Source organism: Nicotiana sylvestris, chromosome 9, assembly GCF_000393655.2.
Source record: "Nicotiana sylvestris chromosome 9, ASM39365v2, whole genome shotgun sequence".
NCBI lineage: Eukaryota > Viridiplantae > Streptophyta > Magnoliopsida > Solanales > Solanaceae > Nicotiana > Nicotiana sylvestris.
The window spans coordinates 62,559,292-62,631,380 of record NC_091065.1 but is presented as its reverse complement, the minus strand read 5'-3'; the positions used below and the strand labels follow the sequence as shown (position 1 = coordinate 62,631,380).

General features: G+C 40.1%; 1 protein-coding gene and 2 long non-coding RNA genes across 3 annotated transcripts; 1 reads left to right on the top strand and 2 right to left on the bottom strand.

The window, feature by feature from the left end:
- Positions 1–31,887: 31,887 nt before the first annotated feature.
- Positions 31,888–33,763, bottom strand: LOC104216217 (uncharacterized). The gene is made up of 3 exons (XR_708422.2): positions 33,177–33,763; positions 32,957–33,074; positions 31,888–32,856 (listed from the first exon to the last, which is right to left on the bottom strand). It is a non-coding gene; the product is annotated as an uncharacterized lncRNA (long non-coding RNA).
- Positions 33,764–37,732: 3,969 nt separating this feature from the next.
- Positions 37,733–45,961, bottom strand: LOC104216218 (glutathione transferase GST 23-like). Its single transcript, XM_009766221.2, has 2 exons — positions 45,572–45,961; positions 37,733–38,355 (listed from the first exon to the last, which is right to left on the bottom strand). Exons 1-2 carry the CDS (start codon positions 45,881–45,883, stop codon positions 37,987–37,989), a joined length of 681 nt encoding a protein of 226 aa, XP_009764523.1. The 5' UTR covers positions 45,884–45,961; the 3' UTR covers positions 37,733–37,986.
- A 3,936-nt stretch (positions 45,962–49,897) lies between these two features.
- On the top strand, positions 49,898–55,254 carry LOC138877078 (uncharacterized). Its single transcript, XR_011402391.1, has 2 exons — positions 49,898–50,404; positions 54,950–55,254. It is a non-coding gene; the product is annotated as an uncharacterized lncRNA (long non-coding RNA).
- The last annotated feature ends 16,835 nt before the right edge of the window (positions 55,255–72,089 follow it).

Here is a 72,089-nt window from a genome sequence, read left to right as displayed (position 1 = left end):
CGAAGGGTTTTCACTATCAAGCCTCTCTCATTTTGGTTTTTCCCTCAGCTTTCATCGCCTTATGGTGTCCGTGAAGATTTTCACCGATAAGACTCTCTCATTTGTATCACTTTCCCGCTGGGGATTTGGAGTGTTGTCGGTATGACTCTCTCTGCTGGGGATTAGAGTCCTTTCTGCTGTTGAACAGAGTGTTATGTCCACCGGTAAGACTCTCTTTTGTCTGACTTGGCATCTTTTGAAGACTGATTAGAAGGTCTTTCTTTGGACCGTAATGTGGGATTTTGGATAGGTTTAGAAAGAAAGGGTATTAAAGGCTCAAAAACAAATCAATTTGGGGTTCAAAATTACAACTTTCGGAACCATATTTGTTTACAACAAACGCAACCCTTGCCCTAGTTTCTTGCTTGGGGATTATTTATTTATTATTGTTATTTTTTATTTTTTTTTATTACACCATGACCGAGCTGTGAGGCGCCTACGTATCCTCTTTGAGGAATCAGGTCAAACGTAGTTCCCAATTCCTCTGTCTTCTTCTGACTTTCTTTTGTTTTTTGTTATCATTTTTCTCTTCTTCTTTTTTTTTCGTTTTTTGTTGATTTTTTTTCTTCTTCTTTACTTTCCAGGCTCGTATTTCCTAGTCGTTGCTATTGATTCCGACCGAGGGGTATGCAAGAAAAACAAATAAGGCTCAAAAGGGGTAACAAAGAATAAAGTGTTTATGTAGCAGAATAAAATGCCTTCGTCATTCCAGCCTTCAAAACATGCCAAGTGAAAACAACACAATTTGAACACAGATTTATAGTCTCTTCTGATGGTGCTGGACTTTAACAATTATATTCAACATTTGCTTTTCATTTGTCATTTCTAAAGCACCGTTGGGCACACTCTCACTCTTATTATTATGAACGACCCTCATGCCAATTTGGTGAATCTTGCTTTTAAACGGTTTTCTTTGTGCTTTACTTGCCCCAGTTCCACATGACTCGAGCTTCGAATAATCTCAAACCGTCCTTATTTCTTTTAAATGTTCTGATTGCCTTTCCGGGGTTTTATGATTAACTTTAAAGACTAGGCCCAAACTGTGTGCGCATGTCATGTTACTAGAATCGGCACTGAACAAAATGATAAAAGGATCAAACAAAAAAAATGAATGGAAATAATAAAAGACCGGATTTTGTATTAGACTACCGGTGAAATGGTTTGAATAACAAAACAAACGAAACAAACCGAAATAATATCCCAAAATAGCCTGGACAAAACTTAAACAAACCGCTATGACAAAATGGAAAGATAAGAAGGTTTGACACAAGACAATATTCGGATTACAACCCTAAGAATAATCCGGACAACAGAAATGACAACAAAATAAGCCACCAACAGCTTCTCTCTTGCTAACCAAGGAACGGAGCGTCCTCCCACTTTATCAAAATTGACATCTTAGCCACTGAGCTTCGCATCAGTATTGTCAAGACCATTACCAGCTTCAATATCAACAACCTCCGTCAACAAGTCCCCAATAGGATTCGAATGCTTCTGTCATCAGGCCTGATCCCCGCAAAGTGTGCTTTTGGATCCTGTAGTTCCGGCTTACCACACACCAACCACCTTCTTTATTTATGATTCAAAACAAAACAGGTTAAAATGGACTCAGTCGGTCCTCAACATCTTTTTTCCCTTTTTTTTCTTCTTTTTTTTCATTCTTTTTTTTTCATTCTTTTTTTTCATTCTTTTTTTTTCATTCTTTTTTTTTCCATTCTTTTTTTTTCGTTCTTTTTCATTTTTTTCATTTTTTTTGTTGTGGTCGAATCTTATGGAGATTGCCTACGTATCATGACCCCGCATGAATCAGATCTTGCGTAGTTTGGACCAATAAAAGATAAACAATACTAATTATTTTTTTTTTCAATTTTCATATTAAAATAAACTGGGTTTCAAAGGTTTGAAGATGACCTACAAACTCGAAAATCAAACAACCCACATATTCTAATTAAAGATTTATAACCTCGAAACAAAAGGGCCAGCTTCCTTTCCCCATTTGACAAATGCAACCAAACGGCTATTTTTGCAAATGTGGCCTCTTCCAAATCTCACATGAATTTTGAGGCCGGAGAGGATTATTTTGACACTTTACAAACTTGTCCGTTCTTTTACGAAAATAGCCTTTCGACAACTGAAAGATACTCTAAGGCTATTTCGGCAAGAACAGTTTAAGACGCGGCCGAAGCTGGCTCGGCTTATTTTGACCAAAAATCCAAACGGTATTCACCTGACCGTTGACTCTTTGTTTTTTTTTCAAATTATAATAAAAACCGGGTGTTGCAAACACGACCCTTCAGCGCCTCGGGGACGAAGATTTTTTAAGGCTGTGTGGGTCAACTGGACCAAAAATCCTAAACATGACCCAAAAGGTGGCTGTTTATGCAAAGTCAGCCTTCCGGCGTCCCTTTCGGGAACATTCGGCTATTTTTGACAAAAACAGCATCACCCTGACTTATTTATGACTCTTTTTATCATTTTTCAAAAATAGAAAACTCAACATTGCAAACACGACCTTTCAACGCCTCGGGGACGAAGATTTTTAAGGCTGTGTGGGTCAACCGGACCAAATTTTAAAAAATGACCCAAAGGTGGCTGTTTATGCAAAGTCAGCCTTCCGGCGTCCCTTTCGGGAACATTCGGATATGTATTGATAAAACAGCGTCACCCGACTTCTTTATGACAAAATTAAAATTTGACATATTTTTTTTGGCTATTTTTTTTAGCAAAAGGGGAGGTTGGACACCGCCCGACTTATTTATGACAAAATTAAAATTTTGACATGTTTTTTATTTATTTATTGGTTTTTGGCTATTTTAGCAAAAAGGGGGGGTTGGACACCGCCCGACTAATTTATGACAAAATTAAAATTTTGACACGTTTTTTATTTATTTATTGGTTTTTGGCTATTTTAGCAAAAGGGGGGGTTGGACTCGATGAGGGTTGCCTACGTATCTCACATCCGGTGAGAATCAAACCCGCGTAGTTCGGGCATAAAACAAACTATATATATATATATATATATATATATATATATATATATATATATATATATATATATATATATATATATATATTTTTTTTTTTAAAAAAAACAAGACCATTTTTTATTTTCATTTTTCATGGGAAGACAAACTATTTTCCTTTTCTATTTTTGAAAACGAGACACAATGACTTTTTTTTTTCTTTTGCTTTTAGTAAAACAAACAAATAAAACATTTTTTTTTAAATTCCGGCAGAGTTTTGACAGTATTTGGGCATTGGTTTTTTTTTCAAAAATAAACAATAAATTCCCTAACCGCTATTTCTTTTTTTCAATTTCAACATATTATTCCTGATATTCAAAAGTCAGTCAACACACAAGTCCGAATCAAATAAATGCGCAAGTAGCAGCAAGTAAGATGCATCAGGATAGTCATTTTCATTTTTGGTACACCTGTCCTAGACAGACCCAACCCCTGTGTTGAGCCTCCGAAGTCAAATGCATGTGATGCCAAACGTTCCTACTAGGGATCCGGCCTGAAGCTGAGTTATTCTAAGTGAAAAACCTGAGGCAGATTGTTCTAGACCTGGCTTACCCAAACGGACAGTTTGAGCCGAAATGGGGGCAACGTACCGGGAGCACGAAAGTCTACCCGGCCTAGTTACTTGTCCCAACTTCGTCTTATTTGGTATGACTTCTAACAGAAAGGTGGGCCAAGCGCACGTGTACACCATAAATTCAGAAGACTCAGAAAGAAGGAGGGTTTCGTAGCAGTTTTATATACACAATTCAGATAATATTAAAGCGGTAAAAAGCAACATTTAGTACATTAAGCACAAATATGTTGGGCAAATCAGATAACCAACAAAGCCAACCATAACAGTTATTTTAAGCTCGAATTCTTGAACCCTGAACCAGAGATTCTGGGTTTTGTCCCCAGCAGAGTAGCCAGAGCTGTCACACCTCCTTTTTCCGCCCCCGAGAGGGTACAAGGAGTTTTTCCAATTAAAGGACAATCGAAACGGGATTTGTTTATTTATTTCAGAGTCGCCACTTGGGAGATTTAGGGTGTCCCAAGTCACCAATTTTTAATCCCGGATCGAGGAAAATAATGACTCCATATTACAGTCTGCGTACCAGAAATCCGGATAAAGAATTCTGTTAACCTGGGAGAAGGTGTTAGGCCTTCCCGAGTTCCGTGGTTCTAGCACGGTCGCTCAACTGTCATATTCGGCTTGATTATCTGATTTTATACAAATATGAACTTATGTGCAAATTTTAACTTTTTTTACCGCTTTCATAATTATTATTATTTTTACAGGGAATTGCAACGTTGTGAAAATGTATCTCAAACCGCGTCACAATCAATGTACCCGTGGTCGTCGACACACTTTGACTCCGTTGAGATTTGGATTTGGGTCACATAAATGTGCACCCGAGTTTAAGAAAATTAAATAATTAAAGGAGCGCCTAAAACGACTAGCGTATTATTATTTTGGGTAAGGCCGTGGAATTTCGCTAAACGGCATGTCCCGAATTCTAAGTATTTTAATAGATACGTTTAGAGGGCCCCGCAGCTTGTGCATTTTTGTTTGTCGAGGCTCGTCTCCTTCATTATTTTAAAAATTTTGCAACGTCATGGAAATGCATCTCAAACCACGTCACAATCAATGTACCCATGATTAGAGACACATTTCGACTCCGCTAAGATTTGGATTTGGGTCACATAAATGTGCACCCGAGTTTAAGAAAGTAATTTAATTAAATCGCGTCTAAAGAGGCTAACACGTTATTATTTTGGGAAGGCCGTGAAATTCGCTAAACGGTCCTCTCGAATTCTAATTAAACCATACATTTTTTGTGAGGACCCCGCAATCTGCACGTTTTATTTAGCGAGGCTCGTCTCATTTTTATTTTTAAAAAAGGTAAGCTTAAGGCAACTACAATTTTCTACTTTGTTCGTCTCTAAAAAAAAAGGAAATCCTAATTTATTAATCTAACAATGGAAGCTAGTAGGATGTACGACTAATAAAGAGTGTTTGAGTGTTTCAACCTTGACAAATTACAATTAAACATGAACTTACATTAGAACTAACCCGTATGGCAACCAACAGAATAATGACTAATAAAATTATGATAGAACTTATTAAATCAATCCGACTACAAATTCGACAAGCTAGTCACGAACATGAAAACTTTTGCACAACGTTTTGTCTAGCATGCCAATTTGAGATAGCAGTAACATAAGAACAAAACTAAAACTCGACAGATTTAAACAAAATCTTCAACATAACACGTGTTCAAGCTCGGACATGATAGTAACCGATATCAACTCAAACAAAGATTAGAAACGAACCTCTAATGATAAACACTTCTGGGGGTTTACAACTCATTCGTCAAACCAAAATGGAGCCATAGTCGGCGAGATGAAGCAACGAAACCAACGAACTAGAACCTCACATCGGCACTCGAACGGACATCAAACGAGAAACCATAGAAACAGTCATCAAAGCTCAAACGGAATAGCTCGCGCCATAAGCTCGAACGCGAACGGACGGAGAATGGGTCATGGATGCTACTGTTTTTTTTTCGACGCAACAGATTGATATGAGAAGATGAAGAACAAGGGGTCGTTTGGATGTGAGGAAGAAGCAAACTGCTGGTTCTTCGGACTGAAGGAGTAGGGGTCGTTGGTGACGCGACGCAGCAGCAGCAGTAGCGCTGCCCGCTGGACTGGGGTGTGGCGCGACGAGCTGGGCAGCAGTTCCGATGAGCGGGGGGGGGGGGGGGGGCTACTGACGGGTCTGTTTGGTCGTGGAAGTTATGTGGTTATTTGGACTGGTTATGGATACGGAGGAACTGGGCAGCAACCACAGCAATGGTGGTTTCACGGGCTGCCCATAGCTGCTGAACGACGGGGAGGTGAGCGGGTGGCTGGCTGGACGCGAGGGAGTTCAGTGGTCGACAGAGTGAAGGAGAGGGTGGTTCACCGGTAGTTTGGTCACGACTGGAAGGTGACAGAGAGGTTTGGAGGCGGTGAAGCAAAGCTGGTCGTTTGGTAGCTTGGCGTCGCTGGAAGGGTCGTTTGGTGGTGGCGTTTGGACGGAAAAGATGAAGCAGAAGGCAGCAGTAGCTACGACGAGCAGCTGGGACAATGGTGATGACGGGATATGGGTTGTGGTCGCCGGACTGTTTGGTTCACTGCTGTGCGCGAGGAAGCGACGGGGAGGCTGGTTATGGTCGTTTTGACGTGAAAGGGGAGGAGGCCATGGGCTATGGCGTGAAGGTTTTCTTCAGTTTTCTTCTTCTTTAAAATGAAGAAGAAGATGAACAGTGGCCTTTTCCTTTAATTTGTTTTTCAAAAAATTTTCTCTCTCCCTTTTTTCACGTTCTCCTCCTTTTTCTCTTTCCAAAATTTTTGCTTTTAAAATTCTTTCACTCCTCCTTCCCCTCCCGTTCTGTCCCTTCCCTTTCCCAAAAGTTTTTTTGCTTTTTTTTTTGATTTTCCACCCCCCCCTTCACGTTCTGTCCCTTCCCCTTCCCAAAAGTTTTTTGGTTTTTTTTTTTGATTTTCCAATCCCCCCCTTCACGTTCTGTCCCTTCCCCTTCGCAAATTTTTTCAGCTTTTTCAATTTTTAAATCCCCGATGTGTTTTGTCCTTGTTCAAAGGACATGGACCCCACGTGTAGGGGTCCAAGACATGTGTCCCCCCTGCGCGGTGGGGTTCGGATTATAGGGTCAGGTCTGAAAATTAGGCCTAAAACGGGAAGTTTAAACCCAAATATTATTCTTTGCCCCGACCCGAGAATAAAAACACGATTCAATTAATTCAATTAATCTTATGCAAGCAAAATAACTACCGAAATAAGACTAATTATTTAAAACAAAACTATTTCTTCTTTTTTTCTTAGTATTTTTCAAGATTAAAATAGGTACAAAGCATAAATAAAACTATTTTTGTCATTTTCGTTTTCATATAAAGATAAAATATAAAGTACTATTTTTGTATTTTTCAAGATTAAAATGACTACAAAACATTAATAAAACTATATTTTTTATAATTTTTGAAATTATATAAAGTACAAAAATAAGGTGCTATTTTTTGTAATTTTCAAGTTTATGAGAAATACATAAGCTAAAATTTATATATATATTTTTTGTAATTTTTCTTTTGCGACGAAATAAAGTAAAATAGTCAAAATAGCTATATTAGACCCAATTTAAATATTCACGCTAAAAATGTGAAAATTCCCGGGGAGGGTCAAAAATCATACGTCTACAATGGGTGATGATGGAAATTGAAGAAAATGAGTCAAAGAGTACAAACCCATGATTTGGTGTTGAATTCCCCCTTCAAAAATCGCCCTAGATCGAGTTCTAATGAAAGAGATATGAAATTTTGAAGAAGTTCCCATTCTGGCCTGTTTTTAATTCACTAGGCAGGCCTTCTTCGCGTTCGCGAAGGGACTGCCGTGATTGCGAAGCAACGACTCTATTAGCCTACGCATTTGTGAGATACTCTTCGCGTTCGTGAAGGTTTATTCCTACCAACCTATGCGTTCGCGAGCCATGTGCCGCGTTCGCGATAAGTATGGTCGGTTCCCCTCCCTCAGGTCCCATTTCTTCGCGTTCGCAATAGACAGGTCATGTTTGCGAAGGGTAATGCCCCTATTGCTCCACGTTCGCGACCTAGTCTACGCGTTCGTGTAGAGAAAAATTTCCTTCCCGCCTAGTTCTCCTTCGCGATCGCGAAGAACAACAGATGAGACACCAGGTACATCAATTTACACTAGATTTTTCGAAGTCTAAAACATCTCGTAGCCTATCCAAAACTCACCCGAGCCCCGAGGCTCCAAACCAAACATGCACACAAGTCTAAAAATATCATATGGACTTGCTCGCACGATTAAATAGACAAAATAACACCTATAACTACGAATTTAGCACCAAATTGAATGAAATTTTCAAGAAAGTTATAAAACCTCTATTTTCACAACCGGACGTCCGAATCACGTCAAACCCATTCCGTTTCTCACCAAATTTTACAAACAAGTCTTAAATAGTATAATGAACATGTATCGGGCTCTGGAACCAAAATACAAACCCGATACCAACAAGTTCAAATATTAACCAAATTCTTAAAACCATTAGATTTTCAGTCTTTCAATTTTTATCAAAAATTCATTTCTCGAGCTAGGGACCTCGAAATTCAATTCCGGGCATATGCTCAGGTCCCATATTTCGATACAGACTTACCGAGACTGTCAAATCATGAGTCCGGGTCCGTTTACTCAAAAATTTGACTGAAGTCAACTAAATCAACTTTTAAAGGCAAAAATTATTATTTATATCAACTTTCAACATAAAAGCTTTTTGGAAATATGTTCGGACTACGCACACAAATCGAGGAGGGTAAAAATGAGATTTTTAAGGTTTCAAAACATAGAATAGAGTTCTAAAGCGTAAAATGACCTTTTGGGTCATTACCTCTAAAATAATCGTTCGTCCTCGAACGGACATAGAAAAGTACCTGAGCTGGTGAAAAGGTGGGTTATATGCTCTGCATATTAGACTCAGACTCCCAGGTAGCTGCCTTAGCAGGCTGACCTCTCCACTGCACTCGAACCGAAGGATAACTCTTCGACCTCAACTGACGAACCTGTCGGTCTAGAATAGTTGTCGGCTCCTCCTCGTAGCTCAAATCCTTGTCCAACTGGACAGTGCTGAAATCTAACATGTGGGATGGATCGTCGTGATACTTCCGAAGCATGGACACATGAAACACTGAATGTACCACTGATAAGCCTAGTGACAATGCAAGTATGTAGTCCACCTCTCCCACTCGCTCAAGGATCTCAAAAGGCCCGATGTAGCTTGGGCTCAACTTTCCCTTCTTTCCAAATCTCATTACACCCTTCATGGGTGACACATGGAGCAACACTCGCTCTCCGACCATGAATGCAACATCACGAACCTTACAGTCGGCATAACTCTTCTGCTTAGACTGAGCTTCGCGAAGTTTATCCTTAATGATCTTAACCTTATCCAAGGCATCCTATACTAAATCTGTACCCAATAACCGAGCCTCTCCCAGCTCAAACCATCCAACCAGCGATTGACACCATCTACCATATAATGCCTCATAGGGAGCCATCTGGATTCTCAACTGATAACTGTTGTTATAGGCAAACACCGCTAGCGGCAAGAACTGATACCTTGATCCTCCAAAGTCAATAACACAAGCGTGGAGCATATCCTCTAAGATCTGAATAGTACGCTCGGACTATCAGTCCATCTAAGTATGAAATGCTATGCTCAGCTCAACCCGCGTGCCCAACTCATGCTGCACTGCCCTCCATAAATGCGAGGTGAACTATGTACTTTGATCCGAAATGATAGACACAGGCACACCATGAAAGCGGACGATCTCACAGATGTAAATCTATGCCAACCGCTATGAAGAATAGGAAACTGCCACAAGAGTGAAATGCGCAGACTTGGTCAGTCTTACCATAATAACCCAAACTGCATCGAACTTCCTCTGAGTCCGTGGAAGTCCAACAACGAAATCCATAGGGATACGCTCCCATTTCCACTCAGGAATCTCTATCTTCTGAAGCAAACCACCAGGTCTCTGATGCTCGTACTTTGCTTGCTGACAATTTAGACACCGAGCTACATATGAAACTATGTCATTATTTATTCTCCTCCACCTATATCTTGGCGGCACCTAGATAAATAGAATACGGGGAACTGTGGGCCTCCTCTAGAATCAACTCACGAAGTCCATTCATATTAGGCACACAAACACGACCCTACATTCTCAAAACTCCATCATCTCCCAACGTAACCTGCTTGGAATCCCCATGCTGCACTATGTCCTTACGGACAAGCAAATGAGGGTCATCATATTGCCGCTCCCTGATGCGCTCAAACAATGAAGACCGAGAAACCGTACAAGCTAGAACACGACTCGGCTCACAAAAATACAACCTCACGAACTGCTTGGCCAAAGCCTGAACATCTAATGCAAGCGGTCTCTCACCGACTGAAATGTACGCGAGGCTGCCCATACTAGTTGACTTCCTACTCAAAGCATCGATCACCATGTTGGCCTTCCCAAGATGATACAAGTTGGTGATATCATAGTCCTTTAATAGTTCCAACCACCTCCTCTGCCTCAAATTGAGCTCTTTTTTCTTGAACAAATACTGTAAACTCCGATGATCCGTGAATACCTCATACGACACACCGTAAAGATAGTGCCTCCAAATCTTGGCTGCCAGCTCTAGATCATGAACAGGGTAATTCTTCTCGTGAACCTTCAGCTGTCGCAAAGAATATGCAATAACCTTGCCATCTTGCATCAATACCGCACCAAGTCCAACTCAGGATGCATCGCAATATACTGTATAAGATCCTGAACCTGTGGGTAACACTAATACCAGTGCCGTGGTCAAAGCTGTCTTGAGCTTCTGGAAGCTCGCCTCACACTTGTACGACCATCTGAACGGGGCACCCTTCTAGGCCAACCCGGTCAATGGGGCTTCTATAGATGAAAACCCCTCCATAAACCGACGGTAATAACCTGCTAATTCCAAGAAACTACGGATCACTGTGGCTGAAGTAGGCCTAGGCCAATTCTGGATGGCCTCAATCTTCTTAGGATCCACTTGAATACCCTTTGCTGATACAACGTGCCCCAAGAAGGTGACTGAGTCCAACCAAAACTCGCATTTTGAGAACATAGCATACAACTGGCTGTCTCTCAGCATCTGAAGTATGATCTGACGATGTTGCTCATTCTCCTCTCGGCTACGGGAGTAGATCAAGATATCATCAATAAAAACAATTACAAAGGAATCCATGTATGGCTTGAACACCCGATTTATCAAATCCATAAATGTTGCTGGGACATTTGTCAAGCCAAATGACATCACCAGGAACTCATAATGCCCATAATGAGTATGAAAAGTCGTCTTAGGGACATCAGACGCCCTAACCCTTAACTGATGGTAGCCAGACCTCAGATCGATCTTTGAAAACACTTTGGCACCCTAAAACTGATCAAATAAGTCACCAATCCTTGCCAATGGATACTTGTTCTTGATAGTGGCTTTGTTCAACTACCGATAATCTATGCACATCCTCATCGACCCATCCTTTTTCTTTACAAAAAATATGGTCGCACCCCAAGGCAAGACACTGGGTCTAATAAAGCCCTTATCAAGCAAATCTTCCAAGTGCTCCTTCAATTTTTTCAACTCTGGCAAGGCCATGCGGTATGACTGAATAGAAATGGATTGAGTGCTCGGGACCAAGTCAATATAGAAGTCAATATCCCTGTCGGGTGGCATCCCCGGACGGTCTGCAGGAAATACCACTGGAAACTCTCGAACAACTGGTATAGAATCCATGGAAGGAACCTCCTTACTAGAATCACAGACATAAGCCAAAAAAGCTAGACAACCCTTCTCGACCATACCCCGAGTCTTCATATAAGAAATAACCCTACTGGTAGAATGACCAGGAGTCCCTCTCCACTCTAATGAGGCAACCCCCGCAAGGCTAAGGTCACTATCTTGGCGTGATAATTCAATATAGCATGATTAGGTGACAACCAATCCATCCCCAAAATGACATCAAAATCAACCATATCGAGAAGTAGGAGATCTATACGTGTATCAATGCCCCCAATAACAGCCACACACGAACGATAGATGCATACTACAATAGTATAATCCCCCATCGATGTGGACACATACACAGGAGCACTTAAATAATCACGAGGCACAACAAGATACGAACCAAAATAGGATGACACATACGAAAAAGTAGAACCCGGATCAAATAATACTGAGGCATCCCTACTGCAAACTAAAACGGTACCTGCGATAACCACATCAGTTGACTCAACCTCAGGCCTGGCTGAAAAAATATAGCATCGGGGTTGGGCCCCACCACTCTGAACTACATCTCGAGGACGTGCCTTGTCTGACTGGACTCCACCTCTAGCGGTCTGTCCTCCACCTCTAATGCCTCGACCTCCACCTCTAGTTGTATGACCCCTACCTTTAGTTGGCTGAGCGGCACAAGAACCCTGATGTTGAGAACTACTGCTCGATGCTCTTGGAAAAAACCTAACAATGTGCCTCGGATCGCCACAAGTATAACAAGATTTCGGGCTATTGTGGCTGATGAACCTAAAACTGACCATGGTGGCCTGAGTAACCACCCTAAAAACTCAGGAGCGGAGGTACACTGATAGGAGCTGGTGATGTACTATAGGCTAGCTGATTGGAATACTACATATAAGGGACACGACCACCTGAAGCACTATGAGAAGCCTTGAGTGCGGAATGAAACAGCCTGGGAGGATGGCCTCTTCCAAAAGTACCCCTGCCTCCAGACGAGGCACCGCTAAATCTGCCAGAATGACGAGGCCTCTTGTTAGACCCCTAACCACTCCCCTAGGCTAAAACAATCTCGACTCGCCTAGCAACATTGGCTGTATCCTGGAAAGAAATCTCGCTCTTAGTCTCCTTAGCCATCTGCAATCTGATAGGCTGAGCGAGTCCTTCGATAAACCTCCTCACCCTATCTCTCTTGGTAGGAAGTATAAGAAGAGCATAACGGGCCAAATCAACAAATCGAGTCTCGTCAATAGGCGACCCAGCTAGTCTAGTCAACACAAAGTTATTCCACCATCTCTTGGCGGACCCTATCATCTGGAACACAGCTAAATCGACCTCATTGTTCTCCACTATCCCCATGTTCTGCAACACCTTATAGAAGCGGTCAAGATAATCTTGTGGGTCCTCAAAAGGTGCCCCACTATAATGAAACGGAAAGAGCTTGGTGAACTTTTCCAATCTCAACAAAGCCTTAGAAGATATAGCTGATCCGTCACCGGTCTGTGCTGCAACACCCAACGAAACTACCCCAACCTGCTAAACTGTTGGAGTCTGAAACTGGGGAGCCATCTGCTCCGGAGTGTGAGTAGCGGGAGTCTGAACTCCTCCTCTAGCCCGAGAGACGGTTGGTGCCACAGGAAATGTGTCGGTCTGAGCAACACTTTCCATAAGACTCACCAAACGAGCCAAAGCGCCCTGAAGCATTGAGGTGTCTATAAACCCCTCTGAGCTAGTCCGGTAGGAACAGTCTGGGCTAGAACCTCATCGTCAAAATCCACATGAGGCTCCGCTACTGGTGTTGTTGCTCTAACTCAGGGCTGAGCCCTACCCCTACCTCGGCCTCTAGCACGACCTCGACCTTATTCTCTGCCCCTCGTAGGAGCTGCCACTAGGGGTTCTGGCTGCTCCTCAACTGAAGAAGTGGTACGTGTTCTCGTCATCTTCCAAAGAACAAGAGTAGAAGAGTTCAATTATCATTGGGAGAACAAAATCACACGATAGAGAAGAATAGAAATGAAACTGTTCCTAACTCCATAGCCTCTGAAAGATAAGTACAGACGTGTCTGTACCGATCCTCCAGACTCTACTAAGCTTGCTCGTGAATTGTGAGCCTAGGCAACCTAGTTCTCTGATACCAACTTCTCATGACCCGAAATTCCCACCGTTGGGACCGTGATGGTGTCTAACATTACACTTGCTAGGCAAGCCAACGTTAGAGATCATTAAACCAATTCTTGAGCCTTTCAGTGACTAATAACATTTAAACCATAACAAGTTAAAAAGAGTGTGGAAGTCCATAACAATCTTAATATATAAAGCTACGCAAAATTTGGAGTCACAATCCACGAACTTCTAAGATTTAACTACAACAAATGTCTGAAGGAAATATAACTATTTTCGATACAAAAGAAACAGTAAAGTGAATGTACAAAAGGGGATGCCAGGGCCTACGGACGCCAACAGGTCTACCTTGGGTCTCCGATCAGATGAAGTCAACAGCTAAACTCAGGATCAGCTTGGACCGGTGCCGAAATCTACACAGAAAGTGCAGAGTGCAGTATCAGTACAACTGACCCCATGTACTGGTAAGTGCCGAGCCTAATCTTGGCGAAGTAGTGACGAGGCTAGGACAAGACAACAACATAAACTTGTGCAGTTAAATAATATACGAGTAATAACAACTAATAAAAGCTAAACAGATAATAACAGGAGGGGGAAACATGCTGAGGGGAGTACAAGATCATGAAAATGGTAACAGTAAAGAAACATAACAAACAACATGCTTTGCACCAATGGAAATATTAAAATAGCAAAACAAGTGCACAATATCACCTTTCATGCTTTTACTCTTATCCTCACCATAATAAATAAAAGAAACAATGATAATGAATATAAAATGGCATGATATCACCTTTCGTGTTTTACACTCTTCCTCACATGATATTGGATATGAAATGGTATGGCATCACCCTTCGTGCTTTACACTCTTCCACACATGATAATAAATACAAAATGGCACGGCATCAGCCTTCGTACTTTACACTTTGCCTCACCAAAACAAAGAACAATAACAACAGAGAGATAGAATTATCGATGACAAGTCTCACTTCAACATTTAGTTCCACAATGTCAACCTCAACTTTGAGTCAATACTCAATCAATATCAAATTCCATAAAATATGAAAAGAGTTGTTCAACATAAAGAATAACTAGTCTAAGCATGAACAATATGATTAAAAAATATAACGATTACAAGAAATAAGACTCACTCGTATGCTATGACTCAACAACAATGCATAGGTACTCGTCACCTCAACTATACGTTGTACTCAATAACCAAACACATAGCAAATAGGCAACAATACCTAATCCCTCAAGCCAAGGTTAGACACAACACTTACCTCGCTCCGCGGTCACTCAATGCGTAATTACTGCTTTCCTCTAGTATCCACCTCCGAACCAATCTTATCTAGCCACAATTAACTCAATAACATCAAATATTGCTAAAGAAATCAACTTTAACACATGAATTTAGGTTTTCCCAACACTTCTCCCAAAAGTCAAAAATCGACCTTGGGCCCGCTTGGTCAAAACTCGAGGTTCGGACCAAAACCCATTCACCCATTTACTGCCTGAGCCCGAATATATAATTAGTTCCAGAATCCGACCCCAAATCGAGGTCTAAATGCCCAATTGGCAAAAACCCTTAATTCTTCCAAAAATCTGTAATTCTACCATGAAAGAACAAGGTTTAGGGATAGGAATCTAATGGGTGATGATGGAAATTGAAGGAAATGAGTTAAAGAGTACAAACCTATGATTTGGTGTTGAATTCCCCCTTCAAAAATCTCCTTAGGTCGAGTTCTAATGAAAGAGATATGAAATTTTAAAGAAGTTCTCATTCTGGTATGTTTTTAATTCGCTGGGCAGGCCTTCTTCGCGTTCGCGAAGGGCCTGCCGCGATCGCGAAGCAACAACTCTATTAGCCTACGCGTTTGCGAGATACTCTTCATGTTCGCGAAGGCTTATTCCCACCAGCCTATGCGTTCGCGAGCCAAGTGTCGCTTTCGCAATAAGTATGGCTGGTTCCCCTCACCCAGGTCCCATTTCTTCGCGTTCGCAATAGACAGGTCGCATTCGCGAAGGGCAACACCCCCGTTGCTCCGCGTTCACAACCCAGTCTACGCATTCGCATAGAGAAAAATTTCCTTCCCGCGTAGTTCTCCTTTGTGATCGCGAGAGTGACTACGCGATCGCGAAGAACAACATATCAGACACCAGGTGCAGCAATTTACACCAGATTTTTCCAATTCTAAGACATCCCGCAGCCTATCCGAAATTCACCCGAGCCCTCGGGGCTCCAAACCAAACATGCACACAAGTCTAAAAACATCATACGGACTTGCTTGCGTGATCAATTTTCCAAAATAATACCTATAACTACGAATTTAACACCAAATTGAATGAAATTTTCAAGAAAGTTTTAAAACCTCTATTTTCACAACCGGACGCCCGAATCACGTCAAACCAATTCCGTTTCTCACCAAATTTTACAGACAAGTCTTAAATATTATAATAAACCTGTACCTGGCTCCGAAAGTAAAATACGGATCCGATACCAACAAGTTCAAACATTAACCAAATTCTTAAAGCCATTAGATTTTCAGCCTTTCAATTTTTATCAAAAATTCATTTCTCGAGCTTGGGACCTCAGAATTCGATTCCGGGCATATACCCAGGTCCCATATTTCTATACGGACTCACCGGGACTGTCAAATCACGAGTCCGGATCCGTTTATTCAAAACATTGATCGAAGTCAACTAAATCAACTTTTAAAGGCAAATTATTATTTTCATCAACTTTCAACATAAAAGCTTTCCAGAAACACGTCCGGACTGCGCATACAAATCGAGAAGGGTAAAAATGAGATTTAAAAGGCCTCGGAACACAGAATCGAGTTCTAAAGTGTAATATGACCTTTTGGGTCATCACATTCGGCCTAGCCCAATCAAGTTCAACGAGTGTATGAGATAGAAAGGGGATCTTTATACAAATAGCCAGTAGATTTATTGGGGACTTCTTTTTAGTGGTATATATATAGATACATATGTTATTCATTCGTTAGCTTTTTCTAATTGTAGCGGTTGATTGAGCTGCTATATAACTTAATTCTTTGATAGAAAGAATATACATTAAAGTTGTTTAGAATTAGGCTATTGCATATCCACCTTTTAAGATTGAAACACATCGTTGGAGTTGGCCCAAGCACACAAGATACGCACTCCCGCGCCTACTTACCTTTCGTATCGAACTTAGTCAATTTCGATGGGAGATAAAGATGGAGAGAACTTCATTTATAGCCCATCGGGCAAAATAAATTTCAATCGGTAGCCCACAAATTGACCCATATAAGTTATAGCCTAAAAATAATGACAAGCGCTAGCCGTCGCCTCCCATCCCTATCTTTCTTCCTTACTGTCTTTCTTCTTCACTCTCACGCCGTCAATTTTATGCCACTCTCCTACTGTCCTTTTTATTCTTCTTAATGTCATGATTGGTACCATTGCTTTTACTTCTTCCTTGGCTAACCAAAAACAAAATCACCCTCCCAAATAAGAACAACACCAACAAGAACAAGGTTACTCACAAAATCACTCACAACAACAACAAGAGAAACAACCCACTAAACTCACTAGATCTCCTTCTATTCTTCAATGCATCAAATCCATAAATTTCTATAACTATAGATCTCAAGAACCTGTTAAAGACTACAACTTTGACCATCCCCATAATCAACAAAACCACTTTTGAACCACAAACACATTACATTTTCGAACCAGCTTCAGAACATAGTACCGTAGTACCAGAATTTACCCAGTATATTTTTTTTTCAATTTCAATTTTGTGCTGATTTTTCTAAATCTCCATTAGTTTGTGTTTTGTGACATAATTAATTGATTGATTCATAATTTTTACTGTTTTTATAATATTGTGGTTACCATTTTCGGTGACTATGAGGCCATGGATGTCGGTGTCCTCGTCGTTGAAGAAGCAACTCTGCCAACCACGACTCTCATGGCCTTGTCTTCTTTCTCTGATTTTCTCTTATAGTTTCTGTGAATATGAAATTAATATTTTGAAGATCTTTGCCTGAAACTTTAAAACTCCGGCAATCTTGTAACCATTTTCGGCAACTGTAAGGCCATGGATGCCGGTGGCTGGTCTCTTAATGAGAGGAAGATGAGAGGAGATAACTATGCATAAAGTTAAAATATATACAAATAGACTGTCACTATACAAAAATTATACAAAATAGACTATCATTATACATATTGTATACAATAGATATACAAAAATAGACTGTCATTATACAGAAAATATACAAAATAAACTGTTACTATACAAAATATATACAAAATAGATTGTCACTATACAAAAATATACAAAATTGACTGTTACTATACAAAAAATATACAAAATAGACTACTACTATACAAAAAATATATAAAATAGACTGTCACTATACAAAATAAACTGTTACTATACAAAAACTATACAAAATAGATTGTCACTATGCAAAACATATACAAAATAGAATGTTATTATACAAAAAATATACAAAATAGACATTTCGTATATGACATGTATTACATATTTCATTCAATTCTTAGCTAATATTATTAGATTCAGAAGTACAAAATACAATTTAAAAAGGCAAAAAAGGGTTTCTCTATCGCGTCAGGTAGGGGTTGAACCTGCGACCTTCAACTTAGGAGATACACATCCTATCCACTGAGCTACATGCACTTGTGTTGTCATGCACATTCCTTTTGGCTACTATATGCAATATGTTTGGGCCGAAGGGTCATTTTTTGTAAGTGGCCCAAAACATGGTCTATTAAAATTTTGAGGGGCTATAGAGGGTAATTTTCTCATAAAGATGTCTTATCGTTAAAAATAAATTCTTACTGGAGGTAATCTTATTTTTTTCACATTAATTTCCCGGAAAAATTAATAGGAGAATCAAAATTTACTTTTCGCTAGTCTATATCTCAATATGAAAAGCTTACATGGGCCAGTCTTTGGGCTTACACTTGAGCTTTGGGGAGAAATTTACAAATAACCAAATTTACAAGTGATCATTCAAAAATAGCCACAGTTTCAAAAGTAATCGAAATTTAACCACTTTTCATATAAAGATAAATCTGAACGAAAATATTGTTCAAAATCCGGAAAAATACTCCAGTATAATATACTGGAATTCCAGTATATTGTACCGGACAAGCATAATATACTGGAGATTGGAGCACTAGTGCTCCAATATCCTGTATATTATGCTGGAACTTTTCGCGTATTAGAGTTCTAGCATAATATGCTAGAAGTTCATAGACAGGTGCACCGATTTCAAGTATATTATGCTGGAACTTTCCGTGCTGCAGCAAAATAATCACTATTTTTCAATGACTTTGCAAACCCTGTGTGACGACCCAGCCAATCTTCTCATGAATTACCACTCCGTTTTCCCCATTTTAGCTTCTTTACACTTCGTTATTCGTGTTTTATGTGATCGGGTTGATTAGTTCGAGTTCAGAGAGGATTTGGTAAGAAATGAGACATTTAGTCTCTTTTAAGAAGGCATAAGTTGGAAAAGTCAACCGGATGTTGACTTATGTATTAGAATGCTCGGAAGTGAGTTCCGATGGTTCGGTTAGCTTCGGGAGGTGATTTGTGACATAGGAGCGCGATCGAAATGGGTTTTGGAGTTGTAGAGAAGATCTAGGCTTGAATTGGCGAAATTGATATTCTGGCAAATTCCGGTTGATAGGAGAGATTTTGATATAGGGGTCGGAATGGAATTCCGAGAGTTGCAGTAGCTTCGTTGTGTCATTTGGGATGTGTGTGCAAAATTTTAGGTCATTCAAACGAGATTTGATAGACCTTTTGATCGAAAACATAATTTAAGAGTTCTTGGAGTTCTTAGGCTTGAATCCTATGTTAAATTGGTAATTTGATGTTGTTGTAAGCGTTCCAAAGTGTTGAACAAGTTTGAACGATGTCATGGGATGTGTTGGTACAATTAGTTTGAAGTTTCGGGGGTTCCGGGTAGGTTCCGGGATGTTTTAGTGCGAAAATCATAGTCGTAGCAGGTCCAGAAGGGTTGCAGGCCCCGGAACTCACCCACGCGGTCCGCACAAAAATGAGTGCGCCCGCGGTGAGTGTTGTGCGAACCGCACAAAAGCGGGCACAACCGCGGTAGGTGTCGCGCAGACCTTACAAAAGGGGGCGCGGCCGCGGTGAAGAACCTTCCCGCTGGTCCAACTTCGGAAGCTCATATCTTTTGATCTACAAGGAAATTTGAGGTGATTTAAAAATAAAAGTTGTAGCCCTTCGTGTCTAGTTTCCAGAAATATAAAGATATCATAATTTGGACATATGTAGCGAACGTTATGGCCAAAATACTAATTCCTGTCACTGCAGAGGAAGGCCTGTGCGACCGCAGTTGTTTATGCGCGGACCGCATTGGTTTGTGCGGCCCGCGGTCATTTTGGTGCGGCCCGCGGAGGCTGAAATCTGAGGGGTACCCTATAAATATGAGGTTTTGGGTTTTATTTAATATTTTGACCTAGAGAGCTCGGATTTTGGCAATTGTTGAAGGTTTTTCAAGAAATTCATCGGGGTAAGTGATTTTAACTCAGATTTGGCTAGAATACATGAATTTATTACTGAATTCATTATTTAATTCGTGATTTGGGATGGAATTTGGGAAGAAAATTGTGAAACCTTTCAAAAATGTAAAATGATGATTTGAAGGATCAAATGGTATCAGAATTGGATAATTTTGGTATGGTTAGACTCGTGAGGGTATGAGGATTCTGAAAATGTAAATTTTACCCGATTTCGAGACGTGGGCCCGGGGTTCGGGTTTTGCTAATATCGGGATTTTTTATATTTTCAAATGTTTTTGCTTGGGCTTTGTTCCCTTAGCATATTGTGACGTATTCGTTCTGATTTTGGATAAATTCGATGCGCGTGAAGGCTAATTTGAGGGGCAAAGGCCTCGCGAGCTACAGAATTAGCCAGTTCGAGGTGAGTAATGGTTGTAAATGATGTCCTGAGGGTTTGAAACCCCGGATTACACATCGTAGTGCTATATTGAGGCAAGATACGCATTGGATGATGAGCGTGGGGTCATTTACTACTAGGGATTGTGACTTGGTCCGTCCCGATTGATGATTTTACCGTGTATTTGACTGAAATTCATTTGTTATCATCATGATTTGGGCTGATTGTCATATTTGGGCTTCGTGCGAACTATTTGAACTCTTCGGGAATTTTTATCACTGCTTGACTTATTATTTGAACTTAGTCCTGTTGATATCTACTGTTTTACAAAATCAGCCACTTTTACTCAAATTTGAAACTTAAATGATATTTCTACATTATGTTTTGGGCTGAGAACTACTGTTTTACTAATGCCCAAGGGGCTTGTGATGATTTTTGGACTGAGTGAGGCCGAGGGCCATATGTGAGGATATGCTGAGTGATATGAGGCCGAGGGACTGAGATACTTTATATGCCACGAGGTGGCTTGAGTGATGTGATGCCGAGTGATGTGAGGCCGAGTGCCGAGTGATGATGCCACGAGGTGGCTTGATATAGCGCTTGGGCCGTAAGGGGCCCCTCCGGAGTCTGCACACCCACAGTGAGCGCGGGTACCCATTATGATCTGAGAGTGAGCCCGAGGGGCTGATACTATTCTGAGTGATTGATACTGAGCCCGAGGGGCTAATACTGTGCTAAGAGTGAGCCCGAGGGGCTGATACTGCTCTGAACGATTGATACTATGCCCGAGGGGTGGATTTCTACTTGTTATTTACCTGTTAAATTACCTGTTTTACTTGTTTTAAAAAGGAATATCATTTGATTTCTTCACTGATTTACTGCTTTAAGTGATTTTACTACTTGATATGTAATTGTCTTGTGCCTTTACGCATTTTCATACTTTCAGCCATTATTTATAATTATTACTCACTGAGTCGGAGTACTCACATTACTCTCTGCACCATGTATGCAGATTCAGGTATAGCAGAGTCCGCACCTGAGCGCTGATTCCTTCCAGGCTAGGCAGTGATTTGGAGTTACGAGGTAGCTATTGACGTCCGCAGCCCCTAGTCTCTCTTATCCTCTATCATTTATGTTTTCTTCAGATTGTTGTATCAGATTACGTACTTTGTAGACCTATAGCAGATTCTGTAGTAGCTCATGACTTGTGACACCCCGGTTTGGGCTGTGTCGGGATGGTTTCCACTATTATTATCGTTAAAGTTTTCGCAACCTATGTATATTATATTATGTTTATTACTGTTTATGATAATTAACTACTTAAAGAGGTGTCCCGTTTTGGTCATGCTGGCCCTGTCTGTCTTCACGAGAGGCGCCATCACGACCGGGTTAGGGAATTGGGTCGTGACAAGTTGGTATCAGAGCTTAGGTTACATAGGTCTCACGAGTCATGAGCAGGTTTAGTAGAGTCTCGCAGATCGGTACAGAGACGTCTATATTTATCCTCGAGAGGCTGCAGAACCTTTAGGAAAAACTTCATATTCTTGAAACTCTTATCGTGCGAACTTGTTGGTCCGAGTGCTAAACTTCTGTTATTCCATTCTCTCACAGATGGTGAGGACGCAAGCTACCAGACGAGGTGGGCGACCACCAGTGCCACCAGCGGAGGCCACCAGAGATCGTGGACGCGGTCGTGGTCGTGGCAGAGGCAGAGAAGCAAGGACATCACCTGTAGATCCACCAGCTGCCCTAGCTCCGGATCTGACTCTAGCTATGGATGCTCCAGTAGCACCAGTTCAGGCACCAGCTGTGCCTATCATGGTTCCGGGTCTTCAAGAGGCCTTGGCACAGCTCTTATCAGTTTGCACTGGCCTGGCTCAGGCAGTTTCATCCACTACAACAGAAGCTACTTCACAAGCCGGGGAGGCAATTAGACCCCCGCTGCTCACACACTCAAGCAAGTAGTGCAGGGACTACAGACACTGGGGGCACCTCCAGCTCAGCCGGTTGCACCAGCTCAGGAGTTTGTTGTGCTAGTTATGCCGGATGATGAGCAGCATCGTCTTGAGAGGTTTGGTAGACTCCAGCATCCGTCATTCAGTGGTGCTGAGGGCGAGGATGCCTAGGGTTTTCTTGATAAGTGTCAGCAGATGCTCCGTACAATAGAGATTCTTGAGACTAGCGGTGTGGCATTTACCACCTTTCAGTTTACTGGGGTTTCCTTCACATGGTGGGAGGCGTATGAGAGGCGTAGGCCGGTTGGAGCAGCGCCCCTTACTTGGCAGCAGTTCTCCACTCTCTTTTTGGAGAAGTATGTGTTGTAGTCCCGTAGAGAGGAGCTGCGTAGACAGTTTGAGTGGTTGCGACATGGGGATATGACTGTGTCACAGTATGAGTCGAGGTTTTCTGAGTTGGCTCCTCATGCCATTTGGATGGTTCCGACAGATCATGAGAGGATCAGGAGATTTGTTGATGGCCTTAACTATCATCTCCGTATTCTTATGACCCGAGAGAGGTGTTGGGTTCTACGTTCGAGGAGGTGGTCGATATCGCTCGCGAGATTGAGACGGTTCGCCGTTAGGATCGAGAGGAGAGGGAGGCCAAGAGGCCTCGAGGATCTGGCAGTTATAGTGGTGCTCCTTTGAGGGCCAGTTTCAGCATGGTAGAGGCCGTTCTTTCAGGCCTGCTCAGTCAGCTCGCCCAGGTTATTGTGGGGCATCTTCAGGTCATGGTTATCATGGGTCACAGCAGGGTCAGCCTTCACTCAGCGCCCTCCCTGCCCAGAGTTCATCTCGTGCCCCGTAAGCTCATGGTTTTTCTATGCCGAGTGCATCAGTTGGTCACTCCGGTGCGAGGGGTTCCCTTCAGTTCCCTTCTCCAGCACCTGGGAGTTGTTTTGAGTGTGGAGAGTTTAGACATGTGTGGAGGCAGTGTCTTCGTCGTATTGCTAGTTCATCTCAGCAGAGGGGTCAGCCTTCGACTTCTGCTCCAGTTACCTCACCACCCGCCCAGCCAGCTAGGGGTGGAGGTCAGGCAGCCAGGGGTCTCCCTAGAGGGGGAGGTCGATCAGGGGGCGATCAAGCCCATTTTTATGCACTTCCAGGCAAGCCAGATGCTATTGCTTCAGATGCTGTCATTACAGGTATTATTTCAGTCTGCCACAGAGATGCCTCTGTATTATTTGATCCCGGTTCCACCTTTTCTTATGTGTCATCATACTTTGCTCGTTATTTGGGTATACCCTGTGAGTTTCTTGCTTTACCTGTTCATGTATCTACCCCGGTGGGCGATACTATTGTTGTAGACCGTGTGTACCGGTCATGTCTGGTGATTATTGGGGGTCTGGAGACCTGAGTAGACCTATTGCTATTGAGCATGGTGGATTTTGATGTCATTTTGGGCATGAATTGGCTATCTCCGTGTCGTGCTATTTTAGACTGTCATGCTAAGACAGTCACTTTGGCTATACCGGGTGTACTGTGGATCGAGTGGCATGGTGTGACTGATTATGTTCCTAGTAGATTGATATCTTTCTTGAAGGCCCAACGTATGGTTGGGAAGGGTTGTCTTTCATATCCAGCGTTCGTGAGGGATGTTGGAGCTGAGATTCCTAGTATCGATTCTGTCCCAGTTGTAAGGGATTTTCCCAATATGTTTCCTGCAGACCTGCCGAGCATGCCACCGGACAAGGATATTGATTTTGGTATTAACCTTGTGCCGGGCACTCAGCCCATTTCTAGTCCGCCATATCGTATGGCACCAGTAGAGTTGAAGGAACTGAAAGAACAACTTTAGGAACTCCTAGATAAGGGGTTCATTCGGCCTAGTGTGTCCCCTTGGGGTGCACCGGTTTTGTTTGTGAAGAAGAAGGATGGCACGATGAGAATGTGCATTAATTATAGGCAATTGAACAAAGTAACAATTAAGAACAAGTATCCTTTGCCTCGCATTGATTATTTATTTGATCCGCTTCAGGGAGCGAGGGTGTTCTCCAAGATTGATCTCCGTTCGGGTTATCACCAGTTGAAGATCAGGAATTGAAATATTCTTAAGACTGCTTTCAGGACTAGATATGGTTATTACGAGTTTCTTGTCATGTCTTTCGAGCTAACCAATGACCCAGTAGCATTCATGCATTTGATGAACAGTGTATTTCAGTCTTATCTGGATTCGTTCGTTATTGTATTCATTGACGATATTCTGGTGTACTCGCATAGTCAGGAGAAGCACGCAGAGCATTTGAGAGTTGTGTTGCAGATATTGAGGGAGGAGAAGCTTTATGCAAAATTCTCCAAGTGTAAGTTTTGGCTCAGTACAGTGGCCTTCTTGGGGCACGTGGTGTCCAGCGAGGGTATTCAGGTTGATCCGAAGAAGATAGAGGCGGTTCAGAGTTGGCCCAGACCATCCTCAGCCATAGAGATTCGTAGCTTTCTTGGGTTGGCAGGCTATTATCGCTGGTTTGTTCAGGGATTCTCATCTATCGCATCTCCCTTGACCAAATTGACTCAGAAGGGTGTTTTATTTGTATGGTCGGACAAGTGTGAGGAGAGCTTTCAGAAACTCAAGACAGCCTTGACCACAGCTCCAGTGTTGGTTTTACCATCAACTTCAGGTTCATATACCGTGTATTGTGATGCTTCGAGAGTTGGGGTTGGTTGTGTATTGATGCAGGAGGGTAGAGTTATTGCTTATGCTTCTCGTCAGTTGAATCCCCATGAGAAGAACTACCATGTTCATGATTTGGAGTTGGCTGCCATAGTTCATGCATTGAAGATTTGGAGGCATTATTTGTATGGTTTATCTTGTGAGGTATTCACCGATCATCGCAGTCTTCAACATTTGTTCAAGCAAAAAGATCTTAATTTAAGGCAGCGGAGATGGTTGGAATTGCTTAAGGACTATGATATCACTATATTGTACCATCCGGGAAAGGCCAATGTGGTGGTCGATGTGTTGAGCTGAAAGGCACTGAGTATGGGGAGTTTGGCATATATTCCAGTTGGGGAGAGACCCCTTGCAGTTGATGTTCAGGCTTTTGCCAATCGGTTTGTGAGATTGGATATTTCGGAGCCCAGTCGGATGTTGGCATGTGTGGTTTCTTGGTCTTCCTTATATGATCGCATCAAAGAGCGCCAGTATGATGATCTGCATTTGCTTGTCCTTAAGGACAGAGTTCAGCATGGTGATGCCAGAGATGTGACCATCGGTGATGATGGTGTGTTGAGGATGCATGGCCGGATTTGTGTGCCCAATGTGGATGGTCTTAGAGCGTTGATTCTGGAAGAGGCCCATGGCTCGCGGTATTCTATCCATTCGGGTGCCGTGAAGATGTATCAGGATTTGAGGCAGCACTATTGGTGGAGAAGAATGAAGAAAGATATCGTGGGATTTGTAGCTCGGTGTCTCAATTATCAGCATGTGAAATATGAGCATCAGAGACCGGGTGGCTTGCTTCAGAAGATGGTTCTTCCCGAGTGGAAGTGGGAGAGAGTCACCATGGATTTTGTGAGTGGTCTTCCTCGGACTTTGAAGAAGTTCGATGCTATTTGGGTGATTGTGGATCGGCTGACCAAGTCCGCGCACTTCCACCTATTCTTCAGAGCGGTTGACATGGATTTATATCCGGGAGATTGTTCGGTTGCATGGTGTTCTGGTCTCCATCATCTCAGATAGAGGTACTCAGTTTACTTCCCAGTTTTGGAAATCTGTTCAGCGAGAGTTGGGTACTCAGGTGGAGTTGAGCACAACTTTTCATCCTCAAACGGACGGGCAGTCCGAGCGTACGATTCAGATATTGGAGGACATGTTGCGTGCTTGTGTTATTGACTTTGGAGGTTCATGGGATGAGTTTCTACCGCTTGCAGAGTTTGCTTACAATAACAGCTACCAGTCGAGTATTCAGATGGCTCCATATGAGGCTTTGTACGGGAGGCGGTGTAGATCTCCGGTTGGTTGGTTCGAGCCCGGTGAGGCTAGACTATTGGGGATAGATTTGGTTCAGGATGCCTTAGAGAAGGTGAAGGTGATTCAGGAGAGGCTTCGTATAGCGCAGTCGCGTCAGAAGAGTTATGTGGACCGGAAGGTTCGAGATGTGTCCTACATGGTTGGTGAGAAGGTCTTGCTGAAGGTTTTGCCCATGAAGGGTGTTATGAGGTTTGGGAAGAAAGGCAAGTTGAGTCCGCGGTTCATTGGGCCTTTTGAGGTGCTTTGGAGGATTGGAGAGGTGGCTTATGAGCTTGCGTTGCCACCTAGTTTGTCGAGTGTGCATCCGGTATTTCATGTTTCTATGCTCCGGAAGTATATCGGAGATCCGTCTTATGTTTTGGACTTCAGCACGGTTCAGTTGGATGATGATTTGACCTTTGATGTGGAGCCAGTAGCTATTTTGGGTCGTCAGGTTCGGAAGTTGAGGTCAAAGGGTATAGCTTCAGTGAAAGTGCAGTGGAGAGGTCGACCCGTGGAGGAGTTTACCTAGGAGCCCGAGCGGGAGATGCAGAGCAGATATCCTCACCTATTCGAGGCTTCAAGTATGTTTCTTGACTCGTTCGAGGACGAACGTTTGTTTAAGTTGGGGAGGATGTGACGACCCGACCAGTCGTCTCATGAATTACCGCCCTGTTTTCCCTATTTCAGCTTCTTTACGCTTTGTTATTCGTGTTTTATGTGATCAAGTTGATTAGTTCGAGTTCGGAGAGGATTTGGTAAGAAATGAGACACTTAGTCTCTTTAGGTTTAAGTTGGAAAAGTCAATCAAATGTTGACTTATGTGTTAGAAGGCTCGGAAGTGAGTTTCGATGGTTCGGTTAGCTTCGGGAGGTGATTTGTGATATAGGAGCACGATCGGAATGGGTTTTGGAGTTGTAGAGAAGATCTAGGCTTGAATTGGCGAAATTGATATTTTGGCAAATTCCGGTTGATAGGCGAGATTTTGATATAGGGGTCGGAATGGAATTCTGAGAGTTGCAGTAGCTTTGTTGTGTCATTTGGGATGTGTGTGCAAAATTTCAGGTCATTCGGACGAGATTTGATAGACCTTTTGATCGAAAGCATATTTAAGAGTTCTTGGAGTTCTTAGGCTTGAATCCTATGTTAAATTGGTGATTTGATGTTGTTGTAAATGTTCCTAAGTGTTGAACAAGTTTGAACAATTTCATGGGATGTGTTGGTACAATTAGTTTGAAGTTTCGGGGGTTCCGGGTAGGTTCTGGGATGTTTTAGTGCGAAAATCATAGTCGTAGCAGGTCCAGAAGGGTTGCAGACCCCGGAACTCACCCACGCGATCCGCACAAAAATGAGTGCGCCCGCGGTGAGTGCTGTGCAGACCGCACAAAAGCGGGCGCGGCCGCGGTAGGTGTCACGCGGACTGCACAAAAGGGGGCGCGGCCGCGGTGAAGAACCTTCCCACTGGTCCAACTTCGGAAGCTCATATCTTTTGATCTACAAGGAAATTTGAGGTGATTTAAAAACGAAAGTTGTAGCTCTTCGTGTCTAGTTTCCAGAAATGTAAAGATATCATAGTTTGTACATATGTAGAGAAAGTTAAGAACAAAATACTAAAGTATGTCACTATAAAGAAAGGCCTGTGCGGCCGCGGTTGTTTTTGCACGGACCGCACTGGCTTGTGCGGCCCGCGGAGGCTGAAATCTGAGGGGTACCCTATAAATACGAGGTTTTGGATTTTATTTAATATTTTGACCTAGAGAGCTCGGATTTTGGCAATTTTTCAAAGGTTTTTCAAGAAATTCATCAGGGTAAGTGATTTTAACTCAGATTTGGCTAGAATACATGAATTTATTACTGAATTCATCATTTAATTCGTGATTTAGGATGGAATTTGGGAAGAAAATTGTGAAACCTTTCAAAAATGTAAAATGATGATTTGAAGGACCAAATGATATTGGAATTGGATAATTTTGGTATGGTTAGACTCGTGAAAGTATGAGGATTCTGAAAATATAAATTTTACTTGATTCTGATACGTGGGCCCGGGGCTCGGGTTTTGCTAATTTTGGGATTTTTGATATTTTTCGAATGTTTTCGCTTGGGCTTTGTTCCCTTAGCATATTGTGACGTATTCGTTCTGATTTTGGATAAATTCGACGCGCGTGGAGGCCAATTCGAGGGGCAAAGGCCTCGCGAGCTAGAGAATTAGCCCGTTCGAGGTGAGTAATGGTTGTAAATGATGTCCTGAGGGTTTGAGACCCCGGATTGCATATCATAGTGTTATATTGAGGCAAGATACGCGTTGGATGATGAGCGTGGGGTCTTTTACTACTGGGGATTATGACTTGGTCCGTCCCAATTGATGATTTTACCGCGTATTTGACTGAAATTCATTTGTTATCATCATGATTTGGGCTGATTGCCATATTTGGGCTTCGTGCCAACTATTTGAACCCTTCGGGGATTTTTATCACTGTTTCCTTATTATTTGAACTTAGTCCTATTGATATCTACTGTTTTACAAAATCAACCACTTTTACTCAGATTTGAAACTTAAATGATATTTCTACATCATGTTTTGGGCTGAGAACTACTGTTTTACTAATGCCCAAGGGGCTTGTGATGATTTTTGGACTGAGTGAGACCGAGGGCTATATGTGAGGATATGCTGAGTGATATGAGGTCGAGGGCCTGAGATACATTATATGCCACGGGGTGGCTTGAGTGATGTGAGGCCAAGTGCCGAGTGATGTGAGGCCGAGTGCTGAGTGATGATGTCACGAGATGGCTTGATGTAGCGCTTGGGCCGTAAGGGGCCCCTCCAGAGTCTGCACACCCACAGTGAGCGCGGGTACCCATTATGATATGAGAGTGAGCCCGAGGGGCTGATACTATTATGAGTGATTGATACTAAGCCCGAGGGACTGATACTGTGCTAAGAGTGAGCCCGAAGGGCTGATACTGTTCTGAGCGATTGATACTGTGCCCGAGGGGCGGATTTCTACTTGTTATTTACCTGTTAAATTACCTGTTTTAAAAAGGAATATCATTTGATTTCTTCACTGATTTACTGCTTTAAGTGATTTTACTGCTTGATATGGAATTGCCTTGTGCCTTTACGTATTTTCATACTTTCAGCCATTATTTATAATTATTACTCACTGAGTCAGAGTACTCACATTACTCCCTGCACCGTGTATACAGATTCAGGCATAGCAGAGTCTGCACTTGAGTGCTGATTCCTTCCAGGCTAGTTAGTGATTTGGAGTTACGAGGTAACTGTTGACGTCCGCAACCCCTTGTCTCTCTTATCCTCTATCATTTATGTTTTCTTCAGACTGTTGTATCGGATTCCATACTTTGTAGACCTATAGAAGATTCTGTAGTAGCTCATGACTTGTGACACCCCGGTTTGGGCTGTGTCGGGATGGTTTCCACTATTGTTATCATTAAAGTTTTCGCAACCTATGGATATTATATTATGTTTATTACTGTTTATAATAATTAACTACTTAAAGAGGTGTCCCGTTTTGGTCTGCTGGCCTAATCTTAACGAGAGGCGCCATCACGACTGGGTTCGGGAATTGGATCGTGATGCTATTTTCGAATGATCAGTCCAAAAACTGGCTAACCTGTGCTATTTTTACCAAGTAAGCTTTGAGGTCAATGAATGCTCTCCACATGCCCATATGTCACAGACCATCGATCCAGTTAATCAATATGCCACAACTTTCAAAAGCAAGATATTTTGCAAAAAATATCGGGTGATTAACATGAATGGAGCGGAATGTTCTCAAATTTTGATGATATTTAAAAAATGACTCCCGACCTGCACACAGTTATTGCTCTTTAGTATTTCTCTACTGGATTAGTAGAGTTTATGTTATGTTTACTCTACCTATCTCTTAAGTTGTTCATCAATGTCTACCAAGTTGGCTTGATTTTGCTCTTTCGGATTTTTTTCTACCGGGTTGGTAGAGTTTATGATATATTTACTCTACCTATCTGTTAAGCTGTTCATTAAAGTCTACTTGATTGGCATAATTTTTTTTCCTGTTGTTTTAACAAGTGTTTTTCAAATTTGCAACTTCAATTTCGATCAAACCATTCCAAATCTGCTCCAATGATCTCAAATTTCAAACAACCTTCCAAATACCAACACAAACCAATGTTTTAAAAGGCGGGGGCGTGAGGCGAGGCGTTTTACCTCTGACGAGGCGAGACGTAAGCCCTGAGACATGGGGTGTAAGTCCCACAGATCTTTAAATTTTACTAATTTCAAGAATTTTTAGATAATATAAAATATAAAATAATTATAAAAATTACATTAAAATCACAAAATTATAACAAATAATCTATTTACAATATTTATAAATTATAATATAACTATGAATAATACGAAAAGTATGACATATATCATAATATGCAAATTAGTTACAACGTCGTTACAACTCAAACATCAAAAGTAATGTATTCGATGTGAAATCTTATATGTATCTCTTAAGGAGTAATGAATCTTGAAAGAATTTCGATATTATAGTTTGATATATTTTTTAAAATACTTCTTTTATTAAATATGATTTCTATTTGAAAGAAAATTTATATAAAAACATACTTCACAATTTAAATATGGTTCTCTAGCATCATTTATTTTAAGTTTCAACAAGTTAATAAAGTGACACATAATTCACCATACTATACCATGATAACTAATTATTTGTAACTAGTTACTAGCTAATACTGAGCTATTAAGTTAATAAATATTGTATCTCGTAAACGTGAAAAAAAATAATATTTAGGAAAATAATTATAAAAAAAGTTATGGACTATTATATAATAAAGACATAATAAATGTTAATAAATGAATTATTTCAAATGAAAGATTTATTTAAAATTTACTACAAAAGCAGTCTTTAGTGGATAACATGCAATAATTTTTATTTTAATTATGACATAAAATACTCCCAACTTATGATTTATGATTAAAAAAAAGTAATTTTGAATAGTCAACGATTTATTAAGAAAATTTGAGGATTTACAATATTAGTTACACACAATTGCATAAAGTTCTATTAGGTGAGACCAGTACGCTGGGTCGGTATGCGTAAGCCCTAATGACCAAGGCGTAAGTCTCACGGAATTAAGCTCCGCACATAAGCCCATGGCGTTTTAGGAGTGCTCTGTCCCCAGGTCGAGCCCTGAGCGAGTTCCAATTCTGCCTTTTAAAACAGAGACACAAACAATCCCTAATCACCAATCTAGCCAAATAATACTAAATTAAAAGATCCACTTTGTTCTCTTCAACACTTTCTAAAATTCAACAATGGAGTTTTGAGCTTTTTACACTAAATCACTAAATCGATGTTTCAACTAAATATTTAAGCATAAGTTATCAACTTCAAATGATTTTAACAATAATGGATCATTAACCTTCTACTTTTCTCAATCAAACAAAAAATTTCAAGCATTAAATATTGAAGAACTATAGTGTTCAAGTAAAAAAGGTACTATTATTTTGCTAAGATTGTCAAAAACGGGAACATCCCGCCAAGACCAGTCCTGTTGGAGGACATGCCGTGTAATGTATTGGAAAATATCATCAATATTGTGTTTTTCAAATGTATAAATTATCTGAACATAAAACATAAAGACAGAAATATTGTTAAGATTAATTGTGTATATTAGTTACTTGATCGGTTAATTAAGAGTTAGTGGAGTCATTAGTTAGTTGAAGTTTCCAGCTGTACCAATTAGTTAGTTAGTTAGAAAGTTAGCTGACTTAGTTCATTAGCTTATTTTCCTATCTTAGTTTCTCGATTGTATATAGTGGAGGTTCCACTCATTCTTTCATAATTGAATTGAGAAATTCTAGAAAGTTCTTCTATCTCTTCCTTCACAATGACCTTTAATGGCGTAGAGGCTTGGATCCTCTCTCCATTGAAGCTCAGCTGAGCTTCAAATTACTGTTTCATTGAAATTTTTGATATGGTATCGGAGCGAGGAGCATCAATTTGGACTCGCTTCACAAGATTTGCTAATTCTGCCTTCGTCAGTGTCGATTCGAACTAGATCACACACATGCAAGCTCATCTCTCCATCGATTTCAAACTGTAGTTATGAAGAAAGGTTATGATTTGCTTCTGAATCTGTAATTGTTTGGAAATTGTTGTTAAACTCGCAATCACCATTTTCTAGCCCTCAATTGTTTAGAGATTTTGCACTGTACGAGATGAATACTGTCGAAGACGATGATCAATCCACACCGCCTATGACTGGGTCTCCTAATCAGTTAGGTGTTGATATCAGTAGCCCTTTGTATATGCATCCATTTGACAATCCCGGAGTAGCTTTGGTCCCTATTCCATTTGATAGAGTTGGATATCGATCGTGGAGAAAAGGTGCGATGTGAGCATTATCTGTGAAGAATAAGTTCGGATTTATCAACATAGAATGCAAGAGACGAGATCTAGATTCATCAAAATTTCATCTATGGGAAAGGTGTGATGATATGGTCACCTCATGGATCCTAAACTCCTTAGCTAAGGAAGTTGCAGACAGTGTTGAGTATGTAGTAGATGCATTCGAATTATGGAGAGAACTTGAGGATTGATACGATCAAACAAATGGAACAAAACTGTACCAAATTTAGAAAGAGATCAATGATCTATCCCAAGGAGTCCTTGATGTCACCAGTTATTCCACAAAAATGAATAAGGTTATGGGAGGAACTCAATACCTTGATTGCCAAATCTCATTGCACTTGTAACTGCACATGTGGAGCCAAGGAGAGCATGCATAAAGCTGAGCAGGATAGGAGGTTGATACAATTTCTTATGGGATTGAATGAGACATACATTGTAGTTCGAGGCAGCATATTGATAATGAATCCTCTTCCTTCAACTGCCCAAGCATTTTCTTTGTTAATTCAATAGGAAAGGTAGAGAGAAATCAAACCAAATGGTCATTTAACTCTGTAGTCATCAGCCTTGAATACTGGCACAATCAGACCTGGGACATTTAGAACAAACTATTCTCCCAGTAATAATCATAACAACAGGACTAGACTCTTCTGTGATTATTGTAAGAAACCAGGTCACACCAAAGAAAAATACTACAAACTTTATGGATACCCATAGAGTTTTAGTCAGAATTAGAATCCAAACATAAATCAAAGCAGTTTCAACCAAAATTCTAGGCAAAATTTCAACCATAACTACAATTCAAGCAACAATCACAACAACAAATTCAATATAGGAAATAGAATAGTGGCCAATGTACATATAGCAACCACTGATACTTAACCTGTTGAGACTGAGAAATGTGCTGGTCATGGCAATACTCAAAGTGTAAGTCTTACCCAAGAGGAGTACAGCCAGTTGGTGAACCTACTGCAATAGTTTCAATCAGAAGGAGGAAGAGATTGCACAATTGGTACCAATGTTGCATCAGGAACAACAAACTTTGCAGGTATGATAGCTTGTACTTCCTCAATTGACTTTGGTAAACTGTCATGTGAATATTTCAAGAACAAAGCTGATTCATGGATTATAGATTCAGGGGCATCAAACAACATGACTTTTAACAGATCATTGCTAACCAACATAATAACCTTACCATATCCCCTATTAGTTATACTTCCAAATGGCTACAAGGTAAAGGTGACAGAAATTGGTAGTGTGATTCTCACTCATAAGGTCACTCTAGATAAAGTGATGTTTGTTCCCTCTTTTAGATAAAATTTGATCTCTGTTTATTATTTAGCCTCTCATCTCAACTGTCTTGTTGCTTTTGTTAAACATTGCTGCATACTACAGGCCCCTTCAATGAAGAGACCTCTGGTGATTGGTAGAGTGAAAGATGGGCTGTACATCCTATGCCTAAGCTGTCTGAAGAAGAACAATGCAAGCTCTGCAGTAAAGGACACTCATACATTACTTGCCATTTCTACTTGTTGCACTTGTAACACACATTGTCCCTCTCATTCTACTGTAAATATGCCATTACATACAAATAAGTGTGTTTCTTCTCCAATTGTAAATAGTCCATGTGCAGCTATTGAAAAACAAGCTTCCTTGTCCATCTTCTGAATTTCCTAGCATATTATCTCATTGTTGCGTTGAAAACAATGTGAATGTGTTGTGGCATAATAGACTTGGACATGTCCCCTTTGTCAAAATGAAGAACATTACCTCTATACCTGCCAACTTCTCTCCTAAACAACCCTTCAACTGCACCATTTGTCCCATGGCCAGACAAGAAAGACTGCCATTTCTTCAGAAAACTAACATAACCAACAAAATATTTGAACTTTTATATGTTGATCTGTGGGGTCCATATCATGTTCCTACACATGATATATATAAGTACTTTATAACTATGGTGGATGATTGTAGCAGGTCTACTTTGACTCACCTTATGTCCAGCAAAAGCAATGCCCTTGAGATACTCAAAGAATTCATGAACCTAGTAGAAAACCAGTTTGGTATTACTATCAAGTCCATAAGGTTATACAATTGATTAGAATTCACTAGTAAAGACGCAACTATGTTATTTCAGTCTAAAGGGATCATACATCAAAGAACTTGTCCCTATACACCACAACAAAATGGTGTGGTGGAGAGAAAGCACAAATACCTCCTTGAAACAGCTAGAACCCTTCTTTTCCAATCCAAACTACCTCTAAGATACTGTAGTGAATGTGTCCTCTGTACCACTTATATCATAAATAGATTACCCTCCAGTTCTATCTACAATCAAACCCCATATGAATTACTATACAAAAAGAAGCCAAAATATTCTCACCTAAAGAGCTTTGGTTGCCTATGTTACCCCACTGTGCCAATACCACATAGGGATAAGTTCAATCCTAGAACAACACCTCATGTATTTGTTGGGTATCCTTTCAACACAAAGGGATACAAGGTTCTAAGTCTAGCCACTAGGAAAATCCATATCTCTAGAGATATGGTGTTTAATGAATCCATTTTCCCTTTTGGAGTCAATATGAACAAATCTTCTTAATCATCTGTCCCCTATCCAATCCCCTTCATTGAGCCCCTAACTGAACAATCTTCTGATAATACAAATATCACACAGACTCCTGAAAACTTGAGTGATCAAAGGAGTGCAGACAACATATCTCATCCTATGTCACGTGTACATGTAGCTCCTCAATCACCTTCTGCAACACCTATTTCTTCACCACATGATACACTATCACAATACTACATTGAAAAGACCCATAAAGAACAAGCTCAACCAACAAGGAAGTGATACAAGACTCATAAAATTCCTATCTACCTATAGGACTATGTTCATTTCCTTCCTCACCTCAAAACAAACTCTTCCCCCTAAATGCTTTATTTTCTGTGAATTACCATATTTCCTCTGATCTACTAACTCTTGATAGTCAGACTCTTGTGAGAAATATTTGTCATGACAGGGAGTCATCATCATATGAGGAGGTAGTAATTGACCTTGCAACAAGCTGCAATGACACAGGAGTTTGATGCATTATATTCCAATCATACTTAGGACTTAGTAATGCTGCCACCTGGGAAGCAGGCAATTGGCTGTAAATGGGTATACAAGGTGAAGCACAAAGTAGATAGTAGTATTGAGAGGTTCAAAGCCAGGTTGGTTGTCAAAGGTTATACTCAGCATGCAGGAATAGATTATACAGAAACCTTCTCATCAGTTGTAAAGATGACAACAGTGAGGGCCTTAATAGTTACAGCAGTTAAGAAAGGCTGGTCCATCTCTTAGTTGGATGTGAATAACGCTTTCCTCCATGGAGACCTCAATGAAGAGGTATATATGCAGGTACCACCTGGACTAGTTGTAGAAAAATCAGGTTTGGTTTGCAAACTAAATAAGTCCCTCTATGGTCTAAAACAAGTAAGTAGACAATGGTATGCAAAACTGACTGAAGCACTGTGCTCAAGGGGCTACACACATTCCATGCATGATAACTCACTCTTCTACAAAAGGAATGGAGATTAATTAATATATGTTGCAGTGTATGTGGATGATGTGTTATTAACTGGGATTGATCAGCAAGAAATTACACAACTCAAAGCATTCTTGCACGAATAGTTCAAGATCAAGGACCTGGGACAACTTCATTACTTCCTAGGATTGGAGATTATGTATAAAGATGATGGGGTCATTATATCACAAAGAAAGTTTGTGTTAGATTTGCTGAAGGAGTATAATTGTCTGGAGCACAAAGCCTGCTCTTCTCCTTTGAATCCTACTATAAAGCTAAAAACCAAAGAAGGGATAATACTGGAGGATCCTACTTATTATAGAAAGCTAGTAGGTAAACTAAACTTCTTAACTAACACCAGATTAGAACTAACATATAGTGTTCAGCATTTAAGCCAGTTCATGCAGGAGCCCAGAGAACCTCATCTAAAAGCAGCATTTCACTTGCTCAGATATCTGAAGAATGATCATACCTTAAGAATTTTCATGTCAAAGGATGGAGATCACACAGTCAAGGACTATTGTGACTCTGATTGTGCAGCCTGCCCAGACTCTAAGAGGTCCATCACAGGTTATCTAGTTCTACTAAGCAACCGTCCTATTAGTTGGAAGTCTAAGAAACAAGAGACCATATCCCTATCCTCTGCAGAAGCAGAATACAGAGCTTTGAGGAAAGTAGTGGGAGAACTGGTATGGTTAAGCAGATTGTTTGAAGAATCGACTGTACCATTTTCCTTGCCTATCTCAGTCTTCTGTGACAGCCAATCTGCATTGCACATTGCAAAGAACCCCGTATTCCACGAAAGGACTAAGCACATAGAGATAGACTGTCACTTTGTACTTGATCAACTACAAGCAGACTTAATTTCTCTCCACCATATCAGAACAGACAATCAGCTCGTAGATATCCTAACTAAAGCCTTGACTAGGATCAAACATAGTGTTACATTAGGCAAGTTGGTTGTGTTCACCACACCTCCAACTTGAGGGTGGAGGGGGGTGTTAAGTTTAATTATGTATATTAGTTACTTGATCAGTTAATTAGGAGTTAGTGGAGTCATTAGTTAGTTGAAGTTGCCAGTTGTACCAATCAGTTAGTTAGTTAGGAAGTTAGCCGACTTAGTTCATTAGCTTAATTTCTCGATTGTACATAGTGGAGGTTCCACTCATTCTTTCGTAATTGAATTGAGAAATTCTGGAAAGTTCTTCTATCTCTTCCTTCACCATCTCTCTCACTGTGACCTTTCATGGCGTAGAGGCTTGGATCCTCTCTCCATTAAAGCTCAGCTGAGCTTCAAATTACTGTTTCATTGAAAGTTTTGATACATATATCTTATTAACCATACAAAGAGTGCGTTTCTACAATACAAGCTAGGATAACAGTTCAATCTGCAGTGAGTTATACTTGTAATTTTGACTCAAAAGAGAACAAGGAAATGTTCAAGATTATATTTGATCAAACAGGGAACATATATACATAATGCTTAGCTTTAGAATAACAATGCATAGATCATCTTTATTTGCGTGGCCCGTTGTAGCAACAACCGGACAATATGTCGTCAACCTTGTGTCGCTGCTGTATCTGCTACAACCATTTCTCTACGACGTTTGAAATAAGCTAGCATTGCATCCCGATGTGGGGTATTTTCTTTGATTACAGGGACTTGCTTAAAGTTATGTATCCAAACATGTAAACGAGGAAAACTAAGTGAGTCGAAGACCTTTACCTCAGCAGCTTCTTGTATGACTTCCAGCCATAACGCAATCCAGCCAAAGACTATGTCAGTTAATCCAATTGTGTCTCCACCAAAAAACTTCTTCTCTCCAAGACTTTGCTTCTCTATAATTTTCAACATTTCCTTGGCTTTTTCAGTTGCCTTGGCTTGCTCCTCCCCTATCTTGTGAAATATTGCGAACAATTCTGGGCTCTATATTAAAAAGAAATAACATGTTACTTGTTGTTACAGGCCTATAACAATTATATACATTTGATCCATATCTAACAAATTAATTTTTCTAAATAAGGTAGTTCACATAGTTCAATATAAGATTTGAATTCAAGTCTAATTGTTGTGACAAATGAACAAAATATTCATGTTTTTGGCTCAAGAAAAATGAATTAAGCCTGCCCGTGATGGTGTGTCGCAGATTGGGGTGGCAAATGGGCGGATTGGACTGCATTTGGACGGGTTAAGATGGGTTAGGTCAATAAAGTAAAAATCGCCCCCATTTAACCTATACCCATTTTTTTAAAAACTTTTAACTTGTACCTACTTTTTAAATAACTTAAGCCCCCTTTCTCCTCCTTCGTTTTCTTCTTCTTTCTTCTGCTACTGTTGGTGCAGATTATTTCTTCTTCGTTTTGTCTCAATTAATATTCTTTTACGTAAGCATAGTTATGGATTTAACTTAACTGTTTGTTCAGATTTTTCATGAAGTGGAACGAGTCATCTATTGAGCTCAAAAACGGCAACCTGTGATGAAGTAGAATGGAGTAACATATTTGAAGGGAAGATATACTTACACAAACACAACTATGGCAAGTAGGCCAAGTAATTTGTAGCAACTTTTAGCCTAAACAAAGAACCACCATAATTAAGGATATGATAGATTAACTAAAAAAAAACGACATGATTAATCATATAAATTGGATATAATCGGCGCACTTTAGTGTGAATAACTAAAATACGCCATCAACCATGGAAGGGCGATGAAGACCTAAGAAAACTGTCACGAAGATCCAGCTAGCTGAATTCATAGCAACAACGAGCAGAAACAACGAATCGAACAAATCAACTCCAAATCAAGGTGCACAAAATCGAGATCTGAAGGCGATAACACCAAAGACAGGAAGGACTGAAATAGCGAGTACAAGTAAGAACTTGAATGAGCAATTTACGGCAAAAAAAGCTGAAATTCAACATGATAAGGTACAAAACTCGAATAACACAAGTAGTAAAAAAGATGATGGAACACATGCAAAGGAAATCCACATTGAAAAACAACCTATCGCGATAGAAGCAAATGCAGAGAAAGTCAATGAAGGTAAATCATGGGCAAATTTAGTCGCTGGTAACATGTTTGCTGCTAGAGGAATGAGACTATCGTTCGTGGCACCAGTGATACAAAATGGTGAGAAAATAGTCGAATTGCAAAAAGAGAAAATCGAAAAGGAAGCTGAGAAGTGGAAAACAACAGTTATCATGTATGTGGTGGGAGATACACCAAGTATTGGAGCAATTGAGAGGTTTATTACATCGCAATGGAATTTTGTAGCAAAACCGAAGGTGTACTACCACAACGATGGATTTTTTGTTGTGAGATTCAAAAATGAAGAGGAGAGGAATGAAGTACTATACTCAGGCCCATGTACAATCCAAAACAGACCAGTAATCACTAAGGCATGGACAACAGATTTCGATTTCAATAAAGAAGTGCTGAAAACTCTGCCTTTATGGGTTAAATTACCAAATCTGCCACTGAACTGCTGGGGAATGGATTCACTGAGCCGTATAGGGAGTGGGTTGGGAATTCCGATATATGCAGATGAATGTACAACAAGAGTGGAAAGGATATCCTATGCTAGAATCCTTGTGGAAATGGACATTACCAAACTATTACCAACAAAGATAATAGTCAAGGATCCGAATGGTAGACAATTTGATCAGCCAGTTGTCTATGATTGGAAACCAATATATTGTAGTACTTGCTTACAATTGGGACATAACTGCCAAACTAAACAAGCACATGCTCTGTTGAACAAGCAGCAGAAGATGAAGCAGGAATGGAAACCAAAAGAGCAAGAGAAGCAAGGAAGCATGAATCATAGGGCAGAAGAAGCAGCAGGACATATAGAACAAGTGCCAAAACTGCATAATGCAATGAAAGCAACAATGGAAGAAAACAAAGGATGGCAAGCAACAAAAGGTAAATCGGCCACAAAGAATTCCCAAGCAGCACCAGCAAGAGAAATACTAGTGGTTAATGGATTTGATATTCTGACAGAAGCAAGCTCTAATGATATAAACATGGAAACAAGAGGGCAATGTAGTTATGGGGGAGGTGTGCAGGTTGGGATAACAAATAATATAGTGCAATGCAATTAGTTACTTGGAATGTTAGGGGTATGAATAAGCTATATAAGCAAAAGAAGATGCAGAAGTTTATTAAAAATCATAATATTAGTATTATAGCTATTATAGAGCATAGAGTACAAGAAAAGTTTTAAAAAAATCATACAAAAAATAGCATTTAGATGGGAGTGGTGTACAAACTATGATGGAGGAGGGAAGGGTAGAGTATGAGTGATATGGGATCCAGCAAAAATAAGATTCATTATGAAGGAAGCTAAACCACAGTACATACATGGGGAGGTAGTGGTACTAGACACAAGGCTAGAATTTGATTTCACAGTAATTTATGGGTTGCATACAATGGAGGCAAGGAAAAGTCTATGGAGAGATTTAACAAGCTGGAACCATTATCAGAGGAAACCATGGTTATGTATGAGAGACTACAATGCAATAAGGGCAGTAGAGGACAGAATTAATGGCAGCACAGTCCATGAGAATGAAATAAGAGATTTCAATAACTTCTTAATTGATACAGGAATATGTGAAATGAGAACTGTAGGCAAGGAATACACATGGACTAATACCCATGTGTTTAACATAATTGACAGGGCAATTATAAATGCTGAATGGATAAGCACCATGCCACAAGTAGATGCAGTGATCATGGATCCTTTATTCTCAGATCATTCCCCATTATGTGTCAAGATTGGAGAGGAACAAAAGGCCTCAAAACCTTTTAGATTCTTCAATTCTCTAGCTGAGCACAAGGATTTTTTAGATATAGTAGGGGAAGCATGGAATAAAACACTAAAAACAGGCAGAATGGCAGAAGTCTAGAGAAAGCTGAAGGAAGTTAGATATGCACTAAAGAGGCTGAACACAAAAGAATTCAAAGCAGTAGATTTGAAGGTTAGAAATGCAAAACAAAGGTTACAGGAGTTACAAGGGCAGATGGGAACGACAAGTACAGCAACACAGAGGTCTGAAGAAGAGAAAGAGCTAAAGAAGCAATTGAAAAAATGGATAACTATAGAGGAAAGTATATATAAGCAGAAATCTAGGAATCAATTGTTGAAGCTAGGGGACCACAATACAGCTTTCTTTTTTGCTAGCATGAAGAATAGAGTAAATCAAAATAAGATTAGAAGTCTCAAAAATACAGCTGGTGAAATTATTCAGTCTAGAGAAGCAATAAAAATTAAAATAGTGGAATTCTACAAAGGGTTATTGGGAGCAGCAGCTGATAGCATACCAGCCATTCAACCAAACATCATGAAGGAGGGCAATGTACTAGACAGAAAGCAACAGTTAAAACTAATTGAAGATGTTACTATGGAAGAGATACAACTTGCTTTGAAGGGAATAAATGAACTAAAGGCCCCAGGATGTGATGGTTTCAACTCAAAGTTCTTTAAGAAGACATGGGGGATTACAGGGCAAGAAGTATCTGAGGCAGTGCTCCAATTCTTCAACAAAGCTAAAATGTACAAACCTATTAATGTAACAACTGTTACCTTGATCCCTAAGATTCAACACCCTTCAACTGTCAAAGATTTCAGACCTATTTCATGTTGCACAGTATTGTACAAGATCATATCAAAAATATTGACCAACAGATTGCAAGGAGTGATGGACCACCTAGTTGACAAGAGTCAGTCTGGTTTTATTCCTGGAAGAGGTATAACAGATAACATAATCCTAAGTCATGAGCTGGTAAAAGGATATGGAAAGAAGGGCATCTCTCCTAGATGTATGATAAAATTGGACCTGCAAAAGGCATATGATTCTATAGAATGGCATTCTTAGAACAAGGGCTGAACCAACTAGGAATGCCAGAGAAGTTTGTAAAATGGATCATGGTATGCATAAGAACTGTTTCATATTCCATCCTCATCAATGGAAAACCAATGGAACCATTTCAAGCTAGAAGAGGACTAAGGCAGGGGGATCCATTATCACCTTTTTTATTTGTACTGGGTATGGAGTATCTTACAAGAAGCTTTAAAACACTGAGGTATAAGCCGAATTTCAATTTCCATCCTAGGTGTGACAAATTAAATATCATTCAACTGAGGTTTGTAGATGACCTGCTGCTATTCAGCAGAGGTGATACTATCTCCATTCAAATGGTGTTCAATTGTTTTATGGAATTTTTAAAGGCATCTGGATTAAAAGCAAATACAACAAAAAGCTCTATTTATTTTGGAGGGGTTCCACAGATTATACAGGAACATATAATGCAGGTAACTGGATTTAGTAGGGGAGAACTACCATTCAAATATCTTGGAGTATCATTCAGCACTAAGAGGATATCCTTGCTACAATGCCAACCACTACTGGAGAAGATGCTAGGCAGGATCACTTCATGGACTTCAAAGTTCTTATCTTATGTAGGCAGATTACAACTGATCAAATCAGTTCTATTTTCCATTCAAATCTATTGGTCACAGATCTTTGTTATCCCTAAGAAGATAATGAAGAAGATAGAAATAATTTGTAGAACATTCTTATAGACTGGAGGAACAGAGACTTCAAAAAGAGCATTGCTATCATGGGAAAAAGTGTGTTCACCAAAGTTAGCAGGTGGTTTCAATATTATGGATATTCAAATATGGAACAGAGCTGCCATTTGCAAATTATTATGGAACCTATGCAAAAATAAGGACAAGTTATGGGTCTAATGGGTCCATCTATATTATGGGAAGAAAAAGGAAGTTTGGGAGTGCAAACCAAAGAATGCCTCGTAGATGGTACAGAAAATAATCAAAGCAAAGAGCTACATAGAAGAAGTAGGAAACAACATGGAAGAAGTAATAGAATGGAACTACTTCTCTATCAAGAAGTGTTATAATAGCATACGTGGGCAATATCAAAAGGTATCAAGGAGGCGGCTAACATGCAACAATCTAGGAGCTCCAAAGTGGATTTTTGTGTTGAGTTTAGCTATAAAAAACAAGCTACTCACAGGAAGCAGACTACACACATGGGGGATTACAAATGAAGTAAGCTGTCCTATATGTACTGAAGCAGAAGAGACTATTGAACATTTATTATTTAACTGTCGAATTACTAGAGAAATTTGGAGCAAGATACTACACTAACAAGGAATAACTAGAGCTCCGATAGAATGGCAAAGGGAGATACAATGGGCTGAAAGCAATGCAACTGGAAACAATACAGCAGCTCAGGTCTATAGATTGACCCTGGCATGTGCAGTGTACCACATATGGAATGAAAGGAACAACAGAATATTCCAAAACCAGAAGAAAATAGTAGAAATGATAGTGAGACAAATTGTAATAGAGGTAGCAATCAGAGGATCGATGAATAGTAAAACAGGAAGAAAATAGTAGAAATAGATACTTACTGTAAAGGAGGATAGAAGAAATGTAGAAAAGGGAATGGAACTAGGAATGCCCCGTTCCAGATTGAATTTTGTACATATTGCTCTTGATAAATAAAATCATTTAATTACCAAAAAAATAACAGATTAACTATTCTCATCTTGGCTACAAAAAGTACAAAGAGTTATCCATATGAAATCCCCAGTGATTATAGCTATCTTTGCTAAGTACAGGAAAAGCAGTCAAGTGATTAAAAAAATTCCGACTCCAGAAGAGGAGAGCCAAGTAAAATATTTGTACAAACCAAAACTTCAGCTCTAGAGTTGAAGTTCGACAGTTACAAAACAAAAACTTCAGCTCTAGAGCTGAAGCTTACAAACAAAAAGCTAGTTACAAACAAAAATTTCACCTCTAGAGCTGAATCTTATAAACAAAAAGCTAGTTACAAACAAAAACTTCACCTCTAGAGCTGAAGTTTGACAGTTACAAAACAAAAACTTCAGCTCTAGAGCTGAAACTTGACAGTTACAAAACAAAAACTTTAGCTCTAGAGCTGAAACTTACAAACAAAAAGCCAATGACAAACAAAGACTTCAGCTCTAGAGCTGAGCTTACAAACAAAAAGCCAGTTACAAACAAAAACTTCAGCTCTAGAGCTGAAGTTTGACAGTTACAAAATAAAAACTTTAGCTCTTACAAACAAAAACTTTAGCTCTAGAGCTGAAGTTTGCCAGTTACAAACAAAAACTTCAGCTCTAGAGCTAAAGTTCGACAGTTACAAAACAAAACTTCAGCTCTAGAGCTGAACTTCAGGCCCGGCTACTAGAATGTTGAAGTTTTGCGTGATTGTCTTTGTTACTTCAGCCCCGTATGCTGAAGTTATGCGAAAAAGCGGGTATGCTTGCAATTTTTTTTTGCAAATCGGGCACAAGTTAAAACGTGACACAAAAAGCGGGTATAGATGCAAATGCCCCTCAATAAATGGTTATTGCCCCACCCAACCCAAAATGTATTTGGGCTAAGATGGGCTAAACAATGGATCATAATCCAACTCGCCCAACTTGACCTATATTTTAGCACCATGCTCATCTTGCATAAATAAAAAATTTTACCTTTTATATATAGGATAGAATATAAATAAATACTATTAGAATTTTGAGAATCAAAATATATTTTCTTAAACATCAAATTAGAATTAAAAATATATAAGTGAAAAATATTTTGCGAGTTGGGGTGGATGGGCGCAAAAAAAAAAATAGAAAATTAAAAATACAAAAAAAGGAATATTTTTTTGAGAGGGTTTGCGGGGGGAGTGTTGGGGGTGGGTGGTGCATAAAAACGAAAAACAAAAAATTGAAAATACAAAAAAAAAAAAAGTAAAATTGGGGCAAATAAGTAAATTTCTAGATAAGTTGGGTTGAGATCCATATGTTTTAGATGAGCTTTATGGGTTGTATTTGGGCTACTTTATGAGTTGTATTTGGGTTACTTCATGGGCCAGAAAGGGCCATAAAAAATAATGGGTTAACTTGCGGTCAATCCAAATAGACTCATGAGCTAAAATGTTTGTAATCTAACTCATTAATTTATCATAAATAAAGTATAGTATCCATCGTTAGCGCTTAAAATTTTAGATGAGGTAATTTACTCAGTTTAACACTTGACAATAACTAGCATGCACTACCAAAGTAAACATACTAACATGACAAAATTAAAGATTAACTTACCTTATCTTCTCCAAACTTGATCCAGAATCTAGCCTGAGCCCTTTCATGAGGATCCTTTGGTAGCAAAGGATTCTGAGGCCATGTCTCTTCGATGTATTCAAGGATGACTATTGACTCTGCTATTGGTTTTCCAGCATGTACAAGAACAGGGATCATTTTATAGACAGGATTGTATGTCAAAAGATCATGGCTCTTGTTTGTAAGATCTTCCTCGATGTATTCATAATTGATACCCTTGTGTTTCAGAGCCCAAATTACCCTATAACTATAGGGACTTGGAAAAGCTCCGAGCAGTTTCACTTGCTCTTCCATTTTTTTTTTCCTCAGTTGAAGCTAATACAAGTTGGCAAATTTCAAGACTCAACTTATTGCCATTGGTAATTTATCTTGATGCTTGCGTCGGACTTTGAAATTTCGACCACATATTAGAATTTTTTATGTGAACACATAGGTCAATTAGTAACGATTTAACTATTTCTGCCAAGTTGAATAAGAATCCTACTTAAAAAATGAGACAGGTGGAGTCACGATAGAGATTCCAATATATATATATATATATCTTTTGATGGCTACTTAATATTTGTCTTACCTGACAAATGAGTAATATTCTCATTTATCAAGGGTCCAATTGTTGGCCACTTATTCTCACACATTGGTTGATGTTGTTATTCGTATGTAAATAGTGGTCTAGTGGATCAGTAACCCCTTTTCCCTTTTTCCCCTTCCAAAGACAGTTTTAGAAATGAATAAATTGTTAAGCATAACATAACAAACTTACGACGAAAAAGAAAAACATAACAAACTTATGTGGGAACCTTCTTGGCTTCTTCTTCTTTATATAATAATGTAATTGGCGTTCTCCACAAATTTTGAATTGTGAAAATGGAACAAAGGGGTAAATAAACGGTCCCCAAATAGAAAAATTAAATCCCTAGGAAATACAAAAGTGGATAAAACCATCCTTCAGAATTCAGACTTAAAAGGAAACAAATATTCCATCCATTCCATTACACGACCATATTTTTTTTAAAAAAATCATTATTATAATATTATTAGAGGAGAGAATAGGAAACAGGAGAGGATTACAAGGCAAAAAATAAAGGTGAAAGCTTACGTAGCTATTTAGTTAGATGTAGCGCCCCAGAAAAGTTTCGAAATGTTATATGGTCATTAAGAGGTTCGACGTATGCTAATTATATTAATTTATATGCTAGTATTAACTAATAATATAAAAAAATATCTCATGAATATGATAACAAGTGTACGAGATATATTTGAAGTGATATAGGGCCTAGGGAGAGTCCTTGGGACAAGTTGAGTTGGAAATTACATGATAAATTAGAGTTTCAAATGAGCATTCGTAAGATCAAACTTTAGACAGGCTTGCAGTGAAGTGCTACCTAGCGTCCGGGTCCGCGTACGAGCTTGGAGGAAGAGTGAGCTGGGGACGCGAAGCATCCGGGGCAACATCCGAAACCTAGAAATCTGGGCCTATAAGTATGAGGTCGGGGAGAAAGATTATTTTGAGATTTTGGGGTTAGGGTTCTTGAGGTCAAGAGGCGATTTTAAGCTCAATCAAGTCCAACCAACTAAGGTAAGTTGTTAATGATATTTTGGATTGATTCTTACTCAATATACATGAATTCTAACATCATTCTTACATACAAATACTAGATTTCATCAGCAAATGTTTAAGAACACAAAAATTATTTTAAAATTATGATTTTTCTAGATTGATCTACAAAAGGTAATTCTAATGCTTCAAACTCATTTATTATGAGTAGTTAGAAGTATTTGTAGCATTTGTTACAAGTTTTAATTGATGAAAAATTAGATTATAAAACTTTAGTTCATGACATGAATAATATTTTTGAGAAAATGAGAGAGTAGATGAATAATATTCTTGGAAATAAAATTTATGAATACAGTGAACCTACAAAATTGTTTGTTAGTAAAAGTTGGACGTGGTCAACTAAGTAATCATCCGAATTGTATATTTTGAGAGTGTTGATTAAGGAAAACGTTGAATAGTAAGTTGATGGCATTGGATAATTGTTGTAGTATCATTAATGACTTTGAGTGCGTATTAAATTATGAAGTTGAATAGTCTAGTTATTGAACCTATTAGACGATTTGAGTTGTTGGAGGCTTGTAGCCGACTTACGAGCCGTAAAATGGATATTAACCAATACGTTGGGTTATATTTTGATGTTATTAGGATATATAATTGTAGATATCGACTTGTTGGTGATATTTGATTATTTTAATCCATATTGGAGCAATGTAAGAGAATTAAAAGCTTGTGAATGGTATTAAAGCGAAGGCAAGGTGTTGAATAAAACTTACTCTTCTCGAGAGATTTTCTCTAAAAGCATATTTTGAATTAATGGTTAAGTTATTTGCAAATGTGTTTTCGTACTTGTGGGGACAAATGAGTGTGAATGTCTCCGTATACAAAAATATTATGTTGCATATGTAGTGTCATGTTGTTCTATAAAATTTTATGCTAAATCTTGTCGGCAAAATGACAATTAAGGAAATTGTTTTAAGTCTTATCAAAATTTATGTATCAATAAGAGTATCGATATTTGAGTGCTAAAGATAAGTTTTCATGAAAAGTATTTCTTTTAAAACTTGATACATGAATAGTACTTATGGTATCTTTTTTTAACGATTGATGTTAGATTGCTAAAGGTTTTAACATGTAAAAGATTGTTTATATGATTTTTATTCAAATGTTTTGGATTATCTATTACTTTTATGATCCTTCGAGGCTATTATGCCATGAATCTATTTAGAATATTAAATGTTTTGGGAGTTGCTAGTAGAGACCACCGAGATTGGTTCGAATATTGAGTTCGTTGCTATGAAACTACACGTGTCGGTTTAGGGACACATTCCAATGGTAAGTCGAGGTTTGTAGTATAAGTCCCCCGAGTAGGCAAAATGTGCTATATTAGCATGACTGCGTCGATTCATGCGGTACTGTGATGAGACGACCTGAGCAAGTAGGGTATATGATACTTGCCTCTAGGTTGATCACCTAGTTGACGTTGTTCTTCTGTCGGCGTTGGTATAGTTCTCCCGGTGAAAGGTAAAGAATAATGTCACGACCCTAAGTTTTCTCCATAGGATGTCGTGATGGTACCTAGTCTTTACGACTAGGTAAACCTAACAAATAATAATAATTTGGCAGCAATAATTATCAAAATACTAAGACAAAGCTGAATAACTGATATAACCTTTCGAAAACAGAATCTCATCAATATATTCCCCCAAAATCAGATGGAACTGAGTCATAAGCTCTACAAAGTACAACTAGAGTAACTACTACATCACTGTCCAAAAGAAAATACAACAGTAAATGAGAATAAGGGAAGGAGACTCCGAGGTCTGCGGACGCCGAGCAAGCATACCTTGAAGGCGTCATAAGGCAGCTACAAATGATCTCAAGCGACCGGTACGAGCAGACGTACCTGGATCTGCACAAAATATGCAGAAGTGTAGTATGAGTATACCATAATGGTACCTAGTAAGTATCAAATCTAATCTCGGTAGAGTAGTGACGAGGCCAGGTCAAGACACCTACTAGAATATAAATAAACCGTATGAAAATGTAATAAGGATAAATAATGGAAAACGGATGAATAACTGATAAGAACCAAGATAATAGTATGAACTAATACCGGAAATTAAACAAAGAAATAACATAAATGAAGCAACTAAAAAGAACTACGATGATAGTTGTAAGCACGTAATTTTTGACCTGTCACGTTTTAAGCTATTTTTAGTATTTAAAATAGTTATTTAACTTAACTTTAATTTGTATGGAATTTTAGTTTATTTTTACTTCAAATTACAATTTAAAACAAAAATACAAAATATTTTTATTTTTATTAAGGTCATTAGTATTTTGTAGTAAAATCGTTTTAAGTTTATTATGATTTTATATCTTTCCTATTTTTACCTTAATATAATCTTTGAAAAATACAAAAAATATATAAATGTAATATAATTTTATTTTAATATAGATTTATTTTAGTTAAAATCAATTAGCATTTTTATTATTTTGAAAAAAAGAAGAAGAAAGAATTGGACAATTTTTCTTGTCTATCTCTTGTTTGAGAGGTTCTAAGAGAATGCCCAAATTCTAGTCCAGACGCCCCAACCCATCAGCCCATCTCCCACTTAAAATGAAGAATACATCTCAGCCACTCAAATTCTTTCAATCAAAGGGCTGATATTTATTTTTTCACGCCAAATATAAATCCCTTTATAACATTTTCACAAAGGAGGGGAACCCTAGACCTAAGACTGATTCCAGCTGCACCCCCCCCCCCCGATTTTCCTTCAACCCACTAAGAAAACACCCAGCGATCTCTCACCCCATTTTCTAACTGAGCAGTACCTCCAGCCGTCGCCTACCATTTCCCCACTGTCAACCAGCCTTCAAACACTATTAATCCAGCTCCAAACGAGACAACAACACCCCACCTTATTGAAAAACCTTCAGCTTCCAGATCTCTCTCAATCTTAGAGAAATCAGCCGCAACCTCCCCTCATTCAAAAAGAATCGGCTAGACACACACACACTCACGAGAGAGACAAAAAATCGGGACAGAGGGAGAGGAGAAAAGTTCTAGATCGACTTCGATTAAGGTTTGGTTCTGAGTTTGTTTGCCGATTGGAGATTTCTGTTGCCAAATCGAGTTTCGCTACTAGTTCGTGGTCTCAGCTTTGTTTTGTTGCTTTATTACTGATTTCTTTCGACTTTTCGCTGTTGCACTCACTTGAGGTGATTTCGAGCAGAAATAATTAAGAACTCTTATTCAGGTCCATTTCTTGATTCTCATTTATTTTATTTGGTGTGATTAAAGTATGAAAAAGTCATGGGAAATTTATTTCTAGACTGGAAATTCTGCTCTTGTCATTTGATAATTTGCTTGGTGTTCGAAATGTTTGAGCGTGAATAGTTGGAAAATGAAGCGTTCAGATTATACTTTAGTTTGCGGGATAGATCGACTCGTCTCTAGCTTATTAATACCTTGATCTGTTTGTCTTTTCTAGTATCTGCTTGACGCTTGCACCAATTTGCCTTCATGTTTCATGTTAAAATACACTTTGATCTTCGCGTTTTAAGAATTGTACTTTTGTTACATTCATAACCAGCTCCTTTGAGTATTTTGTTCGTCCCCTAGGATTGCACAAGAAATAGGTTGGTTGAATGATCATGTTGATTTTCCAAAAACATGTGTTTATTGGTCTTAAAATCAGTTTAAGCAATTACTTTGTTGTTGAAATTTAATAACCATGCCTTCCAGTGGGCATTTATTGCATTTCTTGCATTAATGTTAATAATATCTTCCATTCAAGGCAACCGGTGTAGGGATTAACTAAGACCTTCTATTTTGTTAATTATCCTTCTACAACAAATTGCTCATCCTAAACTACTGATTTAGGATGAAATTTAATAACCATGCCTTCCATTTGATAAACCGATGACTCGATTCCATTTGATAAACCGATGCCACTGGAAGGCATGGTTATTAAATTCCAAATTCGAGTGTGTGTTTCACATGACTCGGCCACGACTTCAAATAATAATAAAATAAATATGTTGTAAATCGCGAGTGCATTTCACATGACGCGATTCACAATATGTACAAAAATAAACGAGTGCGTGATATCACGACTTGTTCAAATAAATTCCATAAATACTAAAAGACAATTAAATTAATTAAAAGCGGTTAGAAAGTTAAAAATGGATAATAAATTTTAAATATGTATTAGATCAGATAGTTAGGCCAATTATTAATAGTTGAGCGTCTGTGCTAAAACTACGGAACCGTAGAATGCCTAACACCTTCTCTCGGGTTAGGAGAATTCCTTACTCGGTCTTTTGTGTTCGCGGACCATAAATAAGAGTCAAATTTCCTCGATTTGGGATTTAAAATAAACCGATGACTTGGGATACCACAAATTATTCCAAGTGGCGACTCTGATTAATTAAATAATTCCATTTCGATTAATGTCACTTAAATTGAAAAAAACTCCCTATCCCATCGGAAAAAAGGAGGTGTGACAGCTCTAGCGACTCTGCTGGGAAGTAGAACCCAAAACTTCTGTTTCAGGGTTCAGAATTCGAGCTTAGAATAACTGTTATTGTTGACTTTTGTTTATTATCTGATTTTAACGTGTTTGAGCCTAATGTGCTAAATGTTGCTTTTTACCGCTTTGATATTGTGTGAACTGTATATAAACTGTTATGAAACCCTTCTTCTCTCTGAGTCTTCTAAGTCTTCTAGGAAGTGCACACTGGTGTGACTTCTTTTCTATTAGTGTCATACCCTAATTTAGAATGAGGATCGGATCAGTTACAAAGCCGGATGGCCTTTTGGTTCACGGTACGTTGCCCCCTTCTCTCGAGTTATTCACTTGGGTAACCCAGGTCTAGAACAACACACCCCATTATTCAAACCTATAATTACATAGCCTCATGCCCGATCCCTAGTAGGTACGTTCGTTTTCATCACATGCATTTGACTTGGGGGACTCAACACAGGGGTTAGGTCTGTCTAGGATATGTTTGCTTAAATTAAAAGATCATCTTGATGCATCTTGCGTGCTACTTGTACATCTATTTGTTTCGGCTTGCATGTTGATTAGCTTCTAGAATAGGGAAAGAAAATAAAAAAGAAATAAAAAACAAGAGTGAGAGATAGGTATTTGAAAAATTTCGAAACTCTGCCAAAATATTGCAAAAAAAGAGAGAAAATAAGCCAATATTTTCAAAAAAGTCATGTTTCCTCTGTTATGTCAAAATGGCCGAACTACGCGGTTTAGAAGTTTTTCGTTCAAAATTCCAAAAAAAGACCAAACAAAAAATCGACATCAAAAAATATTTCAAAACAAAAATTGAAATCCAAAAATATTTTCTTTCTTCTTTATAAGTCTTTCTTTCGGAATTTTAAAAAAATAAAAAAAAAAATCAAAATCTAAAAAAATAAATTATTTTATTTACTTTATTCCTGATCTTCCCGAACTATGTAAAGATCTGATTCATGCGACGTCGTGATACGTATGAAACCTACATAGGGTTCGATCAAATTATTTGTGAAATTAAAAAAAAGGAAAAAGAAAAAGAAAAGATGAAGTTATGGGATGTGAGAAATGAGAGAAAAGAAAAGGGTGATCAGAAAGAAAAAGAGAGGAAAGAAAATGTGACGACCCGGCCGGTCGTCTTATGAATTAACGCCTCAATCCCCTATTAACTGCTTTCCCCAAGTTTATTTCTGCTATTTTGATTTGCCGGGATGTTCGGTTTTGAGTTTCGGAGAGTTTTGGGACACTTAGTCCCTAAATGAGAGCTTAAGTGTTGGAAAGTTGACCGTAGTCGGATTAGTGTAAAGACGGCATCGGAATGGAAATTCGATGGTTCCGTTAGCTCCGCTGGGTGATTTCAGGCTTAAGGGCGTGTTCGGATTGTGTTTTGGAGGTCCATAGTTAATTTAGGCTTGAAATGACGAAAGTTGAATTTTTGAAGTTTCCGGTTCGATAGTGAGATTTTGATCCGAGGGACGGAATGGAATTCTAGAAGTTGGAGTAGCTCCATAGTGTTTAATGTGACGTGTGTGCAAAATTTCAGGTCATTCGGACGAGGTTTGATAGACGTTTTGATCGAAAGCATATTTTTAGAGTTTTTGGGATTCTTAGTCTTGCATCCGATCAAAAATAGGTGCTTTGATATTGTTTTGAGTGTTCCGAAGGTTGGAACAAGTTTGAATGAAGTTATGGGATATGTTGGTAGGTTTGGTTGAGGTCCCGGGGGGCTCGGGTGAGTTTCGGATGCTCAAACGGGCACTTTTGGCCTTTGGGAGATTGCAGGTTTGCTGGTATTTCTGCAACAGTGATTTGTTCGTTGCGATCGCGTGCGATCACCTGCGATCGCGTAGAGTAAGCTGAGACCAGGCACTTTGTTGTGAGTTGTGCTCGTAGAGTAAGGAGTGCGATCACATATGGTGAGTTTGTTGGTCATTGCGTTCGCATGAGGACCATTGCATTCGCGTAGAAGGATTTAATGCGACAGTGGGTGATGGAATTTGCTCTATGCGATCGCATAGAGCTGGTTGCGATCGGTTGCTTTGAGGGAGTTGTCTTATGCGATCACGTAGGGAGTTCTGCGATCACGATTAAGGATTATCTGGGCAGAATATAAAATTTCAAAATCGAGGGTTTTACCATTTTTATCAAAACTTAAGCTTGGGAGCTCGGATTTGAGCGAGGTTTTGAGGGATTTTGAGAGATATTGATTGGGTAACGATTCTTAACTCCTTTTTGCTCGTAACCCATTAATCTAAACATGAATTCATCATATAATTTCGGAATTTGTATGAAAATTGGGGGAAAGTTCTTAGACCAAGAATTTGAGTTTTGATTGGGGATTTGACATTGGATTGGGATAATTTTGGTATGGTTAGACTTGTGAGAGTGTGAGGATTCTGGAAATGTAAAGTTTACCCGATTCCGAGTGTAACCTTGTGTGTGGGACCTTCCCCTTAGGATTTGGTATATTTGGTAATTGAAATGCCTTGTGCGTGTTGGAAATCCTGTTTTCTTTAAGTAATTACTAGTATGTTCCCTTTCCTGTTTTTATTACTTGCCCTATTAAGCCTGTTATTAGCTTAGGAAAGCATGTCTAAGTGACTTAATTGCTTTACTTGCTCAAACTGCCTTACTTGAATTCTGTGTAGCATGCTAGTCTAGAATTACATGTTTGCCTTAATATGAAACTGACATTTGCTGAATATATTTACATGTTGTTGTTGTGTATTTACATTTGGGATTACGGATGTGAGATTCTGGTATATCCCCCTAGCCTGTTTATTTGGGACTACGGATGTGGGATTCCAGTAGATCCCCCTTATCTGTGATATTGAACTACGGGACTGCACCCGGTAGATTCCCCAGTACTGAGTATTTACATTTGGGACTACAGAACGGGATTCCGGTAGATCCCCGCACACTATGAGTTTGACTACGGGACAATATCTCGGGAGAGTTATCGGATATGTGTATTTGGGACTACGGGACGGTATCTTGGGAGATCCCCAATTTGTTATTATTGGTGCTGAGCTGTATTCCCTTCTGTGTTTGTCTTACTTTTTTATAGTTGTTTCTGTCATGTATATCCTGTGTTATTTTCACTATTGTACTTATTTATATTGTTCTGTTCTATACTGTTGAACTCTATATTTCTGGTTAATCTCAGTAGGGCCCTGACCTTCCTTGTCACTACCCGGTCGAGGTTAGGCTTGGCACTTACTGAGTACCGCTGTAGTGTACTCATGCCCTTTCTGCGCATGTTTTTTTCATGTGCAGATCCAGGTACGTCGACTCAGTCCTACCACCCTGAGGTGAGGTGACTACTCTAGAGACGTCGAGGTACATCTGTCGTGTCTGCAGACCGAGGAGTCCCTTTCTATTCTAGCTTTTAAACATTTTCCCTTCTGTATTTCTTACTTTGTTAGATATTCTTGAGTTAGACATTGTTAGATATCCAAAGGCTTGTGGATATGTGAGTTTCCAGGTTTTGGGATAGTGTATCAGTTTTTGAGAAGTTGTGTTGTGTATGTCGAGCGACATTTAAAATATTGTTACTTCCAGTTATTCTCGGCTTTTGATTATTTCTTCCGCAAGTTTAGTTTATTTTCTGGATTTGTTAGGCTTACCTAGTCGTAGAGACTAAGTGCCGTCACGACATTTCATGGAGGGTGAACTTGGGTCGTGACAAGTTGGTATCAGAGCTCTAGGTTCATAAGAGTCATGGATCACAAGCCAGTTTATTAGAGTCTCGTTGATCGGTACGGAGACATTTGTACTTATTTTCGAGAGGCTATGTAACTGTTAGGAAAATTTCCACTTCATTTGATTTCCTTGTCGTGCGATATTTTGACATCACAATTCTAAACTTATGTCTTCTATTCTCTCATAGATGGTGAGTACACGTGCTACCCGAGATGATCAGGCACCTGCGCCCCTTACTGCAGCCATCAGAGGCCGGGGCCGGAGTAGAGGCCGAAGACGCGCACGTGGTGCAGCCAGAGCACCTGTGCGAGCTGTCGCCGAGGTACCACCAACTATTCCAGCCGGAGTCCAGGCACCTGACACACCTACTGCTACTACTACTCCAGCACTTCAGGAGACTCTGGCACAATTTATGAGCATGTACACCACTCTTGCTCAGGCAGGGTTGTTTCCGCTTGCTGCAGCTACATCTCAGGCCGGGGGAGGAGCACAGACTCCCACCGCCCACACTCCTGAGTAGTGAGTGCATGTTGAGTAGGCCCCTGAGATTATTCATGTACCTCCTGCAGTGCCAGTTTAGCCCGAGGACAGGGCAGCGGCTTCCGAGGAGGAGCAGCTGAGGCTTGAGAGATTCAAAAGGTACAAGACTCCTGCATTCAGTGGTCTAGCATCGGAGAATGCTCTGGGATTTATAAATGAGAGTTACAGCATTCTCCGTACCATGGGTATATCAGGATCGAGCGGGGTTTCCTTCACTACCTTCCAGCTTCGAGGAGCCGCCTATGAGTGATGGCGCACCTATGAGTTAGACAGTCCAGATGAGGCTGCTTCACTGACTTGGAGTCAGTTTTCAGATTTGTTCCTGACAGAGTATGTTCCTTAGAGCCTAAGAATACATAGCACACAGAATTTGAGCATTTGCGCCAGGGTGCTATGACAGTTTCAGAGTATGCTGTCCGGTACACCAGTTTGGCTAGGAATGCACCAGCCTTGGTTTCTACTATTCGCGAGAGGGTTCGCCGGTTTATTGAGGGACTTATTCCCAGCATCAGGTCTAGCATGGCTTGCGAGTTGGAGATGGATATTTCTTATCAGCAGGTGGTGAGCATTGATAGGAGGATTGAGGGTATGCATGGTAGGGAGAGAGAGGAGAGGGAGGCCAAGAGGTCTCGAGAGTCAGGCCATTATTCTGGTGACCGTGCCCCAGCTGCATGTCGTCATGGTAGGGGTTATATGAGTCGCCCTGTTCATTTAGCTCTTCCAACAGCCAGTAATGCTCCAGCTCCTCCTAGATCTCAGGAGCCTTATTATACACCACCGATATCTAGCGCGCCTCCTGCGCGGGGTGCTTTCAGAGGTTAGTCTAGAGGACCTGGCCCGAGCCAGTCACAACCGCCATGCCCTCCTAGAGCTTTTTTTGAGTGTGGTGACACACGCCATATGGTGAGGGATTGCCCCAGACTTGGGAAGGGTGCACCTCCACAGACTTCTCAGCCACAGCATGCCCATGCAGAGTTCTCAGGCTATGGTTACAACTCCAGTTGCTACCCCACCTGCTCAGCCAGCTAGAGGTGGAGGTCAGAGAGGTAGAGGTCACCCTCGATGGGGAGGCCAGGCCAGATACTATGCCCTTCCTACTCGTATCGAGGCTGTTGCCTCTGATTTTGTCATCACATGTATTATACTGGTTTGTCACAGAGATGCATCGATTCTATTCAATCCAGCCTCCACTTACTCTTATGTGTCTTCCCATTTTGCTCCACATTTGGGTGTACCTCAAGATTCTTTGAGTTCCCCTGTTTATGTTTCTACTCCCGTGGGAGATTCTCTTGTTGTGGACCGCATTTATCGGTCGTGTTTGGTTGCACTTAGTGGTTTTGAGTCCAGAGCCGATTTATTATTGCTCAGCATGGTAGGCTTTGATATTATCTTGGACATGGACTGGTGTCGCCCCATTATGCTATTCTTGATTGTCACGCCAAAACCGTGACGCTGGCTATGCCAGGTGTACCACGTGTTAAGTGGAGGGGTACTTTAGATCACACTCCTAATAGAGTTATTTCTTTTCTTAAAGCTCAGCGTATGGTTGAGAAGAGGTGTGACACATATTTAGCTTATGTGAGAGATGTCAGTATTGATACCCCTTCAGTTGATTCAATCCTAGTAGTACGGGATTTTCCCGATGTGTTTCCAGCTGACCTTTCGGGCATGCCGCCTGATAGAGATATTGATTTTGGCATTAATCTGTTGTCAGGCACTCAGCCCATTCTATTCCTCCGTATCGTATGGCTCCTCCTGAGTTGAAGGATCAGTTACAGGAATTGCTTGATAAGGATTTTATTCGGCCCAGTGTATCACCTTGGGGTGCTCCTGTCTTGTTTGTGAAGAAAAAGGATGGTTCTATGCGTATGTGTATTGATTATCGCCAGTTGAACAAGGCTACAGTGAAGAACCGTTATTCTTTGCCTCGTATTGATGATCTGTTTGACCAGCTTCGGGGCGCACAGGTGTTTTCTAAGATTGACTTGCGCTTAGGTTACCATTAGTTGAAGATTCGGGAGCCAGATATCCTGAAGACTGCTTCAGGACTCGGTACGGTTATTACGAGTTCCTTGTTATGTCATTTGGGCTGACCAATGCCCCAGCAGCCTTTATGCATTTGATGCATAGTGTGTTCTGGCCGTATCTTGACTCGTTCGTCATTGTCTTTATTAATGATATTCTGTTATATTCCCGGAGTCGAGAAGATCATGAGCAGTACCTAAGGACTATGCTTCAGACTCTGAGAGAGAAGAAGTTATATGCTAAGTTCTCAAAATGTGAGTTTTGGTTGGATTCAGTGGCATTCCTAGGCCACGTGGTATCGAGTGAGGGTATTCAGGTGGATTCGAAGAAGATAGAGGCCGTGTAGAGTTGGCCCATACCATCCTCAGCTACAGAGATCCGCAGTTTCCTTGGCTTGACAGGTTACTACCGTCATTTTCTGGAGGGGTTTTCATCGATTGCGGCCCCTATGACCAGGTTGACCCAGAAGGGTGCTCCATTTCAGTGGACGGAGGAGTGTGAGGCGAGCTTTCAGAAGCTCAAGATAGCTTTGACTACAGCCCCTGTTTTGATATTGCCTATAGGCTCGAGGTCTTATACGGTCTATTGTGATGCCTCGCGGGTTGGTCTCGGAGCAGTGTTGATGCAGGACGGTAGGGTGATTGCCTACGCGTCTAGACAGTTGAAGATACATGAGAAGATTTAACATGTTCACGACCTTGAGTTAGCTTCCATTGTTCAAGCCTTGAAGATTTGGCACCATTATTTATACGGGGTTCCCTGTGAGATTTATACTGACCATCGGAGCTTGCAACACTTGTTCAAGCAAAGGGATCTAAATTTGCGCCAGAGGAGATGGTTAGAGTTGTTGAAGGATTATGACATCACTATTTTATATCACCTAGGCAAGGCTAATGTGGTGCCTGATGCTTTGAGTCGTCGGGCAGAGAGTTTGGGGAGTTTGGCTTATTTACCAGCATCGGAGAGGCCTATGGCGATGGATGTTCAGGCCTTAGCCAGCCAGTTTGTGAGATTGGATCTTTCGGAGCCCAGTCAGGTTCTAGCTTGCGTGGTTTCTCAGTCCTCCTTATTTGATTGTATCAGGGAGCGACAATATGATGACCCTCATTTGCTTGTTCTCAAGGACAAGGTCCAGCACGGTGATCCTAGAGATATGACTATTGGTGATGATGGGGTATTGAGGATGCAGGGTCGGGTTTGTGTACCTAATGTTGGTGGACTTCGAGAGTTAATTCTAGAAAAGGCCCATAGCTCGCTGTATTCCATTCATCTGGCTGACGCAAAGATGTATAAGGATTTGAGGCAGCACTACTGGTGGAGACGGATGAAGAAAGATATAGTTGGATTTGTAGCTCAGTGTCTCAATTGTCAGCAGGTGAAGTATGAGCACCAGAGACCGGGTGGGTTGCTTCAGCAGATAGAGATTTCGGAGTGGAAGTGGGAGCGGATCACCATGGACTTTGTAGTTGGGCTCCCACGGACTTTGAGAAAGTTCGATGCTATTTGGGTGATTGTGGATTGGCTGACCAAGTCAGCTCATTTCATTCCTGTGTGTACTACTTATTCTTCAGAGCGGTTAGTGGAGATTTATATCCAGGAGATTGTTCGTCTGCATGGTATTCCAATTTCCATCATTTTAGATAGAGGTACTCAGTTCACATCACAATTGTGGAGAGCCGTTCAGCATGAGTTGGGTACTCGGGTGGAGTTGAGTACAACATTTTACCCTCAAACGGACGGATATTCCGAGCGCACTATTCAAAGTCTTGAGGATATGCTCCGTGCGTGTGTGATTGAGTTTGGAGGTTCTTGGGATCAGTTCTTGCCATTGGCGGAGTTTTCTTACAACAACAACTATCAGTTCAACATTCAGATGGCACTGTATGAGGCTTTATATGGTAGGCGATGTAGATCCCTGGTGGGTTGGTTTGAGATGGGTGAGGCTAGATTATTGGGCATGGACTTAGTTTAGGACACTTTGGAGAAGGTTAAGGTGATTCAGGATAGACTCCGTACAGCCCAGTCTAGACAGAAGAGTTACGCGGACCGGAAGGTTCGTAATGTTTCCTACATGGTTGGAGAGTGGGTTCTGCTTCTGGTTTCGCCTATGAAGGGCGTTATGAGATTTGGGAAGAAAGGGAAGTTGAGTCCGAGGTTTATTGTCCCTTTTGAGATATTGAGGCGTATTGGGGAGGTTGCTTATTGGCTTGCCTTACCTCCCATCTTGGCAGGAATTCATCCGGTATTTCACATTTCGATACTCTGGAGGTATCACGGTGATCCATCGCACATGTTGGATTTCAGTTCAGTCTAGTTGGACATGGATCTATCCTATGTTGAGGAGCCAGTGGCAATATTGGACTGGCAGGTTAGAAAGTTGAGGTCAAAGAACATTGCATCAGTAAAGGTTCAGTGGAGAGACTAGCCGGCCGAGGAGGCGACCTGGGAGACCGAGCAGGATATGCGCAGCCATTACCCTCATCTTTTCACTACTTCAGGTATGTCTTTATGCTCGTTCGAGACGAACGAATGTTTAAGTGTAGGAGGAAGTGACGACCCGCCAGTCGTCTTAAGAATTAATGCCTCGATCCCCTATTAACTGCTTTCCCCAAGTTTATTTTTGCTATTTTGATTTGCCGGGAAGTTCGGTTTTGAGTTTCGGAGAGTTTTGGGACACTTAATCCCTAAATGAGAGCTTAAGTGTTGGAAAGTTGACCGTAGTTGGAGGAGTGTGAATATGGCCTCGGAATGGAAATCCGATGGTTCCGTTAGCTCCGTTGGGTGATTTCGGGCTTAGGGGCGTGTTCGGATTGTGTTTTGGAGGTCTGTAGCTAATTTAGGCTTGAAATGCCGAAAGTTGAATTTTTGAAGTTTCCGGTTCGATAGTGAGATTTTGATCCGAGGATCAGAATGGAATTTCGGAAGTTGGAGTAGCTCCGTAGTGTTGAATGTGACGTGTGTGCAAAATTTCAGGTCTTTCGGATGAGGTTTGATAGACTTTTTGATCGAAAGCGTATTTTTAGAGTTTTTGGGATTCTTATGCTTGAATCCGATCAAAAATAGGTGTTTTGATGTTGTTTTGAGCGTTTCGAAGGTTGGAACAAGTTTGAATAAAGTTATGGGATATATTGGTAGGTTTGGTTAAGGTCCCGGGGGCCTCGGGTGTGTTTCGAATGCTCAAACGGGTACTTTTGGCCTTTGGGAGATTGTAGGTTTGCTGGTATTTCGGCAGCAGTGATTTGTTCATTGCGATCGCGTGAGATCATCTGCGATCGCATAGAGTAAGCTGAGACCATGCACTTTGTTGTGAATTGCGATCGCAGAGTAAGGAGTGCGATCGCATATGGTGAGTTTTTTGGTCATTGCGTTCGCATGAGGACCGTTGCGTTCGCATAGAAGGATTTAGTGCGGCAGTAGGTGATGGAATTTGCTCTATGCGATCGCATAGAGCTGGTCGCGATTGCATTGCTTTGAGGGAGTTGTCTTATGCGATCGCGATTAAGGATTATCTGGGCAGAATATAAAATTTCAAAGTCGAGTGTTTTGACATTTTTATCAAAACTTAAGCTTGGGAGCTCGGATTTGAGCGAGGTTTAGAGGGATTTTCAGAGATATTGATTGGGTAATGATTCTTAAATCTTTTTTGCTCGTAACCCATTAATCTAAACATGAATTCATCATTTAATTTCGGATTTTGTATGAAAATTGGGGGAAAGTTCTTAGACCAAGAATTTGAGTTTTGATTAGGGATTTGACATTGGATTGGGATAATTTTGGTATGGTTAGACTTGTGAGAGTGTGAGGATTCTGGAAATGTAAATTTTACCCGATTCCAAGACGTGGGCCCGAGGGGTGTTTTGGTCATTTTATCTAATTTCGCGTATTAACTTAGAATTTCTTTGTAGAATCAGTTACTTGAAGTGTTATTTATATTATGTAATTGAATTGAATAGATTTGGGCCATTTGGCGTCGAGTACTCGTGGCAAGAGTGTGGTTTCAGGTTGATTTTGAGTCGATTCGAGGTAAATGGCTTGTCTCACCTTGTGTGGGGGACCTTCCCCTTAAGATTTGGTATATTTGGTAATTGAAATGCCTTGTACGTGAGGTGATGAGTGCGTACTTATGCTAATTATTGGAAATCTAGTTTTCTTTAAGTAATTACTAGTATGTTCCTTTTCCTGTTTTTATTACTTGCCCTATTAAGCTTGTTGTTAGCTTAGGAAAGCATGTCTAAGTGACTTAATTGCTTTACTTGCTGAAACTGCCTTACCTGAATTCTGTGCAGCATGCTAGACTAGAATTACCTGTTTGCCTTAATATGAAACTGACATTTGTTGAATATATTTCCATATTGCTGCTGTGTATTTACATTTGGGACTACAGATGTGGGATTCCGGTAGATCCCCCTTACCTGTTTATTTGGGACTACGGATGTGGGATTCCGGTAGATCCCCCTTGTCTGTTTATTTGGGAATACGGATATGAGATTCCGGTAGATCCCCCTACATAGTGATATGGAACTACGGGACTGCACCCGGTAGATTCCCAGTACTGGATATTTACATTTGGGACTACGGAACGGGATTTTGGTAGATCCACGTGCACTATGAGTTGGACTACGGGACGGTATATAGGGAGACTTATCGGATATGCGTATTTGGGACTATAGGACGGTATCCTGGGAGATCCCCGATTTGTTATTATTGGTGCTGAGCTGTATTCCCTTCCGTGTTTGTCTTGCTTCTTTATAGTTGTTGTTGTCCTGTATATCATGTGTTATTTTCACTACTGTACTTATTTATACTTTTCTGTTCTATACTGTTGAACTCTATATTTTTGTTTAATTTCAGTAGGCCCTGACCTTCCTCGTCACTGCCTGGCCGAGGTTAGGCTTGGCAATTACTGAGTACCGCTGTGGTGTACTCATGCCCTTTCTACGCATGTTTTTTCATGTGCAGATCCAGGTACGTTGACTCAGTCCTACCACCTGTGTGGTTGGTTTGTGGTTCTTAAATTGGTAACTCATCTTTACAACATAAAGTCGAAAGGCAATGGCAGACGACAACAAAATTGAGTTGGTTGATACTGGTATCCAAAAGCAATCAGTTGAACAAGACACTAGGTTGGTTGAAGAGGTAAGGATGTTGAGACAACACATGGCGGACATGTATCGAGCTTGGATGATTGGGAAGGCACCACCCCCTCCACCACCTAGCTTCTTAGATCCTACCCTTACCCAAGCTTCGGTCGTAGTGTCAAATGATTCACCATATTCTCCAGATTTTCCCGCTTATCATAGCTTTCCTAATCTCCCTAGTAGCTCCATCATTCGTTCTCCAACTACCTTCCCAAATAGCCCTTCTGATGTTGTTGAGCCTTGCCAACGACAAGATCCAGTGGGTGTTCCTACTTAACAATTTCAGCCTCTACATCGACCACCTAAATATCCCCGTACTACAGATAATCCTCCTCAATACTATTTCTCTCCACAAAATCCCTGAAGTCATGCCTCACCTTCCTAGTACTCTATCTACAATGCATCGCCATATGCTCCACATATATAAGACCCACAACGGCTTGCACCGCCTCCACAAATGTCTTACCCAGCTCTACAAGCATATCAATCACCTACCCGCAAGATGTTCCAACCGAGGCCCTGAGTACAAAATGAAAAGGCAGCAACAAAGAGAAAAGTCTTTCACTGCTATTGGAGAATCATATGCCAGTCTGTTCCAAAAGCTGAGGCAATTGCACATGTTGAAGCCGATTCAGATAAAAATTTCGAACCCTCTTCCAAGGAAATTTGATTATTCTAAAAGGTGCGCATATTTCTCTAATGCCCCAGGGCACATCATAGAAAAGTGTTGGCATATGAAAAGAGCAGTCCAGAAGCTTATTTATGCAGGTTACCTTACCGTACAAAATCCAGATGCAGCGAATACTAGCCAAAGTTCGTTGCCCGTTCATAAAGAGACGCATATGGTGGGCATGATTTGAGTTGAAAAGTAATATGAGAACTTGTCTAAGCTCCTTGGAGGGCCACTTGCTGCAAAGTTTCAGCATTATTAGTCTCGACTCTAGAAGTTGATCTTAAGAACGAGTCGGCAAAAAGGACCCAAAGGCTATTTGCTGAGGTCAGTGCGATTGGAATTGGTAATGATTTTGGTAATATTGATGTGGAACTCATTGGCTAAATATGTCAAGTTTGATAATTGGAAAGACATTCCTTTCTTGGCTAGCCAGGGAGGAGTTTTGGTGGTTTATTTTGTGGTCATTTCTGATGTCCGGGTTATTTTAGGGTTGTAATCCGGATATTATCTTGAGACTCAAACCCTTCTTCCTTTTATGTTGTATAGTTCGTTTAGTCGTAGTAACTTGTTTAGTGTTATCTAGGTTTGTTCTAGTGTTGTACCCCAGTTTATTTTGCTTGTTTTGTTGTTCAAACCCTTTCACTGTCTGTCTAATGCAATCTCATGTTTTCTGTTGTTTCTAGTCAGTTTTTGTTTAGTTATCTTTTCCTTTTATAGTTCTTTTCCCCCTGACTCTAGTGACATAATATGCACGCATAATTCTCAGCCTGATCTTAAAAGTTAGTCTAATCATGAAGCAATAAAATAATTTTGAAGATGATAGGGACATTTGAGGGAAATAAGTAAAGATTTGGACATTTTGAGATCATCTAAAGTTCGAACTGTGTGAAACTGGTGCAGATAGTTTGGAAAGTTAATAGGACGGTAAGAATTTGTTACAAGAGAGTGCGTCCCAGACAATTCGAAGCGAGCAACTTTGAAGTTTAAGTGCATCTCAAGTTATAACATAAAGCCAAGGGAGTTTGCTCCAAATTGATGGAGCACATCCATATGAAGAAGAAATCACTCAACAAGAGTTTTGTACTTGACAAGGCACTAAAAAAAGGGTAGAAGGCACATCTGAGATATCAATGCCGAAGCTGCAAAAGAAATATCGTGCATGGTCTTCAGTTTTCATTCTCAAGCTGCACGTGTTGTACTTGACATTTTCAGAGATTGGGAGGCGCTCTTTCAGCTACCCAAACACTTTATATCCTTTGGTATCCTTTTGAGCCTGTGCTGATTTCTTTGACCTTCTCTCTTTTGGAATCAAGTGAGAGTCATTAAAAAAAATAAAAGTTCATGTCCCCATAGGTTTGTTTTAGAAAGTTCATTCCAAAAGGAAAATTCAAAAAGAAAAAAGAGATAAAGACAAAAGAAGGAAAAAGGAAGAAAAGAAAAATAGTAACAAAAAGAAAGTATCTTCTTGAACTACGTTCGACCTGATTCTTTTTAGGATACGTAGGCAGCATTACACGGTTCGGTCCCCTCAAAATAAAAATTCAAGATTCCCCAGATTCAAAGAAACTGGGGCAGAAATTTTAGTTTTGCAAGAGATCTGATTCCAAAAGTTGTAATTTTGAACCCTTTCATCTTAAGTTGTTTTGAGCCTTCATGCCGCCATTTCTTTATAACCTTATCCAAAAGCCTACACTACGGTCCAAAGAAAGACGTTTTGGTCAATCTTTGAGGATGCCAAGTCAAGAGAGATAGAGATACAATTCATATTATGGGTAACACTTTGTTCATGGCAAGGAGAGAAAATTTAAAATGAGAGAGTCTTATTGGTAAAAACCTTTGCGGGCACCGTAAGGTGATGCAGAACTGAGAGAAAATTCAAAATGAGAGAGTTTTATTGGTGAAAATTCTCACAGGAACCGTAAGGTGATGGTGAGCTGAGAGATGAATAATGAGAGAGGTTTGCTGGTGAAAACCCTTCGGTGCACTACAAGCCGAATGAGGTTCGTGACTTTACAAAGAAATTGGATTATGGAAATCCTGGTTTTTGAATTATGAAGAAATGGCATGAACTGAAATGTGATTAGTTGGATGGTTTAGGCTGATCAATTCGAAATGCATGTCATGATCATTTGAGCCAGCTGCTTCACTTAGATAAGTCTCTTTTCCATTCTTTTTCCAATAGCTATCTTGTTCGAAATTTTCCTTTTTCAGGACCCTTTATGGATAATGGGATTTAGTTCTAAGTTTTTAGGGCCCTCCTAGTTAATGAGATTTCGCTTTTGGTTTTACCTTTAGGAAATAAAATTTAGCTTTTAAGTTTTCACTCTTAAGATGAGATTTAATTTTAGTCTTCAGGACCCTCCTGGATAATGGGATTTAGTTTTAAATTTTTTAGGACCTTCGTAGATAATGAGATTTAGTTTTTATGTTTGTACCTTTAGAAAATGGAATTTAGCTTTTAAGTTTTCACTCTTAAAAATGAGATTTCATTTTAGTCTTCAGGATCCTCCTGGATAATAGGATTTAGCTTTTATGTTCTTAGAACTCTTTTTGATAACATGATTCGACTAACACTCACAAATGTTCCTAGTATAATCTGGGGCATGAAATTTTCTTTGTTTTGTTTATTTTGTTATGCTTGCAGGCACCCACTTGGAGAATGAGAGAATTCATTTCATGTTTCAATTTAGTGGCAGGCGCCCACCTGAAGAATGAGGGAATTCATTTCAAGTTTTAAGTCAGTGGTAGGCGCCTCACCTGGAGAACGAGGAAATTCATTTCAAGTTTCAATTCAGTGGCAAGCGCCCACTTGGAGAACGATGGAATTCATTTCAAGTATTAAGTCAGAAGCAGGTGCCTACTAGGTGAATGAGGGAATTCATTTCAAGTTTTAATCAGTGGCAGACGCCTACCTGGAGAACGAGAGAATTTATTTCAAGTATTAAGTCAGTGGCAGGCGCCCAGCTGGATAATGAGGGAATTCATTTCAAGTATTAAGTCACTGGCAGGCGCCCACCTGGAGAACGAGGGAATTCATTTCAAATATTAAGTTAGTGGCAGGCGCCCACCTAGAGAATGAGGGAATTTATTTCAAGTTCAAGTCATTGGCAGGCGCCCACCTGGAGAACGAGGAAATTCATTTTATGTTTGAAGTTAGTGGCAAACACCTACCTGGAGAACGAGAAAATTCATTTCAAGTTTTAAGTCAGTTGCAGGTGCCCACCTGGAGAACGAGGGAATTTATTTCAAGTTTTAAGTCAATCGCAGGCGCCCACCTGGAGAACGAGGGAAATCATTTCAAGTTTTTAAGTCAGTTGTAGGCGCCCACCTGGAGAACGAGGGAATTCATTTCAAGTTTTAAGTCAGTGGCGGGCACCTACCTAGAGAACAAGGGAATTCATTTCAAGTTTTAAGTCAGTCACAGGCGCCCACATGGAGAACGAGAGAATTCATTTCAAGTTTTAAGTTAGTTGGAGGCGCCCACCTGGAAAATAGGGGAATTCATTTCAAGTTTTAAGTCAGTTGCAGGCGCGCACCTGGAGAACCAGGGAATTCTTTTTAGAGTTATTTCAATTTTCAATTCAGTGGTAGGCGCGCACTTGGAGAATGAGGGAATTTATTTCAAGTTTTCAGTCAGCAGTAGGTGCTCGTCTGGAGAACGAGGGAAGTCATTTCAGAATTTAATTCAAGTTATAAGTAGCAGAAGCTCGCCTCAAGAATGCGAGTCGACAGTCCGAGATGACCAAAAGAAAAAGTCTCAATCGAGAATTAAAGAGAAAAAAAAGTGAATCCAAAATGCAGAAGCAGATGAAAGATGTGAACTGCTCAAGACATAGCTGAAGCCACGAGCATTGCATGTCTGGTCTTGATCCGAAGAAGCCGTGGAAGAATGAATCAACACCTGCGGCTAGCAAGCATCAAGGTTCAAATCAAAATTCTGCATGAAGGACTATTTAATACTCAAGATCAAGCTTCAGAAGACTTATAGATAAGAATCTTGTAACTCATAGCTGATAGGTTTGTTTAATTCTTTTAGATTTTGATATAAAAACAGGACCGCGAACCGGAACCTCGAGGGAATGGTACCTCACTCGACTCTCTCATCCTCTCCACACACTCCATCACTTCATTCACTTCTGAACTACACGTGGTCTGATTCTTTTATATCCAAGGATATGTAGGTAGCTCAGATACTAGGGCTCGATCACAATCTTTTGTCCATCCTTGTTTCGTTTTGAATAAGTGTCGAGTCAGAATCAATTACGCCGCTTACTTATTTTTTTGCTAGAAAATACTCCGTATTTATAAGTAAAGAGGGGCAATTGTAAGTACGTAATTTTTGAGTCGTCACGTTTTTGAACTAATTTTAATGTTTAAAATATTTATTTAGCTTAACTTTAATTTTTATTGAGTTTCAGTATATTTTTACTTCAAATTACAATTTTAAAAAAAACACAAAAATGTTTTCATTTTTATTGAGGTCATTAGTATTTTGTAGTAAAATCGTTTTAAGTTAGTTATGATTTTATTTTATCTTTTCTATTTTTACCTTAATATAATCTTTGAAAAATACAAAAAATATATAAATATAATATAGTTTTATTTTAATGTAGATTTATTTTAGTTAAAATCAATTAGCATTTTTATTATTTTGAAAAAAAGAAGAAGAAAGAATTGGGCAATTTTTCTTATCTATCTTTTGTTTGAGAGGCTATAAGAGAAGGCCCAAATTCTAGTCCAGACGCCCAACCCATCAGCCTATCTCCCACTTAAAATGAAGAATACATCTCAGCCATTCAAATTCTTTTTATTAAAGGGCTGATATTTATTTTTTCACACCAAATATAAATCCCTTTATAACATTTTCACAAAGGAGAAGAACCCAAGACCTAAGACTGATACCAGCTGTAACTCCCCCCCCCCCCCTTGATTTTCCTTCAACCTAGCAGCCATCACCTTTAATCTCCTAAGCTAGAAAACACCCAGCAATCTCTCACCCCATTTTCTAACTTAACCGCACCTCCAGCCGTCGCCTGTCGTTTCCCCAACGTCAACCAGCCTTCAAACACCATTAATCCAGCTCCAAACGAGATAGCAGCACCCCACCCTATTGAAAAACCTTCAGTGGCCAGATCTTTCTCAATCTTAGAGAAATCAGTCGGAACCTCCCCTCATTAAAAAAGAATCGAACAGACACACACACTCACGAGAGAGACAGAAGATCAGGACAGAGGGAGAGGAGAAAAGTTCTAGATGGACTTCGATTAAGGTTGTCACGACCCCAGTTCGCTCTCCGTGAACCATCGTGACGGCACCTAGTCTCTATAACTAGGTAAGCCTAAATTGCGGAAGAAAATCAAAATTTGCGGAAGTAAAACAATTTAAAAACATAAATAAGGCAATAACAGTGTTAAATGTACTGCTCGGCATACACCATATTTATATAGATCTCAAAACCAATATCTAAATCCAAGACCCGGAAACCTACAAATCACAAGCTAAGAAAAAGAAATACTAGATAGCTCTAACTCCGGAATTTTGTCTAATACAAACAGAAGTACAGAAGGGCTAAATACTAAAATCATGAATAAAAGGGACTTCTCGGTCTGCGGACGCGGCAGTTGTCCCTCGAAGTCTCTAAGCAGTCGCCTCTCTCAAGGATGGTAGGCATGAGTAGCGGTACCTGCATCTGCACATGAAAAACATGCGTAGAAGGGGTGTGAGTACACCACATTGGTATTCAGTAAGTGTCAAGCCTAACCTCGGTTGGGTAGTGACGAGGAAGGTTAGGGCCCTACTAAGATTAAATAAATATAAAGATGACACGATAAGATAAGCAGTACAATTGAGAATCTACATTAAGAATCTACACAGGATAATAAGAGTATAATAACAGAAATAGAGATGAGGCAACCACGAGGAAAGTAACCGGGGATCTCTCAGTATCCCGAGGATCTCTTAGTACCCTCAATATATGCCAGGGATCTCCTGGTATCCCGAGGATCTCTCGGTATCCTCAATATATGCTAGGGATCTCTTGGTATCCCGAGGATCTCTTGGTATCCTCAACGTATGCTAGGGGTCTCTCGGTATACCGAGGATCTCTTAGTACCCTCAATATATGCCAGGGATCTCTTGGTATCCCGAGGATCTCTCGGTATCCTCAATATATGCTAGGGATCTCTTCGTATCCCGAGGATCTCTTGGTATCCTAAATATATGCTAGGGATCTCTCGGTATCCCAAGGATCTCTTGGTATCCTCAATATACGTGTCAGGGATCTCTCGGGATGCCATCCCGTAGTCCCAAATTTAAAACACACAGAAGCAATACAAGAATACTCAATTAAATGCTAATTTCGTACCAAGTAAATAGTTAAATTTTAGCCTAACATGCTTCACGTAATGCAATTAAATAAGTTTAAGCAAATAGGCAACTAAGTCAACTAAACATGCTTTTCTAAACTACAACAGGCTAAATTCGCATGTAGAATAAAACAGGAAAAAGGAACTTAATTGAAATACTTAAAGTAAAATCGGATTTTCAACAATTAGCGCAAGTACGCACTCGTCACCTCACGCACAAGGCATTTCAATTATCAAATATATCATATCTTAAGGGAAAGGTCCCCCACACAAGGTTAGACAAGCCACTTACCTCGAACTGACTCAAAATAAACCCAACACCACGTCTTTGCCATGAGTATTCGACTCCAAATAGCCCAAATCTATTCAATTCAATTGCATAATGTAAATAACACTTCAAGTAACTGATTCTACAATTAAATTCTAAACTAATACGCAAAATTCTATAAAATGACCAAAACACCCCTCGGGCCCGCGTCTCGGATTCAGGTAAATTATAGTTTCAGAAGCCTCACACTCTCACGAGTCTAACCTTACCAAAATTATCCAAATCCGATGTCAAATCCCCAATCAAAACTCAATTTCTTGGCCTAAGAACTTTTCCCCAATTTTCATACAAATTCCGAAATTAAAGGATGAATTCATGTTTAGATTAATGGGTTACAAGCAAAAATGAGTTAAGAATCGTTACCCAATCGATACCTCTGAAAATCTCTTAAATTCTCGCTCAAATCCGAGCTCCCAAGCTTAAGTTTTGATAAAATAGCTAAACCTTCGATTTTGAAATCTTATATCTGCCCAGAAAATTCCTTCTTCGCGAACGCAGTCAAAGCCCTGCTTTCGCGAAGCACAAAATAACTTTGACTATTTTTCCTTCTTCGCGAACGCGTCCCTATGCGATGCTTTGCACAGATGAACCTTCGCGAACGCGATAGGCACCACGCGAACGCGATGCACAAAACTCCACTGGGCCAATTCCTCTTCCGTCAATGCGAAACCCAATCGCGAACGCATAACACAACCATCCAGCCTCTTCGCGAATGCGTAGGCCCTCTCGCGAATGTGAAGGCCAAACCCCCCCAGTCCCAGCTCCTCTTAACGAACGCGGGAACCCACTCGAACGCGATGAAGGAAACCAGAACTGACTGCTGCAACATTTTCAGCAATTTCCTAAGTTCCAAAAATGACCTGTTGGGCATCCGAAACACACCCGAGGCCCCCGGGACCTCAATCAAACCTGCCAACCAATCCTAAAACATCATTCAAACTTGTTCCAACCTTCGGAACACTCAAAACAATATAAAAAAACCTATTTTCATCGGATTCAAGCTTAAAAATTCCAAAAACTCTAAAAACACACTTTCGATCAAAAAGTCTACCAAACCTCGTCCGAATGACCTGAAATTTTGCGCCCACATCCCAAATGACATAACGGAACTACTGCAACTATTGAAATTCCATTCCGACCTTTGGATCAAAATCTCACTATCGAACCGGAAACTTCCAAAATTCAACTTTAGGCATTTCAAGCCTAAATTAGCTACGGACCTCCAAAACACAATCCGAACATGCTCCTAACCCCGAAACCACCCAACGAAGCTAACAGAACCATTGGATTTCCATTCCGAGGCTTTCTTCACACTGTTCCAACTACGGTCAAATTTCCAACACTTAAGCTCTCATTTAGGGACTAAGTGTCCCAAAACTCTCCGAAACTTAAAACTGAACATCTCTGCAAATCAAAATAGCAGAAATAAACTTTGGGGAAGCAGTTAATAGGGGATCGGGGCGTTAATTATTAAGATGACCGGCCGGGTCGTCACATCCTCCTACACTTAAACGTTTTTTCATCCTCGAACGAGCATAGAGACATACCTGAAGTAGTGAAAAGATGAGGGTAATGGCTGCGCATATCCTTCTCGGTCTCCCAGGTCGCCTCCTCGACCGGTTGACCCCGCCATTGAACCTTCACT

What these genes read in the sequence shown, in the direction of transcription:
- LOC104216218 (XM_009766221.2), bottom strand. Translation starts at nt 45,883, where the DNA reads ATGGAAGAGCAAGTGAAACTGCTCGGAGCTTTTCCAAGTCCCTATAGT. An exon ending in TCAAGTTTGGAGAAGATAAG is followed by an intron (nt 38,356 to 45,571) that starts GTAAGTTAATCT and finishes TTTTTAATATAG; the next exon opens with AGCCCAGAATTGTTCGCAAT.